The 72,089-nt window shown below is 41.3% G+C and overlaps 3 protein-coding genes and 1 pseudogene across 3 annotated transcripts; 2 read left to right on the forward strand and 2 right to left on the reverse strand.

Annotated features, from left to right (window-relative positions):
- The first annotated feature begins 24,037 nt into the window (after window positions 1–24,037).
- On the forward strand, window positions 24,038–27,747 carry LOC107326790 (lysozyme C, milk isozyme-like). Its single transcript, XM_088137896.1, has 4 exons — window positions 24,038–24,324; window positions 25,108–25,269; window positions 26,532–26,610; window positions 27,521–27,747. Exons 1-4 carry the CDS (start codon window positions 24,189–24,191, stop codon window positions 27,585–27,587), a joined length of 444 nt encoding a protein of 147 aa, XP_087994022.1. The 5' UTR covers window positions 24,038–24,188; the 3' UTR covers window positions 27,588–27,747.
- An 8,003-nt stretch (window positions 27,748–35,750) lies between these two features.
- Window positions 35,751–36,695, reverse strand: LOC148216270 (olfactory receptor 13H1-like). Its single transcript, XM_088137895.1, has one exon. It carries the CDS (start codon window positions 36,693–36,695, stop codon window positions 35,751–35,753), a length of 945 nt encoding a protein of 314 aa, XP_087994021.1.
- A 13,486-nt stretch (window positions 36,696–50,181) lies between these two features.
- On the forward strand, window positions 50,182–53,714 carry LOC103048588 (lysozyme C, milk isozyme-like; annotated as a pseudogene).
- Window positions 53,715–60,048: 6,334 nt separating this feature from the next.
- Window positions 60,049–60,993, reverse strand: LOC148216271 (olfactory receptor 13H1-like). The gene has a single exon (XM_088138511.1). It carries the CDS (start codon window positions 60,991–60,993, stop codon window positions 60,049–60,051), a length of 945 nt encoding a protein of 314 aa, XP_087994637.1.
- Between the last annotated feature and the right edge of the window lie 11,096 nt (window positions 60,994–72,089).

A 72,089-nucleotide genomic window follows, 5' to 3' on the forward strand; every position in this document is an offset into this window, starting at 1 on the left:
TCTCAGATTCTTTTTTCTCATTTAGTGGCAGAAAAGAAGCAAATTCCCATAATTTCAAATGACACAGTCTCCTGTGTCTGTAGATGCACACACACATACACACACACACCCCACCCACAGAGCACATATGATAGTTTGGCATCTGCAAGTTGAGCTCACCTCATAGCAACTGCATACGATTGTCACCAGACACAGCTGCATCTAAAGACATGGCTTCAAAATCTCTTCTCTGGATCAAGGTCTCAGTCAACAATCATTTTTTATAGTCACAGAGAACTGCCTATCCACTTAAATTACCCTCTATGTATCTCTTTTTATCTCTAAAGTTTTGAATACCCAGTGCTCTTCCAGTGATGAACTGTCAACAGTATTTTTTAAAAAATGTATTCCAAAGTAATTGTGAACAGCAAAAGCAAAGTGGGGAAAGATGGTGCTAGGGCATATTTGCTCTCAAAGAAACTGGAAATTTGATGAAATTCAGTTCTAGCATCCAAAAAACCTCATCCACACTTTTGGGAATCTTCATATTATGTACTTTTGCTAAGGTCAGTGTTTCTCACTGTAGGTTTTGTCACCTCTGAGTAACAGCATGAGAAGAAAAACCATCAGTTGAAGGGAAAAAAACAGGAGCAGGATAGCAGCCCAGGCAATGAAAATAGCACTGCAGGTTCCTTGAGGTAAAAGAGCTTTTTTCATTCTCTTCTTTTCCCCAGTGGTTGATAAATGGCATTAGCACTGGAGGAAGGCCAAAATAAAATTCCAGGGAGAGGCCTTTAATTGAATATCAAGGGAATTTCCTACCCATTAACAGTTGAAACTCAAAAAGATAAATCATCTCATTATTTAAGTTGAAGAGTGCCATCCTTTTACAGAAAGGCAGCTTTACAGCAGAACCAGCTAAGTGTTTTTAGCTTCTCAGACACTAACAACATTGATGCATAAAATGGCTGTGGAAGCCAATGTTCTGATGTCCTTCACAACTAGCAGATAATCCAAGGCCAGGAGAATAGTTTAGGGACTAGATAGAAGGGGCAGTCCCATAAGAAACTGGCAGGATCAATAGGAGTTACAGATTTGCTGACATAGAACCCTTCATTTCAGACCCTCTCCCCTATGCACATCAATGTACCCTACGTTGCCTGTATGCAGAGTCTGGAGGTAGGACAAGAGAGAAAACATCACTTCCAGAACAGAGTGCTTAAAGAGATCTTCCAGTGAGGATTATGGCAAACAGGATGTCCCAAAGGAGCAGGGACGACAATACGGTGGAGATTAGTGGCCAGATCAGCGGAGTTCGTCCAGTGCAACTCTTTCTGGACAAAGGAGAAATTGTGAGATTCCCCCATTTGCACTCTGGACAGACGCTCCTCATGAGTAGACTGCAGGAACTGAGGGTTTTGCAATCGGTTCATGAGTTGAGTGGCTGGGAGTCAAGGGATTTCCATCTAAGCTCATGGCCTATTGTAAGGACACAAAGTTCAGCACTTCATTTCTTAATCACTTTTGGATGTAATTAATTTATAGTTACAGAGAGATTTTCTAAGTGGCAGGATAACACTTCACTTGGTGAGTTATAAATATTGGGGGGGGGGATTAAAAGGAATAAAGAAAGAAAAGGGTTTTAGGGACTTAAATAGTTTTGGCAAGAAGCTTAGATCAGAAGGAGCTGATCTAAGAAAGTTTAAAAGAGATAACAGAGACAGTTATTTTGAAATATTATTTTTTGGTGAAAGTGCTTTTGAATAAATTGGAATTAAATAAGAGAAATGAACCAGACCTTTGTGGGAATGTTTTCTGTTGACTATTAAAGAGTGCATAAAATTGGCGGATTTTGCAAAAGAAAAGATAGCGGTAATATGACCCAGAATGTGATGCTGAGTATAGGTATGGAGATATAGCTATGGAGATGTGGATTGTGATGCTGATTGGAACTATGGAGTGCCATTAGAGACAAAAGTATTAAAGTCAAGGAACACAAAGCAACACACACACACACACACAAAAGGTGGGGGGAAGTTTGCTTTTTCTTGTTTGAGACACTTTCCTTTTTGGATTACAATATTATAACGAGAACAAGAAAAGTGGCAAAAATAGAGGGGAGGAGAAGATCATTAGAGCAACCTGCAGAGAAAGGAATTACACCACATTTGCTTCAGAAAATGTTTCGGGAATCGGGTAATAAACTGGCAGAATCCCTTGATTCTAAACTAAGTCACTTGATACCAAATTGACAGCTTTTCAAAAAAGGATGGAAGAAGAGAATACTGAGGCAGAAACTGATGAAGTATATAGAATAAATTCCAGATTTGCAAGAACCAGAAATGTGCCAAGAGATCTTTTGGTGCACTTTGTCAGGAATTTCCTCCGAGCGAGATGCAATGTTCTTACCAACCCAAAATGCCTCGCTGTTTGGCTGTCATGGCTCGTCTCTAAAACTCCCTTCCTGGATTCAGTCGGGACATATAACTTGTCTCCAAGCCACCACACTCCTCCCTCATTTGTCAGGGAATCTTTGTGGTTTTGGAACCACACGTCTTTCTCCAAATTGCTGTTCAACTCACGTAATAGGTTCTCTCTGGGTTCCTCCCTCTGTTGCTTACTCCAAGACCTGGTAAGGGCTACCATCCCCAGTTGGGAGCATGGGATGACCGCAGACACCATTTCTTCTCTCTGGCTGTTGTGCTGAGGCAGCCTAGAGAGTGCGTCTGCCAGTAAATTCTTTCCCCAGTTTATATTTCAATGTGAAGTTAAACCGGCTGAAAAACTGAGCCCACCTAACTTGATTTGGGGATAGTTTCCTTGGGGACCTCAGGGCTTCTAAGTTTTTGTGATCAGTCCATACTTCAAATGGATGGGGTGCTCCTTCTAACAGATGCCTCCAGGTAATGAGCACCCACCTCACCACAAACACTTCTGTTCCCACACTAGCCAGCACCTTTTGGTCTCTGAAAATTTCCAGGAAATGTAAGCACATGGTTGTAAAATGTCACCTTCAATTTTTTGTAATAAGACTGCCCCTATGGCCACATCTGAGGCATCTGCCTGAATTATAAAAGGCATCTCAGGGTTGGGGTGCTTTAAGATCAGCTCCACTGTAAACAACTGCTTTAATTTCTCAAACGCCAATCGGCATTCCTCTGTTCACTTTAGCAGCCCCCGGTCTCTGAGCTGCTGCCTTATCTTTGCCCTTAGTTCTTAACATGTCTGTGAGCAGAAGGGCAACTTGAGCAAAGTTAGGCACAAATTGCCTATAAAAGTTTGCAAAACCCTGGAAACTCTGTAGCTCCCTGCGAGTCTTTGGTGCCTCCCATCCAATTACATCTCGCACCTTTGCCAGGTATATTCCAACCCCCTTGTGGGATACGCAGTGACCCAGGTAGTGTCAAGTCCACAATGTCCAACTCCCAGTTCTGAAGCATTCTCACGCAACCAGACTTGGTTCAGAAAAATACTTCTTTATTACGTGGTACATGTAGCTTGTAAACAGAACATTGCTAAAACTAAAGCCTTGGGTAAACTTCCCTCTATTTATCCCCCCTCCCCTTATTGCCTGGCATCTTGATTCTTCTCCATCTGCTGGTGACCTCTTTCCTTCCTCCCCCTCCTCCCCAAGCTCCTTCCTGGCTCTTTGGGCCCCAGCTGCCTTGCCGGCAATCAAGCCAGTCTAAATTGCCCATATATGGTTAAGCTGCTTCCCAGCTCCCATTACAACCATTAACAGCACCCCCCCCCTTAGTTACAAGTGGCAGAAACAAATCACTCCAACTCCCAACGAATGCAATACAATGGAAAACAACAACAGTTGGGTGATGCAGGTTCTGACAGGTAGTCAATCTGTTCTTTATGGATCTCACATTTGGAAAGCTTAGCATATAACTGGGCACCTAACAGTTTCTGCAGCACTTTCCTCACCAATTCCACATGCTCATCCAAGGTTTCTGTGTAAATTAGTATATCATCCAGCTGCACCAAGACACCCCTATACAGAAATTCATGTAGCACTTTGTTTATCAATTGCATGAAGACCCCTGGAGCCCCGCCAAACCGAATGGCATCACCAGCTATTGATACTGCCCAAGGGGACAGCCGAATGCTGTTTTCCACTCATCTCTCCTCTAATTTGGACCTGGAAATAAGCGCCCCTTAAGTCTAATTTGGTGAAAACCTTTCCTTTTGACAAATGGGCTAATAAGTCTTTAATCAAAGGAATGGAATATTTGTTCTCTTTACAAATACTGTTTAACTCCCTATAGTCCATGCATAACCTTGGCGAACCATCTTTTTTTCCCTGAACAAAACAGGTGCAGCCATTGGCGATTTTGCAGGCTGTATAAAACCCTGCTCCAGGTTCTTATCAATGAATTCTCTCAGCACCCCTAACTCTTTAGGGGTCATAGAGTATATTTTCGGCTTAGGGAACTTTGCCCCAGGTTCAATCTCAATGGCACAATCCATCACCCGGTAGGGTAGAAGCTGATCTGCCTCTGCCTCACTGAACACCACTTTTAAGTCTCTATACTGCTCCAGAACTGGACAGGGGACTCTGGAATCATCCAGCTTAGGGGTGTCTCTGCTCGCCACCACGAGCACCAACCTGGGGGTGTGTGGCCCTGGCATCTTTTTGGACAGTGTAGGTCCCCTCCTGGAATACCAGGCTCCCCTCTTCCCAATCCACCTTGGAATTCCAGAGCCTCAGCCAAGACAACCCTAGGACCAAGGGATGGCCAGCAATCAGGGCTATTAGCCACCTTACAGTCTCTCGAGGCGTTCTGATTCTCATCTCAAATGGTTCAGTGTAGAATTCCACTGGGCCCCCTTTTGCCAGTGACCAATCCCCAGTTGCAAAAAAACAACAGGGATCTTTAACTTCCATACCCTTAGTCCAAGTCTCTTCACAATGACTGGGTTAATTAAGCAATGGGTGCATCCAGAGTCTATTAATGCTGTTAAGTCCACCTTGCAATTGGTTTTCAATGCCCTCAGTTGTACCCCAACTGTCATGGGACTCATCGGTATATCCTCCTTCTCCGACTCATCCTCCGACAGGTCCTCATGCCCCAGAGTCTCCGCCTGCTTTTGGGCATGCTTTAAAGCAGGCGATGAGAGTTTCCCACTGGCTGAACTTCCTTTTCAGAGGAGTTGCTCTCTAGCACCAAGGGGGCTTGATATTTCTCCTCTGTTCCCAAAGCAGCTGTCCCCTTCTTGCCCGGCTTGGGGCTTTTTGGCCAGTTCTTCACTGGCTTGGGTTTCACAGCAGTCTGCATAGGATGGTCCTGATGGCAGCTCACAGCATAGTGCCCCTTTTCCCCACACCAGAAACATGAACGCCTTCCTTGCTTCTGCTCTTGGCCTCTTCCCTTGGGTTTCCAACCTAGTTTTTCAGCTGTTGGCCCGGACCAATCCACAAAGGTGTGATGGCCTCTCCTGCAAACTGACATCCAATCAGCCTCCACTTTCCCCGTGAGGATGATCCACTCCTTTAGGGACTCGGGGTTATCCCTGGCCAACATGCGATCCAAAAGTTCTGGCTGCAGCCCCTTTTGAAAGTATTCAATTTTTAAGTCTTTGAACCAGGTCTGGAGCTTCCCAGCAACTTCTTTGTATTCCAAAGCATACTTGGAGACTGTTCAGCTCCCTTGTTTGACTTGTTTGATGGTCCTCTTCATGGTGATGATGGCGAATGGATCTTCAAAGCATCTATGCAAAGCAGTCATGAACTCATCCAGATTTCTCAGTTCCGGAGCATTCACCCCATGCATTTGGATGACCTAATTGGCTGCTTTGCTCTCAAGGTAGCCTGACACATAGGCTACCCTCTCCAAATCATCCTGGAACAGGTGGCCACACCTGTCCAGGTAAAGTTGCACCTGCATTAGGAAGCATGCCAACTGGTTGGGGTGCCCCCCAAATGTTGCCTTCAGGCCCCATTGTCATAGTGGATTCCTCTCCTCTCTCACGCTCCTCCTACGGGGGGCCTCCTCCTCATCGTTGCTGGACAATGACCTCTTGCTTGCCACCTCACTGGGCCCCAATAAAGGTGGGGGTCCTCCAGTCTGAAGTTGCTGAAGCTGCCCGGTTCTGGTCCTGGCTCCCAGCACCCTCTTGAGCAAGGCCTTCAACAACCGCACATCGTCCGCCATTGAAGTCAGTTGCATTTCCAGCTTATTCACATGACCCTCCATCACGCCAGTGTGGGCTTGGATCTCTCTGATGCCAACCGACTACCTAGTCACCAGGGACTCTCTCGAGGGCTTTGTAGCCACACCCTCCCCCAGGACCTGGGTGTCTTGCCTTCAGGGCCCATGTGTGGCCAGCTTCCGATCTCTCTTCTTTACCCCTTTCTCTGTTGCTTTTGATACCACCCTGTCCGGTCCAGTTGCCAGATCCTCAATGCCACCAACCACTCTGGTCTTGACCTCAATGATTTCGTCAGCCATTGCTGCCAATTTGTTGACCACTTCTGTCAAAGTAAACCCCTGAATTTTCCTCATTGAGCTTTCACTCCGGGTAAAATCCCAAGAGTTCAGTATCAGCAATATGTAGTAAACTGGGTTGCACAGTTCCCAATGAAAGCAACTCCCTTGACACCAAGATAGATTTAAAGGAAAGTTTGTTTATTAAGGACTGGTATAAAGGTCGAGAGCATTGCTGAAACTGAAGCCCATGCGTGCCAAAAGTTACTTTTATTTCTTTTCCCCTTGCACCTCCTCCCTGGTCTCAAGTTGAGAGCTAGTTAGTAGTCCATCTGCACCTAATAGCTCTCCCCCCTACCCCCTTATCATCGTAATGGCAGAAATGAAGCAAGCAAGCTAGCAGGATAATTGATTGATTGTGGAGGTTCTGACAGCTTTTTTGTTTAAGGTTCTGGAAGATGTGAATTTTGTAGAGAACTTCATAAAATGGATAAGATTGATCTACACTTCACAGAAAGCACAAATAATTGTTAATGGATATTTAACAAAACCCTGTGAGATACAAAAAGGAACCAGACAGGGATGCCCACTGTCCCCTCTCTTGTTTATTTTAGTTCTGGAAATATTGAATGGTGATATAAGACAAGATGAAAGGATTGTGGGAGTAAAGATTAAAAAAGAAACTTATAAGTTAAAGGCTTTTGCAGGTGACTTTCTGTTGGTTCTGGAAGATCCTTTAAAGGAAATTGAAATATTAATGGGTAAGTTAAAAGAATTTGGGGCATTAGTAGCTTTTGAGATGAATAAACAGAAGATGAAGATGTTAACAAAAAATATGAAAATACAGGACTAAACAGAACTGTCATTCTTGGGGAGAATTTCTGTGATAAGAATGAATGTCTGTCTTAGAATGATGGGTTTTTTTTCAGATAATGCCTGTTTTGACAACTGATGCACCATTTAAACAGTGGCAGAAGAATATATCTAAATCTGTGCAGTAGGGGGGAAAACCATGAGTTAAACACAAGGTGCTGTAAGATGCAAAGGAAGAGGATGATGGGGTTTACCTGATTTAAAATTGCATTTGGCAGCTTGCTGTCTGCTTTGGATGAAAGAGTGGGTGCTGCTGAGAAACAGAAGGCTTGTGGAGTTAAAGGACATGACTGAAATTTGGGTGGCATGGATATTTGCGGTATGATAAAGTCAAGGTCGATGTGGATTTAAAAGACCATTACGTTAGATGTGCCATATTGAGAACATGGAATAGGGCTAGGGCTAGGGTTAGGCTAACTTATTGTGAGATACTAAAATTTTGTCAGGGGGAATATAAAAATCAAGAGAAGAACTGGTGTCAATGGTTTTCTTATTTATAATTGTGGAATCAAAACGCAGGACACAAAGGCAAAATAATCAAGGCTTCACTGTAGTGTTTATTAGGCAGTACGTACTGGAAGATTCACCCAAAGATGCATTTTCCTCATTTTCCTCATATAATTATTAGAAAGATTTAAAGTAGATAAAAGAATTAATGGTTTTGAGCATTCTAAGACTGAGTTTGAAATATTTATTTATTTATTAAATTTATATAACTGTGTACCGTGAACTGTGTACAAATGATGAACATGTAATTGCTAAAATATACAAACTTTTGTTGAAATTTGAAACAGAAGAAGAAGAAGTGAATGAATGTATGATAAAGTGGGTTAAACATTTTGGTGATAATACATATACAGATGGAACAATGGGAAAATATGTGGCTGGAAGGGTTGAAATTTACATTATGTTACAGTCTTAAAGAGAATTTTTATAAGATGATGTATCATTGACACTTGTCACCAGAGAAATTGTCTAGAATCTATAAAGGCGCTTCACATTTATGCTGGAAATGTGAACAACAAGAAGGGATGTTTATCATCTTTGGTGGACATGTAAAAAAGCTAGAAAACTCTGGATTCAAGTACATATGCTGATTCAGAGATGTTTCTTTTCGAACTGATCGATGAACAGTTGGAAAAAAGGCATGGAACATTGTTCTTATACATGATAACTGCAGTGAGATTATTATATGCCTAAAGGTGGAAAGATGTGACATTACTCAGAATGGAGGAATGGCTGGTGAAGATGATGGAACTTGCTGAGATGGCCAAATGGACATCTTTGCTTAGAGAAAAGACACAAACCAAGTCTAATGCTGACTGGAAACCCGACAGACTTTTTTGCGTGAAACAGAAAAAAATGAACATATGATATATGGTTTTGATGATTAGGGCAAAAAGAGATTGTAGAAAAAATGAAAGTTATGCTATAACCAGAGTAAGAGGTTAATTTACATTTATACTTATAACTGCTATAAAAAAAATGGAGGTTTTCTTTCCTATATTTTCAATATTTTCTTTCTTTTTTTCCTGCACTTTTGGCTTTGCCTTTTCTTTCTTTCTTCACTTTTTCTTGTCTCTGTTATGAAAGAATTAAGCCTTCCTTTAAACTTACACAAAGCAACAGTATACAGTACTCTGGTTACCATTTCAGTCTCATGACCCTACAAGCAGGTGTAGGCCAAGTGAGGCTGCAGATGTTTGCTCCAGAGCCTGGATGGGGAGACACTGACTCAGCTCGGTCCTCCCAAGATCGAGTGGCTGTGGCTGTTAGCACTCCCTGGGTCTGGGGATTTGCCATCTTTAATCCTGGATGCACTTCCCCAGTCAGGCATGGTGTGCACCTTGGGGGTTCTCTTAAACTCACAATTCCTGCCTAAAGAGGAGGTGGCAGCCAAGGCTAAGAGGGCCTTTACACTGCCCCATCTGGTTCACCAGTTGCGCTCTTTCCTGGATCAGACTCCCCCGGGCAGTCACTCACACACACCCTTGTCACCTCAGGGCTTGATTACTCCAGGGCACTCGACATGGGCTGCCCTTCAGACCACTGGGGAGCCCCAACTGGTCCAGAATGCAGCAGCAGCAGCAGTGATGCCCTTCCATTGGCATGCTCGCATGACATCTCAGCTTTGCCAGCTGCACTGCTGGTTGCGAATGAGCTTCTGGGTGCAATTCAAGGTGCTGCCTATTAGCTATAACACCCTACATGGCACAGGGCCTGGTTATTCCAGAGACTGACTATCTCCCCTGGTTTCTGCCTGGCTGGTAGGATCTAGCTGAGTGGGCATGCTCTGGTCCCTTTAAGGAAACCGTGTCGTTTTTGGGGCCCAGGAAGCATACCTTCTAAGTAGCAGCACCGGCCCTCTGGAATGAAGCCCCCCGAGATCTGTATGGCTCCCACTCTGGGGCGATCTCTTAGGCCCTGGGATGGGGTGGACGGAACCCCCCTATTTGTGATGTCTTTATCTCTTTCGATGTGCTGTCTGGATTGCCATCTTATCATTATTTTTCCATTATTGTGTAGTTATGTGTAATTTGTTATGATTTAATTTATTGTATCACATTGTTTTTATGCTGTTCTTTATTCTGTGATCCCCCAGGGTTAGGATTGGAGTTGCGCAGTATCAAAATTATATAAATTGAAGTCGAATTGAAATGTACCTACATAAAAAGTGTATAAAAACCTCTATCCATATGCTATCGGGAGGAAGGCATAGCAAGGTAATGAGAAATGCCTATGCTTCCCCCATTCTGGAATGCAAAATAAAATGCCTTTGCCTTTGCCCTGTCCACAAATTTCCTTAAGGACATATGTTTGCATACTTTGAAATTCTTGAGATTCGAGCATTCTTTCTGCAATTATACACTTTGATTATGTCTGTCGCAGAGTATCAAATTGCGAAGGCAGCAGAGCAAGACTTCCTGGAGTGCTAAAAGCATCACTCTTCCAAAGAAAGGTCATGATCTGGGGGTGATTCCCCGCTTCCACCATACAAAGACGATGAAAATTCGCACTCCTGCCAGCACTTTTACTGCAGCTAATCTTTCCTTTCTTGGCATTGGCACTGAGAATTATTGCTGACCTGCTCTCACATCATATCGCACCATGAAGTTGGATGAACTCTTCTCCAAATATCCCGGCGGCTGAGAGTTATCTGCGACTGAGTAGCTGTCTCAAGTTCTCACTGCCATTGCTGGATTTCTGCTCAGTCTTGACCAGTCTTGGCAGTCTTCTTAGGGTTGGAGAAGGAAGGAAGGAAGGAAGGAAGGAAGGAAGGAAGGAAGGAAGGAAGGAAGGAAGGAAGGAAGGAAGGAAGGAAGGAAGGAGGGAAGGAAGGAGGGAAGGAGGGAAGGGAAGGGAAGGGAAGGGAAGGGAAGGGAAGGGAAGGGAAGGGAAGGGAAGGGAAGGGAAGGGAAGGGAGGGGTCATCTTGTTAGCTGAAAATATTCCAGATGTGCATTCCAGAACTGCAGCAGCCCCAGCCAGCATAGCTCATGGTGAAGGAGGAATATGTTTCTTTTTAATGGGAGGGGGTCTTTGGCTGCTGAACTCCCAGCATTCCTCACTCTTCCCTGGAGTTTTGGGGGCTGCTGGAAGTTGCAGGAATCAATTTGAGTAAACAAATTTACTTCACACAAGGTGTCCCTGGCTGCCTTATATTCACTGCTTCAGTGTACAAAACAATCCCCCAGAAGAGCTGTAACAGAAGAGGGTCATGAAGGGACGGAGGGAGCCAGTGATGGAGAACTCTCCACCTCTGCTGCTGCTTTCCAGCCCAGTCCCCAGCTGCTCCTCAGTCTGCTGTTGCCTCACCCGGACCCCCCCCCCTCTTCCTCTAGTCAGCTCATGGGCAAGTGCATCTGGTACAGATTTCACCATTTTTCCCAGTGCTGCACGGTAAGCTGTAGTCCCCAGGGCCACAAACATGTGGCAGGCAGCCCGAAACAGCATCTCCTATTGCATTCAAAGGCTGTGGAACCGCTCCCAGACTTTGGAGGCAATGCTATCCCCCCAACTCCCTCTCTGATGGCATGAGAATCACACTGGCAGAGGAAGGAGGCAGCTGACTGCCCTGAGCTGTGGGCTATGAAATTCCTGAGCTCTGGGTGTGTCCCTCTCCAGAGACAGATGACGATGAAGAAACTTACCTTATTCTGCTTCGTCATCTTTGCAGTTGAGGCAAGGAAGCTTTCTAAATGTGAGTTGTCTGACCAATTGAAGTACCTTGAAACAGACAGCTCCAAAAGGTATCAGTGTAAGTTTTGTTTGAGGTGGATGCAGAGTATCCTTTCTATTCCGACATTTCATTTAGGGCCACTCTGAGCATGTGTGTGCAGGGGGTGGGAGAGTGGAGCGATTGAGTTCTTTCAGGTTCTCACTTTTGGATGTAAGGAGTGCTAGTTGACAGTGGGAGGGTTTCCTTTTGCTAAGTCGGGTTCCTGATGTTAGGAATTAACTTTTTTCAAAGGAAGTGAGAAATTTTGGAAACGGTGACTAATACCCAAAAGATCAACAATCTTACCTTAAATAAAGTAGAAAGTTCAAAAGATGAGAGGGGAATTCTTAGACACGTAGGAATGTTTAGATTAGGATTAGGGTTAAGGTCAGGGTTTGTTTAGATGGCCATCTCCAGTAATTGGAGCAAATGGGAAGGGTATAAAACTACTAATTGAATACTATAGAGGAGTATTCCTATCTCCTTGATAGGAAACATTGCATTTTGAATCCCCAAAGGTCAAGAATGCTTAATAGCATCATTTTGATGGTTGGAACAACTAGAACTGCTACTATTACTATCATTGCTTCCTTCTACAATATTCTGGAACAGAACATTTTGGAAAACAAAGACTTTCTAAACTCCTGATTGTTATACTATGTTCCCTTAGTGAGTGCATTCTTCCTGCCATGGCTTTTGGTAAACAGTACTTGAATTCTAAAATGAAAGATGTTTTTAGAAACAGAAGTAAGCAAGTAAGACCGGTAGTAAATATATTAATCTGCCATGGTGCCATGTTCCAGTCAGACTGACTTTAATGTTTCAAAGGAACAAAAAAGTGGAGTCTGTGGGGTTCTCTGAGCTTGGTTGTTTTCTTGCAAACATTTCATTACCCGGCTAGGTGACATCTTCAGCGCTAGAATGGGATGGGGTTTGCTCTCTGTTTATATACAGTGGCTTGCCCTACCAGTGTTGGCGTGTGTGTGTGTGTGCGTGTTTATCACTTTGTCTGGTTTGCATTTGGTGCTGTTGATGTGTAGGTGGGTGGGGTGTACAGATTAATGGAAGAAAGAAAAATATGTGATATCATCACTGCAAATACATCCTTGGGGCAATTTCTTAGGGTTTGGGAACGCGGATCAAGAGCAGTTGCATACCCCTTGGCCCAGCTGAAAAGAAGGCCATCAGGGTCCCTCCAGAAATAGGCCAGTGTCTCAGGAGTTCTATCCTGGTGAAGAATATTGGCAGCTACAGCCAGGCACCCTGAATCACTCATTCCCTTTTCAGGGGAAAAGTTTCACTGGGGCTTTGGAACAAAGAAAATACATTCCCATCCCGACTATTTTCTACAGCCCTGGAAATCCTAACCTAACACTGAAATCTTGAGGCTCTTTCCCTGAAAATAAATACAGAGCAACCAACTCAGTACTGAAAATACAAGAGCTGAACTCTTTGGTCTCGACATGTTGACTTTACCTTTATAAGAAATAATCAATACAGCATAGTCCTTGCTCCTCTCTTAAACCACACACAGATTTCTAGAACGTATACATCTCATCGGTACCCCCCTTTTCCTCACTAAAAAATAGTTTGAAGCAGGGGTGTTGGGCAGGGAGCCAAGATGGTAGTTATGATCATGTGACTGAAGCTCTAAGCCTTTATTACTCGCTTATCAAATGTGTGGTGCATGTAAAACATTGGCAGGGCTTCGGCAATTATGCCTGCCATCTTGACTTCTCCCCCCTCTGCATCCAGGGACAGCATGATTAATAGAAGAACCTTAAAGAAGAGGAAGAGAAGGATGTGAAGACACTTCTCCTTCCATATGCCTTTAGAGTACTCGTATTCAGCTAGTCAAACTGTTCCTTTATTACCCAGAGAAACTGGAATGAAGTTCTGCCAGATGAAGACATTTAGGACAAAGGAACTTCAGTCGTGCAGGATGTTGGGACAGTTGTGTACAGAATCAAAAAGGTTGGGTAAAATTGCAAGCAAAATGTGCATATTTAGGCAAACATGCATATAAAAATGCATGCATCTGAAAGCTTCCCACAAAATTATATACATCCATGTAGGATATGTACAAAATGCATCTGTTTGCAACAGTTGCATACCAAAACATATGGGGATATTGAAATTGCAGAACGGACTAATGCATGAATACATGAAATATTGTAACACTCCACCCTGATAATTTATAGCATCACCTAGCCATTGTTATGCAATGCGTTTTGAATGTGAACAGGTTCTATGCAAGGGTGGTGATGCAGATTGTTAGTGTGGAAATCCACATAAACACAAAACTGATATAGATTGATCTGACCATCTCTAGTTGTCCCTTGTTTCCCCCACCCCACCCCCCAGTAATGAATTGTTTCTGCTAAAGAGTTCATACTTGGACTTGATGAAAGTAGTCCAAGTAGGTATTTTCAGCTATGTTTTAATTTTGTGTATATTCTTAAAGTATGGCTACCCACCAAAGCTTCAGTCCAGATCTTGCTGCCACAATTTTTTTAACATATAAAACATCATTTCTGATGTCATTATCTAGGAACACAGTGAAAAAGTTAATAAGACATTAACAAAAAAACAAGTAAGGGTCAGTGTGCAAATCTATAAAAAGTCTCAGATATCACTATTGCATCTCTGTTATTTGAGGCCAGGTATATTTGGAGGATGAGCAAAACCTGGAAAGCCATGTCTCTTTCCAGAATTATGGGACATGGTAATAACCTGTAGCAAAAATGAATAAAATTCCCGGGATCTTTTGCATTCCATACTCGTCATGATATTGGCAAAATAACTTACACTCTGACCAAGAATCGTACATATAAGAAGCCATCTTGATATTTATAAAGAAAAATTATGGGGAAAGCTACTCTGCTTTCCTAGTGGATTCTCAGATTGCATTAAGCCATGTTCAGCTGTTATTGAATAAACCACAGTTGTACTTGCCCTTTGAAAGGTATTTGGTGGACCTCATTCTCTCAAGCTTCACCCAAGTCTTTTGGGGGCATCAAGATATGTACCCCTGGACTACATCCAGACAAGTTTAATTCTTGGTGATCATATTAATCAATGCCAAATGTGACTTTTGATAACTGAACAAGGGTCATATTTAATTTAAAAGGAAGTACTCTGTCCACAAGATGTTACTAATGCATGGGCACTCTTTGGGAGAAGCAAAATTGGTCATGGCAGTCCTCAGAAGGAAAGTATTCTACAAAAATTCAATAAAAGTATCACTTTAAGCCAAATCAACAAAGGAAAGCTTATGTGATCACGCAATTGTTCCTTTTGAAGGTGCCAAAAGATTCTTAGTTACGTTTATCTAGGCTTCCTAAACATTAAGCTGATATCCTTGTGGGATTTTGTGGTAACCTGCTTCCAAGTTGGAAGAGAACTAGAAGATTTAATGGCAAACTGTATCAGCAACAGAACAGAGTTCTGTGTAGCTCTATTCTCCAATCTCTTTCGGAAACCCAGGTTGAGCCCTCACTTATGTGAAAATAACTGAGCAAAAACGGTTTGTTATGGGACAAGGATAGGCTGCTTTTAGGATGCCTCTCAGAGGACGCACCAGATCTTTTCCCAGAGTAAGGTTCCCAGATAAGCTTAAGCCCTGGCATTTCTCCTTTTACAAACAAATGACTTTTCCTCTCTTACGGACTCAGAGATGTCACTCACGGTCACATTTCATTTTGCATTTGTTCAGTGAGCCATTCCTGCCGTTGATGCCCCATTTCCAGCCATTCAGTAGGAACAGTCTGTAGTGTGGATCCCCAAGAATGCTCTCATAGAGCTTCGTTTTCAGGTGACTTGCAGAAAATAGCTGCACAGACAGCTGGTAGGAAAGCATGGCATGAAAATCAGGTTTGCGTCCTAAAGTCAGTTCCAAAGCACTTTTAAAATCAAGACAGTTCCTCAGTTTCTCATACTTGCAAATGCATAATTTTGTCTTAGTTTCTCATTTTTCTATGCATAAGATCAGTTCAGCTCATTTCCATATTAGTTTGAGGAATTTCTTTTTTTAAAAAATATATATATTTCTCCAAGCATAAATATATTTTTGTTTTCTGCTTTGCCAAATGTGTAAATGATTTTCTCCAATGCATTTGTGCACCTTCTTTTTGAAGGTAATCTTCTGAAACGCATTGCAGAACTGGGAGAAGTGCCATTGTTGAAGGCTACCTGAGTTCCAGTTGATCAGTTGGCTCAGCCCGCTATTGTTTACTTCAGGTTCCCGAGGCCAATTGCTAGATGAAGGCGCAGCCACCGTTTTGGTACAAGATAATCCTCCAGTGGATTGCACGACATTGCAACAAGGGCCTTGCAATTGTGCAGAATCTCAGTGTAGCTGCACTGCTGCTGTGGGTGGGGAATGGCTATTTCACGGGAATTGCTCTCTCTGAAATTGACAAGCCATAGAGAAGGGGAGGCAGATTAAAGAAGCAATAGAGAAGCTGTAGCTGAAGTATTGTTGATCCACTCTGGTTAATTTCATTTCTGTTTGCTTTGCCGGGCTAGAGACCGAATGGGATGATCTGTCAGGAAGGGAAGACAGGGAATAGTCAGCGAGCAACCAAAGCAGCCTGCATCGACCTTGAATGTGGTTTACACGGGAATCAAAAGAATTGAGGGACGGAGAGACTAGTCATCTGGATGTGACCGAAGAGAGTTAGAACAGAGTGGCTCATAAAGAGACAAAACATTCAGCAATCCCGTGCTACTGCAAACATGGCCCAAATTTTACCCCAGTTGAATGCTTCCATTAGTCAATGGCCCTTCGTGGAGAAAAGGTTCTAAATGTGGGGAAAATGCAGTCAAAACTCCCGGATCCTGTGTTCCTAGAGGGACATGTGGAAGGAGGTTGTGACTCTGTGAGGTCACTTCCCTCTTCCTCCTCCACCATGCTATGAAGAAGAAGCACATGTCTGAGCTCTTCAGCTCAGAGATAAAGTATTGCCTAAAATACGGCCTAGTCTTATAAACCAGTTAATAGTTTAAATTTGCTGTTTATGTATTTCTTGCTACTGTAACTGCTGTTCTGAAAAGAAAGAAAAGTACTTCATGTGAGTAAATGTTATTTCTGTTTTCCTTTACAAGAAAACTGCAATCGTTATTTTGGGGGGAACAAAGGGGTAGCACTAGTTATAATTCCATGCCCACACTAAATGTTTTTAACTTGTAGCTTGTTTCCCACACCCCTTGCTCAGGAATTAAATGTATGCACTTATGTGTGCGAGAAGTGCACGTATGCACTTACATGTGAGAGAAGAACAGGCACCCTTGGCATACTCCTACGGAAAAATGAACAAAATAAACCTCTTAGAAGGCATACAGGAAGGAAGTGCTTTGTTATTTCTTACTGGATGCAGAATGAAGTATAGGGTACTCATATATATTAGGAGATCAAATGAGCTGAAAGAAATGATTGTTTTGCAATGTTGTGATTCTTTGGGTAAATATGTGAAGGAGAGCAATAGCATGAACTGACCAAGCAAAAGTCCTATGATAGGGCTCTTGCTGAAGTAGAGAAATGAAGTAAATATTTGACTTCTGGATGTATTGTATAAGAACTTCTCTTTGTTTATGAAACTGGATGCCATATACAGATCTGAAGAAGGCATCTCTCAACTCAAGTTGCTTTCTGGTAGGGACTCTTCCATTTATAACTGATTAGAAAATTTTACTAACCACTTCCCATAAATGAGATTGCTATTTGGGAGACCTGTGAGAGATTATTATGAAGTACTAATTAAAGGAATTCTGATATTGGTTTCCTATCAACTGACTATAAATATATATTCTTGGCATTTTTTCCAATTACACATACATCTTTTGGGGGTTATACAATTTAAAGCTTTCTTAGATCAAAGCAATTCTTTGAATCCATTTTGATTTTCATTTTTCTACAGTATCTTAATTTTGAAACTGGTATTACTTTGGTCAAGCTGAAGAATATCGTAGACCAGGTAGACCACTTTGATTTTCCTCCACCACTCTGTGGCTTTTGTTGAGGCCATCTACCAACTAATTTTGGGGGGGACAACCATTTGAGAGGAGTCTGAGGTTATTTTATTGCATACAGTGAGTCATCGGACCCTAGGTTTTGGATGCAAAGAGTCCCAGTGTAGGGTTAATATATGCATATATAGGTTACATGCATACAGTAGATAAGACCTACGTAATGACATAAGCTGTTGCTTGGTAACAAAGTAGAGCTAACAAATGTTTGATGAGTCCCTAAATCCTGAGCGTGAAGATATTCCAAAGGGATTTCTTGGTATTTTTTACTTTATTAGGAACTATATGTGATAAGGATATACAGGCCATTCCATTATCCTTACCTAGGAATCAAGGAATGTGACCCCAGAGCTCTCTAATTCCTGGCATGTGATTTATAGCAATACATGTAGATCCTTCCTCTCAGGAACTAAGCTACTACTATTCTGATATAGGAGGATTGTATCATGGAGTGTACGTCTTATGTACTCCTTATAGAGCAGACTGCTATAGTTATAGCAATTGATTGAAGTGAGAATGATATCTTGGTCTGATAGATGGCAGATGGTCTACTTAAACAGCAGTGCCGTCCACATTAGTCCCATTCCTTAAGCAATTCACAATTTCAGAAAGTACTCTGTGTCTGCGCTAGTGTGTCTGTGTGGTGGGATATCCCACCGTGGGTTTACTACATTATGTGTCAGGGCTTGGTTTGTTACCCTGGGCTATTATAATTGCTGTGTGGTATCATTCAGGGGTCCCTGTGACATTTGTAACGGTCATCCCGTTCAAGTGAAGGAGGATTTCTCCTTTTCCTTCTTCATCGTTATCCAGGCTCCCCTCATCAGGTGAATAAACACGTTGATGAAGATTCTGGGTTTGGCAGAAGCCACTGAGGTCTAGTGTATTGGCCACAATGGTCTTGGTGCGGCACACGCATGTGCGAAGGGAAGCCTCTTGCCACAGCACTGCTGTCCCCGCCCTTCTCAGCGAGATCTTCTTCTTCTTCTTTGGGTTGTCTTTCTCGCAAAATGACCCCCCTACCTAGTTTTCTAGAACCGGGGAAGGAAATGAGCGCGTCTTCAAAATCACGGTGATGAGCTTCCTCAGAGACATCACGTAAAATACCCGGTTTAGGAAGACAACAGAAAGAGTCAAGCAGCTTCTCCTATTAGTATATTTCACTATCTTTTGCAGGAGACCGAACCGCACAACAATAAGCAATTGTTCAGATTGTTAGCCGTGTTCCACTAAGTATACTCGGACTTTTATATCCTGCGCCCTTTCGCTTGGGAGTAATCATGGGGAATGGCTGATAGCCATGTGCTTTATAAACTATTAAGACATCAGAACCCCTTTGAGAACTTGTGTGTCTGTTCCAAACATTCAGGTTAGGCTGACTGGAACATGGAACCAGATTAATTTATTTACTCACAGGCCTGCTTGCCTGCTTCTTTCTCTGAAAACACCTTTCATTTTAGAATTGAAGCACTGCTTACCAAAAGCCATGGCAGGAAGACAAACGCACTCACCGTTACAGCTGTTGATGCAATTTTTCTCTAAAGGAGACCTCCCAGTTTTGCACCACTCCAAGCCACTCAGCCAGAATCTCCCATAGAAAGGAATGCCATTCCTCCATCTCTCAGGGTTCCCCTCTCATCTTTTGAACTTTCTACTTGTTGTTGGTCTTTGGGGCATTAGTCTCTGTTTCCAGAATTTCTTACTTTCTTTGAAAAAAGTTACTTCCGAACATCAGGAACCCGACTTAGCAAAAGGAAACCCTCCCACTGTCAACTAGCATCCCTTACATCCAAAAGTGAGAACCTGAAAGAACTCAGTTGCTCCACTCTCCCACCCCCTGCACACACATGCTCAGAGTGGCCCTAAGTTAAATGTCGGAGTGGAAAGGATACTCCGCATCAACCTCAAACAAAACTTACACTGATGCCTTTTGGAGCTGTCCGTTTCAAGGTGCTTCAATTGGTCAGACAACTCACATTTAGAAAGCTTCCTTGCCTCAACTGCAAAGATGACGAAGCAGAATAAGGCAAGTTCCTTCATCGCCATCTGCCTCTGCAGAGCGATACACCCAGAGCTCTGGAATTTCACAGCCCACAGCTCAGGGCAGTCAGCTGCCTCCCTCCTCTGACAGTGTGATTCTCATGCCGTCAGAGAGGGAGTTGGGGGGATAGTATTGCCTCCCCTCCAAAGGCTGGGAGCGGTTCCAGAGCCTTTGAATGCAATAGGAGATGCTGTTTCGGGCTGCCTGCCACAGGTCTGTGGCCCTGGGGACTACAGCTTACCATGCAGCACTGGGAGAAAAGGACCACAGGCAGCCTGTGTTCAACATCGGGCCTTTTGAAGTCATCCTCTTCCTTTCTTGGCATGCTCTGGAGACATGCTATAGCAGGAACATGGAAAGCAAGCATGTGACATCTCCCTGGTGCAATCGACCACTGCAGAAACAGTGTGGTGGCAGATAGGGGTGCTTTAGGAGACTGTGACTCTCGGTGTTGTCCCCCAAACCAACTAATCGTTCTATTTTATTATAATGTAAGCAGAACCAAAGAGCACCAGTGTGGTGTAGTGGTTAAGGCACCAGGCTAGGAACCAGGAGACTATGAATTCAAGTCCCGCCTTAGGCACAAAGCCAGCTGGGTGACCTTGGGCCAGTCTCTCTATCTCAGCCCCAGGAAGCAGGCAAGAGGAAACCACTTCCCAAATCTTGCCAAGAAAACTGCAGGGATTGTCCAGGCAGTCGCCAGGAGGCAACATTGTCTCAAAGCCAAATAAATGAATAAATGAAATCCCACCACAAAAGTTTTTTTTCCTTTTGGCCAGTACACCTCTCAGGATGTTTTTAATGTGCAGTTGATAAGCAGAAGTGGGTTTGGAGTTACTGGGTCTAATGTTGCTGCAATGCATTTGTGCTTGTTTGAATAATGTTCTTAGACATCTCCTTTTGTGCAGCACAAATACATTGCAGGAACCCAGAACAGCAGAAAAAGGAAACAGACCACCTATACAACATCTTCCAACAAAATGGATATCCATGCAACTTTATCAAAAAGTGCCTGACCACTCAACCTACCACAACTCAACCAACACAAGCTATGAAAAGGATAACACTGCCGTACAGTACATCAGAAACGTCTCAGAAACTCCCAACAGACTATTACAACCACATGGCATCTCTGTAGCACACAAACCAACTAAAGCCCTCCAAAACATCTTAAGCAAACCAAAAGACCCAGGAGCCCTTGAACAAAAAAACAGGAGTCATCTACAACATACAGTGTAAGGACTGTAACAACCACGATGTAGGACAGACAGGCAGAAGGCTTGCAGAGCACATCATGACCACCAGCTAGCAGTCAGAAGACATGATGAAGACTCCTTAATCTCACAACACATGGACAGACTTAACCATAGTTTCAACTGGGAAACTGTCAGCATCTTAGACCAAGCTAAATCCAAAACTGCGAGGGAATTCTTGGAAACGTGGTATTCAGACAAGGCAGCCATCAACAGGCACGTAGAGATAAACAACATCTCCACATTATTCAAAAGAGACAATAGAAAGGAAAACAAAAGGCCAGAACATCTCACCAGCAATCATCACCCAGATAAGCAGAGATTAATACCAAGATTGCCACCAGACATACAGTCAAGGAGTAAACAATAGCCTAATCAAGGAAATATTTATTTATTTATTTATTTATTCGGCTTGTATGCCGCCCATCTCCCCCACGGGTGACTCTGGGCGGCTCACAATAAAAACGAAGAAATACAATTCTCTCCAAGATGGCTAAAAACTATAAATAATTTAAAAACATATTAAAAATACCCTAAAAAAACTCCTTAATTTTGGCCCTATAAAAATCTGTAAGATGCTGGGGGGGGCAACCCATCATCCCACCAGCCCTCTCCACAGGTGCGGGCCCCCCTCTGGCCCCCAGGCCTTCTGGCAAAGCCAGGATTTAATACCTTTCCTGGAGGCCATGAGGGAGGGGGCACACTGGACCTCAGGAGGCAGGATGTTCCATAGGGCGGGCGCTACAGCAGAAAAGGCTCTCTGCCTAGACCCCACCAATCGAAATTCCCTGACCGGTGGGGTCTGCAACCTGCCCCCTCTGCTGGACCGAGTGGGACGGGCTGAAGTGACCAGGGCGAGGCGGTTCCTCAGATAACCTGGTCCCGTGCCATGAAGGGCTTTAAAGGTGATAACCAACACCTTGAATTGGACCTGGAAACAAACTGGTAACCAATGCAGCTCGCGCAACAGCGGTGTTATATGTGCCCTCCTAGGGGCATTAAGAACTGTCCGCGCCGCCGCATTCTGCACCAGCTGTAGCTTCCGGATACTCTTCAAGGGTAGCCCCATGTAAAGCGCATTACAGTAGTCCAACCCAGAGGTGACCAGGGCATGAGTGACCATGTGGAGGTCCCCCTGATCCAGGAAGGGGCGTAACTGCCGCATGACACGAAGTTGTGCAAAGGCCCTCCTGGCCACGACTGCCACCTGCTCTTCGAACAGGAGTCGTGAGTCCAGGAGAACCCCCAAATTACGCACCGGGTCTGTCTGGGGTAGTGCAACCCCGTCAAGAACCAAAGATGACAAAGTCCTAGATCTTGAGGCTCCCTGTATCCACAGCCACTCCGTCTTACCGGGGTTCAGCTGAAGCCTGTTGTCCCCCATCCAGGCCCGCACAGCCTCCAGGCACCGCGAAAGGGTAGTCACAGCATCACTTAAGGCACCTGGGATGGAGATGTATAGTTGGGTATCATCAGCATACTGATGATACCTCACTCCATGGCGCCGGATGATCTCACCCAGCGGCTTCATGTAGATATTAAATAGGAGCAGTGAAAGCACTGACCCCTGTGGCACCCCACACAGTAGGGGCCGGGGGCTGGACTTCTCGCTCCCTATCAACACCAGTTGGGTTCGGCCTTGGAGAAAGGAGCTGAACCAGCACAGCATTGTGCCACCCAACCCCAACTCCTGCAGCCGACCCAAAAGGATACCATGGTCGATGGTATCGAAAGCCGCTGAGAGGTCAAGAAGAGCAAGGAAGGATGCACTACCCCCATCCCGCTCTCGCCAGCGATCATCTAAAAGTGCGACCAATGCTGTTTCTGTCCCATAACCAGGCCTGAATCCTGACTGATAGGGGTCCAGATAATCCGTTTCCTCCAGGATCCTCTGAAGCTGCCTCGCGACCACCTTTTCTACCACCTTCCCTAAAAAGGGGAGATGGGAGACTGGATGAAAATTGTCCAGGAGGGTGGTGTCTAGCGACGGTTTCTTGAGGAGAGGGCGGACCAAAGCCTCTTTGAAAGGCTTCGGGAATACCCCCTCCTGCAAGGATGAATTAACCACCGCCAGGACCCACCCTAGGGTCACCTCCTTGGTGGATCTGACCAACCAGGAGGGACACGGATCTAAATCACAGGTGGCCGCGCTGACAGCCCCGAGGACCTTATCCACTTCCTCAGGGACAACAGGCTAGAGGTGGGTTTCCTTTTTTTCTTCTTGACTGACCCAGGGGAGGCAAGTCCCCTTAGGGCCCCTCCTTTTTGGCAGAGGTAGGCTGGATAACAATACATTTTTTAAACTAAATACCCCCCAGAGTCGCCTTGTGAGATGGGCAGCTATATAAATGTGATGTATAAATAACTAAATAAATTATAACATAACGTGAATTTCATCCCATTTAACCACATTCTCTCCCACTGAACCAATTCATAGCCCATTTTATCATGCAATCCTTAACTTGTTCCTCTTCCATTTCAAATCTCAACAAAGGTTAATATATATTTTCGCAATCACATCTTCATCTTTTGTACATAGCACATGTTCCAATCCTGTCTTACGTTGTTCCATTCCCACTCTCTTTTTATCCATATTAAATCTCTCTCTTAATTGTGCACATGAAACCATTGAACACTAAACCCCTCTGCAGTCAATTGTTCTCTGGACTTCATCTTAAGTTCTCCACCTTTCTGTATTACTAGAGCTTGAAAGGTTCACCATTCCTCTTTGCCTGCTGTTTCTTTTCTATAAAACGCTTCTTGTGCAGGGACCAGTAAAGGTATTTTCAGAAAACAGAAAACTCAAATAAACATTTGGCCCCCCCAGAGAGTAACGTCTATAGGACAAGGGTCCAAAAAGTCAAGATGGCGGCAGCAAGCACACAAGGAAAGCCCTGTTCCTTTTTCACATGCACTGCATGCGAGACGCACAGAAAAAGGGTTGGGTCTCCAGTCACCCAGGTGCAGCCCCCACTTTTACGTTTTTGCACCTCTCAGGCAGATTCTCTTGCCCTCAGGATCTCTCAGGGGCCTAAAAAGGCCCTTCTCCCCCATTTTGATTGTGTTTTGCTTCCTGCGAATTTCAAAATAACAGTTAAAACTTTGCTTTTCTGTTTGTGATTCACTGGTTCAGCCCCCACCCCCTCGTTCCGCATTCATTCACTTTATTTTTCTTCCTCTGTTTTTTCCTTTTCTTCCCCCCTCAGCAGTCTCTGCTTGGTCAATCCATAATTATCTCAAGTTGGGGAATTATTGCTACATACTTTGTTTACCATCTCGCCAGAGGAGCCAGTTTCACAAGCCGTGACTATAAAATCCACCAGCCATCATAGGGAAGCCATCATCCTCCAGGGAGCTGCAGCGATGAAGGCATTAGTGCTCACCCTCCTCTTCCTCCTCCTTGCAGCTAGCGAGGCCAAAGTATTTAACAGATGTGCACTGGCTTCACTTCTGAAATGGCAGGGAATGGATGGATTTCATGGCTACAAATTAGGCAACTGTGAGTTCACTCTCTTTCTCTCAATCTGAGCAATGTCTCAGGTTTGCAAGGGGGATGCAAAATAGGGCCCTTCTTTTCAAGGAAGAGTTCAGCCAGCCCGCCCAATGAATAAAAAGCTCTTTTCAGTTTTCTTAGAATGAGAAGATGTGCTTTCTTCCCATCCCAAATCGGGGAGAACTCACAATTCCCCTTGCACTAGCACTCTTACTTTAATGAGGGTGATCAATATCCAGTTTGTTGCCTGTTTGGGACAAGAGCGGAACTGCAGTACAATTAGGCCTCTTTTGCCTCTGTATTGTCTTTTTACAACCACTGGCTGAGCTAATAGTTTATTTGGTTTTTTTAAGAAAAGGGGGTTATCCCTGCCAGGATAAGCATCCTCTGAGAGGGAAGTTCCTTCAGATCGCCCCAAATCGTGTCAGTTTGGAACTGGGTTGAAGGGGCCATCCCAGATGATTTTCCACATGTGCAGCAGTGCAAAAGACCCACAATGGAAAAGTACCTCCTCCCTGGAACGCCAGGATTAGGGAGGGAGAAGAAAGGAGAGGTGGCATCATCTGCCACTAAGAACCCCAGGAATACCTTTGAGACAAGACTTAGACTTATTCCAAGTTCCCCTGAAATTTCCAAAATGTGGGACTTCTTGGTCCTTCCTTGGCTGGGGAAAGAATGAGAAGATGGTTAAATGTTCTGTTCCAAATGTTGGTATTAAAAAACTCAGGGTAGCACTTTGATTTACAGCAGAGGCCTTTTCCAGTCCTTTCCCTCTTTGCTTTCTTCCAGGGGTCTGTATGGCTTACCATGAAAGCAGGTACAACACCCAAGCTGTGGGGCCACCAAACCTGGATGGCAGTCGCGACTACGGGATTTTCCAGATAAACAGCCGCTGGTGGTGCAACAATTACAAGGGTCGTACATCTAATGGCTGCAATAAGCCCTGCAGCGGTAAGCCACGTAGTGTAGATAAAGGAATCAACAGTTCTTAGGAGAACTGTTAAGATAAAATTGATGAGAAAGTCATGACAACTCAGTCCTGGGAAAGGAGGAGCATCAGAAAGAGACTGAAAATACTGTAAGCCCACCTTGATTCTGTTTGGTATAAAAGGTGGGAGAGAGAAGCTTTGACAAACTTTCCAAGTTCTTTTGTTGTTATTATGTTCTACGACAGTGAAGTAGCGTTCCTGTAATCCTTGAAGTGTCTGTTTCCTGACCTGACCTACTTCCAAGGACTGACATCTATTTCATTAGAAAAGAAAAGAAAAAAGTGAAATGCCCCAAATAAGTCAGGTGATACTTTCGAAGGGACGTTCAGTTGCACCCAACTCTTCATGACTTGGACATCAATTCACCAGCACTGTCTGTCAGAATTGTTTCTTTGAGGTCTTCTGAGTTCCTGCTTGTCTCATCAGTGTCAGTATCTAGCCACCATGTTTTCCGCTGGCCTCTTATTATTCCTCAATCTGTTCCCTCATTTAGTGCCCCATTTCCCACTTGTCACAACACCTCTAACTTCCTCTACATAGAAATATCTCACGTTGTGCCCGCAGATCACCCACCACCGTACTGTGTCTGTTCTAATGAGCAGCAGGCAGGGCCACATTTGGAGAAGTCTCCCTCTCCCACCCACATCAACAGCCTCACAATCTCCCATACCTATCTGTAGCACCTGCAGTCTAAGGGGTAGCTTGCTTGGCAGACCCACCTGATCCTATCGTCTCTGAAATTAGTCAATATCTTGCCAGAGGCACAAGTTATGGGGACCAATTCCAATACCGGAAATCCACCTAGCTAAGGAACCTGATCCAGTAGTTTCTGCCCTTTGTCAGAGAAATCTGGTTCTTGGACTCAGGTGAGAGACAGTTCTGCCTCTCTCTCCTTCCCAAGATTGTGACAAGACTGTGGGGAAGTCATGCATATCCAGCACACTCAGCTCCAAATGGGAAACAAATTCCCAGTGCTCTGCATTTTTCAGACCTGTCACTCTGCATGGTTAGAGCAAGAGAAAAGTCATTTCATGGTGTGGACCTGCTGTACAAGAAGTAGGTTATGCTGTTAAAGATGTGAATGTATTGCGTACAAACTAATGAAGTCCTAGGACTAAAACTCCTATTGGGTAGGAATCTGTTTGAAATAATATTATGCAAATCTTTGGAAATATATTTGAAACATGTGGGCTTGGACATATTCTAATTTGCCTCTTTTGGCAGCTTTCACCGATGATGACATCACAGATGATATTGTCTGTGCTAAGAGAATTGTGCGTGATCCCAATAAGATGGGTGCCTGGTGAGTCAATCTCTCCTTAATGTCTTTCAACTTGTAACATTCAGTAGCAACTGAACTTATTGTTGTGGTCATCTGAGTTAATTAAGTTTCTTTAGACTGTTGTACAACTTTAACATTGGTGGTAAGATACGCTTTCTGAATATGGCAAGTTATCTTTTTATTGCTACACCTGCATTCTGGTTGCTTTAGAATAGGGTTTAACAGTCCTTTAAACCCAGGTTTAAAAGTAGACTGACACACACCCTATGGAGGGTGGGGGCTGATGCTGACTGTAGCTGGAGAATTCCCTGCCTTTCAGTTGTGATGATGATGAGCTCCACAGGATCAGAGATCTGGTAGGGAAAGAACACGGTGGTGAGAGAAGCCGGGAGAGAGAACTCTCAAGCCTCCAATCCTGGGATGAAAAGGAAAGGGGGCTGCAGCAGCAGATCATTAGGTGGGAAACCCTTAAGCTGGCAATGAACGTCCAAAAGGAAACGATACAGATCTTATGTGGTCAACACTCAGAATTATTTAAAAGTTTCTTTGCTGTGTGCCCTTCTGATGCATTTTGAGTAGGATTTCGTGCACCCTTTGGTGCTCACCAAATTCTTCGCAGTTTAACTCCTTTCCCTGGCCAGCATGGACTCTGGCAAGGTTATATGGGAGTCCAAAGTATCTATTGGGCCTCAGTTGCATGTGGGCTTCATTGTGAGAAATAAAAAGTCAGGGGTTTGTTAGCTAAAACAATAATTTTACTTTGGTTTTAATCTGGAATTCATTGGAAAACTAGCACAGGAACTTTATCAGTCAATGAACAGGAAAGATGAATGATCATTGTCACTAGCTCACCTGAGAAATTCCTGAATATCGTGAAGTAGACCTACAAGAAACATCTGAAGATATGCAACATTCTTATTCTTACTTTTAGGGTTGCCTGGAGAAATAACTGCAGAGGAAAAGATCTGTCAAAATGGACTCGTGGTTGCAAGCTCTGAGATTCATGATCCTGCATTTCTCTTCATCTTCCTGTGATGAAAATGATACTATTCCTTGTATAATCAACATTTAATAATCGGATTCTATGCTTGTATGCCATGTGTTGGGAAGAATGGGTTTCTTTGCATACAAATGATGCTTTTATAAAGATTTCTGGATAGAAAAGAAGGAAAGTGTTTTTTGGTTTGAAACATCTTCAAAAAATGCTTGGCCAGACAATTTCTAGGTTGTTGTTGTTGTTGTTTAGTCGTTAAGTCGTGTCCGACTCTTCGTGACCCCATTGCGCCAGGCCTTCCTGTCCTTCACTGCCTCCCTGAGTTTGCTCAGTTTCATGCTCATTGCTTCAGTGATGCTATCTAACCATCTCATCCTCTGCCGTCCTCTTCTCCTTTTGCCTTCAATCTTTCCCAGCATCAGGGTCTTCTCCAAAGAGATCTCTCTTCACATTAGGTGACCAAAATATCTGAGCTTGAGCTTCATTATCGATCCTTCCAATGAGCAATCAGGGTTGATTTCCTTTAAGATTGACTGGTTTGACCTCCTAGCAGTCCAGGGGACTCTCAAGAGTCTTCTCCAGCACCACAGTTCAAAGGCATCAATTCTTCGGCGCTCGGCCTTTTTTATGGTCCAGCTCTCACAGCCATACATTACTACTGGAAAAACCATAGCTTTGACTATGCGGATCTTTGTCGGCAAGGTGACGTCTCTGCTTTTTAATATGCTATCTAGGCTTGCCATAGCTTTCCTCCCAAGGAGCAAGCGTCTTTTAATTTCATGGCTGCAGTCTCCGTCTGTGGTGATCTTGGAGCCCAAATAAATGAAGTCTGTTACTGCTTCCATTTCTACCCCTTCTATTTGCCAGGAATTGATGGGTCCAGATGCCATGATCTTAGTTTTTTTAATGTTGAGTTTCAAGCCAGCTTTTGCACTCTCCTCTTTCACCCTCATCAAGAGGCTCTTTAGTTCTTCTTCACTTTCTGCCATTAGGGTGGTATCGTCCGCATATCTGAGGTTGTTGAAGATTCTCCCTGCAACCTTAATTCCGGCTTGTGATTCTTCCAGCCTGGCATTTCTCATGATGTACTCTGCATATAGGTTAAATAAGCAGGGTGACAGTATACAGCCTTGTTGTACACCTTTCCCTATTTTGAACCAATTGGTTGTTCCATGACCGGTTCTAACTGTTGCTTCTTGTCCCGCATACAGATTTCTCAGGAGACAGGTAAGGTGGTCTGGTACTCCCATCTCTTTAAGAATTTGCCACAGTTTGTTGTGATCCACACAATCAAAGGCTTTTGCATAGTCAATGAAGCAGAAGTAGATATTTTTCTGGAACTCTCGTGCTTTCTCCATGATCCAGCGAATGTTGGCGATTTGATCTCTAGTTCCTCTGCCTCTTCGAAACCCAGCTTGTACATCCGGTAGTTCTCGGTTCATGTATTGCTGAAGCCTAGCTTGTAGGATTTTGAGCATAACCTTGCTAGCATGTGAAATGAGTGCAATTGTGCGATAGTTTGAGCATTCTTTGGCGTTGCCCTTCTTTGGAATTGGAACATAAACTGACCTTTTCCAATCCCGTGGCCACTGTTGCGTTTTCCAAACTTGCTGGCATATTGAGTGCAGCACTTTAACACCATCATCTTTAGTATTTTAAATAACTCAGCTGGAATACTGTCATCTCCACTAGCTTTGTTGTTAGCAATGCTTCCTAAGGCCCACTTGACTTCACTCTCTAGGATGTCTGGCTCAAGGTCAGTGATCACACCAGCGTGGACATCAGGGACATTAAGATCTTTCTTGTATAGTTCTTCTGTGTATTCTTGCCACCTCTTCTTAATCTCTTCTGCTTCTGTTAGGTCCCTGCCTTTTTTGTCCTTTATCATGCCCATCTTTGCACTAAACGTTCCTTTCATATCTCCAATTTTCTTGTAGAGATCTCTAGTCTTCCCCATTCTATTGTTTTCCTCAATTTCTTTGCATTGTTCATTTAAGAAGGCCTTCTTATCTCTCCTTGCTATTCTCTGGAAATCTGCATTCAGTTGCTTATATCTTTCCCTTTCACCCTTGCTTTTCGCATTCCTTCTTTCCACAGCTATTTGTAAAGCCTCATCAGACAGCCATTTTGCTTTCTTGCATTTCTTTTTCTTTGGGATGGTTTTAGTTGCTGCCTCCTGTACAATGTTACGGACCTCCGTCCATAGTTCTTCAGGTACTCTGTCTACCAAATCTAATCCTCTAAATCTATTCATCACCTTCACTGTGTACTCACAAGGAATATGATCTAAGTCATACCTGAGTGGTCTAGTGGTTTTCCCTACATTCTTCAATTTAAGCCTAAATTTTGCAGTAAGAAGCTCATGATCTGAGCCACAGTCAGCTCCTGGTCTTGTTTTTGCTGTCTGTATAGAGCTTCTCCATCTTTGGCTGCAAAGTATATAATCGATCTGGTTTCGGTATTGACCATCTGGTGATGTCCATGTGTAGAGTCGTCTCTTGTGTTGTTGGAAAAGAGTGTTTGCTATGACTAGCTTGTTCTCTTGACAGAACTCTATTAGCCTTTGCCCTGCTTCATTTTGTACTCCAAGGCCAAACTTGCCTGTTATTCCGATTACTCCTTGACTTCCTACTTTAGCATTCCAATCCCCTATGATGAAAAGGACATCTTTTTGGTGCTAGTTCTAGAAGGTGTTGTAGGTCTTCATAGAAGCGGTCAACTTCAGCTTCTTCGGCATCAGTGGTTGGGGCATAGACTTGGATGACTGTGATATTGAATGGTTTGCCTTGGATACGCACTGAGATCATTCTGTCGTTTTTGAGGTTGTACCCCATTACTGCCTTTCCCACTCTCTTATTGACTATGAGTGCAACTCCATTTCTTCTAAGGGTTTCTTGCCCACAGTAGTAGATATAATGGTAACCCGAATTAAATTCACCCATTCCCGTCCATTTCAGTTCACTGATTCCCAAGATGTCGATGTTCAATCTTGTCATCTCATGTTTGACCACATCCAGCTTGCCTTGGTTCATAGATCTTACATTCCAGGTACCTATACAATATTGTTCTTTACAGCATCGGACCTTCTTTTCGCTTCCAGATACATCCACAGCTGAACGTCCTTTCGGCTTTGGCCCAGCCACTTCACTCTTTCTGGAGCTACTTGGAATTGCCCTCCGCTCTTCCCCAGTAGCATATTGGACACCTTCCGACCTGAGGGGCTCATCTTCCGGCGTCATATCTTTTAGCCTTTTAACATTGTCCATGGGGTTTTCTTGGCAAGGATACTGGAGTGGGTTGCCATTTCCTTCTCCAGTGGACCACATTTTGTCAGAACTCTCTGTCATGACCTGTCCGTCTTGGGTGGCCCTGCACGGTATAGCTCATGGCTTCAATGAGTTACGCAAGCCCCTTCGCCACGACAAGGCAGTGATCCATTTCTAGGTTAACCTCCAATTATATGAAGACTTGGCTTTTGCTCTACAGAATAAGAAAAACTGATGCCTGAATTTGGACTTTGATGGCCGTCTTACTCCCATCCATTTAGCTGGCAAATAACAGAGTGTCCAAACAAGAGGGCAACATCAGCAGATTAATGTATTTCAGGGATCCAGCATAAGGATGATTCTGTTTTTAATCTGGGCTGGAACTAGATATCTCTTAAATTCCAAAAGGCAGGTGTGTGCCCATAGCCCCATGCAGCCCCGTTTTGTTCCCAAAGACCTCCAAGACCACGCCACAGAAATTCAGGAGCACCGGTAGCTCTTCGCAGGGATTGGTAAATCAGAGAGGCAGCCTATGGCTTCAGGGGCAGGAGGTGTACAGAAATAATGCAAGTGATCCATATACGGTGAAAAACTAGAACAAATTCATGTACCTTGGTAGAATATTTGCTAAAGATGAGAAATCAGAGGGAGAAATTTTAGCTGATAGAAAGATAGTCAGTAGGATGTAGTCTGTTGAGAGGGTGTACATTTGCTGAAATAAGCCGAAAGGTTTGTATGTAAGAATGTGTTTCTGTTGACTTTATTACATGGAACTGAAGGAAGGAGACATATAAAATTAATCTGAATGCAGCAGGGATGGTATTCTTAAGTGTATCTGTGTTAACTGTTTGATGGTGCGATAATATCAAATGCCCCAAAGACCAAGAATTTTATCCTAAATAGGCAGTAGAAAGTTTAAAGATGAGAGGGGAAATCTTAGACATGTAGGAATGTTTAGATACAATTAGGGTTAAGGTTAGGGTTTGTTTAGATGGCCATCTCCAGTAACTGGAGCAAATGTGCAGTGTAAGTCTAATAAATTAATAGATGTATACATCTCATTAATCTACTATATAAATACTAGGTTCTCCTTGATAGGAATCATTGCATTTTGAATCCCCAGAGGTCAAGAATGCTTAATAGCATCGTTTTGATGGTGGTTCAGTTGGAACAACTAGACCTGCTACTACTAGTATCATTGCTTCCTAGTACAAAGTTTTGGAACAGAACATTTTGGAAACCAAAGCCTTTCTAAACTCCTGATTGTTATACTATGTTCTCTTAGTGAGTGCATTCTTCTTCCTGCCATGGCTTTTGGTAAGCAGAAGTTCTGTGAAGTTCAGTCAGCCTCTAAAGTTGGACCTGGATTGTTTTCAATTCAGTTGTTTTAGTGCCTTTCATACATTTACTGGATGATGACATTACTGATGATTCCAGCTGCTTCAAGAAAGCTGCTGCAGAGCATGGGATGACTTACTGGTGAGCGAGATCAGCTTTTATAAATGAGTGGCTGAGAATATTAACCACGTTGACATAAGAACCTTTTTTGTAGAACTTTCTTTGAGAAAGGTCGATGGGAAAAAAGGAGCCATGGACCAAGCTCACTGGCTTGGTCCTTAAAAGAGGAACACTGTTTGGTGCATCCAGCCCCAGTCATGCTACGTAGACCTGCTAAGGGCACTGGATGCTGTACTGGTCCTGATGAATGCATCATACTTATTTCAGTGGAGTTGTTCCAAATAAAACTGAGCCTGGATCCAACTTCAAAATGTCTTCTCCGAGAAAGGGATGAAAAAACATGGTGAAGAAGAGTAGAGAATCCACCTACGTTTCTTTTTCAAAAAATGTTTGAGGCCTCCAACCGTTACACCCCTGGACATGGTTTTTAATCAAGTTTCTAAGCACTGGTTTCTGAATGGTAGAAAATTGCTGCCACCAAATTAAAATGTCTAAACCTCAGAAGCCTGAAAGCCTGGCTAATGTAGCATAGGGTTGGGACTGGGGCACCTTTACAAGATGGACAACATTAGAATAAGGGAACGTAAGAAAATGGCTTACAGATAAGAACAAAGCATCACATTCCACATCACAAATTAAGATTTCTTAAATGGGCCCAGATGAAAAAGACTCGGTCAGCATTCTTAAGATGAGGAGTTAATAAACTCTCGATGGCTCTTCCCTTCGCCTGGAGGTCTCTCAACAACACTCCAGCCGGTTCCGCAAAATCAGAATGGTACAGTAGGGACAGGAAACATGGTGCCTATGTTTCTAGATAGATCTATTGAATCTTATTGTCAACAGCTATTATCTTAACAAACTGCCAGGAATAATTGCAGATGTAATGGTCTGCTGGTATAAGAAAGAAATGCATCACTTCACTGCTGTAGCAATGTCTCCACTTAATAGACACTGGTCACTGCAAATGACATGATTTGTGGCATCTGCATGGTGCAGCTGGTGGCAGGCTCAGCCTCCAGTGAGTGGCACAAGAATGGGACGTGGGCAGTGCTGCATTATGTACATGGGCGGGATGAGGATTTTTCAGGGTTTTTTCCTGGATTTTGGGAGGAGTTTGGAGGCACTTTGGTTTTGCTAAGCGTGCTCAGCCTATTTGAGGACTTCCACGAGTATCTGATGTGTTTCTAACTTCCAAACAACTCCATCAAACTTGGTAATCCGGGTTGAAGGAGACCCCCAGGAGCTGACAAACAAAGAATGGCTTGCCCACCCATGTAAAACTATTTTGATGATCTGTCCTATATTCAAAAGCATCTAGCATTCTTTTGGGCAATCAAAACAATTTGCCTTTGGCTAAATTAGGGAGGGCATTTCAAAGGATTAAGAAGAGTAGAGGAATTCTGTGATATGTGATGTTTCCGAGGAAGCTCGTCACCATGATTTTAAGATGTGCTCATTTCCTTCCCCAGTTCTAGAAAACCAGGTAGGGGGTTATTTTTCGGAGTAAAGAAAGAAGAAGATCTCGCTGAGAAGGGTGGGGATGGCATTGCTGTGGTAAGAGGCTTCACTTTGTACATGCGTGTGCTGCACGAAGACCATTGTGGCCAATACCCTAGACCTCAGTGGCTTCTGCCAAACCCAGAATCTTGATCAACGTGTTTCTTCAGTTGATGAGGGGAGCCAGGATAATGATGAAGAAGAAAAAGGAGAAATCCTCATTCACTTGAATGGGATAAAAATTACAAATGTCTCAGGGAATCCCTGAATGATGCCACATGGGGAATCCCTTTACTCTCCAGGCTTACTTGCTGTTTCTCACCTTCCTGAACTATAGTAAAGTTGCCACTCTTTATCCTGCAGCACAGGTAGCAATGTTGTAGGCACAGGACAAAGAATTAAAGTTCAACATGAATCAAGATTTCCATTTTCTCTTCCTTTCCTTTTGCAAGTCAATGCCATACCAAATTCTATGGATCACATTAGAATCTGATAAAAAGAAGACAATTCTGTTTAAAAAGACTACAATTCTAGAAATCATGCAGATCCATTTTTGGCAAGGCCCACTGAAATTTATTTATTTATTTATTTATTTATTTATTATTACAATTTTTAAATACAATAAAAATATAAAGAGTAAAAGGGAAGGAGGAGGAGAAGGAGGGGGAGGAAAATATAGAATTATGACTTCTGTCCTTCTTTCTATTGAGTAGTTACCATCTTATTCTTTCCCCTCCCTCTTTTTTTCTTACTTTGTAATTCCCTTCCCCTTCCCCTTTACCTCTTTCTGGTCCCCAAATTCATAAATCACAATTCGTTCTTTTCTTCTTTCAACAAAAACTACATATAAGGTTTCCAGTCTTTCAAAAAAGTTCTTTTTTTATTGTTTTTTCCCTGACCAAACTGGTCAGCTTTGCGATTTCTACAAACTCCATCAATTTTATCATCCAAATAAATAACATGAATTAATCTGTAATCTTAATCAGTTGGAAACCTGCTTCTCTGTCTTCTCTAAAGTATCCAACATTCCAGCGGGCCCATTTGCAAATCTGGATATAATTCTCACAGGGTGAATGTAGAGTTTGGCAAAGAAGCAAAGAGAGTGTGGCTGCTTCACACAACATCTTGTACTAAGCTGAATTAGGTTAATATACCTCATGCTTCAGCATGTTTTGGAAAACCCAACCATTGCCTTAGAATGTTACTTTGACCAGGACATTACTACAAGCCATACTAGGGTTTTTTCTGTGGCCTAGTATGTGACGTGAACCGGGCTATTGTGTTTTGTTAATTTGGGTTTGTCCTTTGCATATTATGTGAACCCAGGCAGTTGGCTTGATGTGTTCTGTTAACTGCAGCAGGAGCTGAAGCTACCCTGTAATTATGAAAGGAGTCCCATTTGAGGGTCTGCATTCCCTTCAATGTTTTCCGCAGAAAGAAGAAGGAACGAAGGAAGGGAGAGAGAGAGAGAGAGAGAGAGAGAGAGAGAGAGAGAGAAAGAAGGAAGGAAGGAAGGAAGGAAGAAAGGAAGAAAGGAAGAAAGGAAGAAAGAAAGAAAGAAAGAAAGAAAGAAAGAAAGAAAGAAAGAAAGAAAGAAAGAAAGAAAGAAAGAGAAAGGAAGGAAGGAAGGAAGGAAGGAAGGAAGGAAGGAAGGAAGAAAGAAAGAAAGAAAGAAAGAAAGAAAGAAAGAAAGAAAGAAAGAAAGAAAGAAAGAAAGAAAGAAAGAAAGAAAGGAATGATTTGCAGTGCAATTCAAACTCTTTCAGTGGTGCTGGGAGTTCTGCTTGTTGAAGTCCTGACACATTCTTCCTTAAAATTCAGCACTGCTTATTCCCTCTTGGGTTTAATAGGAATAGTAATGCTTCCTATTAAATTCTTTTTTAAAAGCTTACCAGTGATTGTCACCAATAAGAACGTACATGGTACAAGGTGAGCACATCTGTATGTTACATTAACATTTTTCTTTCAAAGAGCTTCCAAAAAGCCCCCTTGACATCCTTGTTCCTCAGACTGTAGATCAGAGGATTGAGCATGGGGGTCAGAGCCCCATATGTTAAGGAGATGAGCTTGTCCTGTTCAGAAATGGATTGCCCTCCAGGTCTCAAGTACGTGATCATGAGTGTTCCATAAAAGACACTGACCACAGCAAGGTGAGAACTACAGGTGGAGAAGGCTTTTCTACGCCCCAGAGTAGAGCTAATACGCAGTATAGCCAGGCCTATGCGACCATATGTCACAACTATGAAGCCAAAGGGAGAGACTATCACAAAGAGGCTGGAAACATGCACGAAGAGCTCACCGGCTGGGTTGGAGCAAGCCAGTTTGAGTAAAGATTGCAGCTCACATGCAAAATGGTTGATGATGCGATGGCCACAGAAGTCAGTAGGTTGCAAGAGCACATTGAACAGGGTCGTCAGCAAGGCAAGGGCCGCTGATGTGGCTACCAGATAAATGCATAATCTCCAACTCATGATCTGTGTGTAGTATAAAGGTTGGCAAATAGCTGTCAAGCGATCATATGCCATGATAGCCAAGACAATGCACTCTGTTGCAACCAGAAATAAACCAAGGTACATTTGGGCAAAACATCTGGAGAAAGAAATTGTGGGCTTGTAGATGAAGCAGTTGATCAAGATCTCAGGAAGTGCATTGTTGGTAATAATAAAGTCTATAGTGGAAAGGACACAAATGAAGAAATACATGGGGGTATGAAGCCGTGGGTTCGCAATGCTCAATATGACAATGAGTCCATTGCCAAGAAAGCTAATGAGATACACCACCAAGACGAAGCAAAACAGAATAATCTGAGCTCTGGGATATTCCGATAGTCCAGTTAAAATGAACTCGGTCACCAGTGATTCATTGGAAGCTCCTATCATGTTCTCTCCCATTCCCTCCTGCAGGAAAGAAAAAATAATAAGATTACTAAGTATATTAGGGAGAGATCCAATGCTTTCACCTTAAATGTTTATATTGCCAAAGTTACACAGAAAAAGGAAAATCACATCTGTATGAAAACTGCTTTGCACATCATGCTAAGACAGAATTTGATTTACTCATAACTTCTGGAATACATTGGCTGGATTCCCACATAGGTGGATTCACACACTGCACTGAGGAACAAATTTGTTTGCAAACTACAGTGATTGCATAAAATGCTAAGCCAAAACTAAATAAGCTACATTCTGTTTTAGCTAGGTGTCCAGATTCAATCCCAGATTGAAGCTGGAGAAATCTGTTTCCAAACATAATGAAAGCAGCAAGCTGGAGGCTGTAGGTCCATTCCTGCCCCTACTGGTCAGGAGAACCCCTTGTCTGCCAGTTACTGAAATGGAACCAAAACGTCCTGAGTCAGCTCATGAAAAGCAATTGCAGTAACACTCAGATAATGCACAACACAAAGTGGGACTGATGCTGGTCTCCAGGACACCATCCTTTCCTCTTTGGGTCTGAAAGAGCAAAGAAAAGGGGTGGCATGCAGGGTAAATCATAACCAAGTCCAGTTTGTTGCAGGGCACAGTGTTGTTACTGAACCTGAGGCCCCTCTCTTAAGGCATCAGCCTTAGCTTTCATTCGCTGGGCTATGTTACAAACAATGTATTCATTTTTTTTCTTATAATAATACTTGGGGATTACTGTTAGTTAAATGATGATCATCATTTCATTTCATGGTACCAGCTAATTCTTTGAGAAGGTGGAACAGATTGAAGGAAATTATGTTTCCACAGTATTCAGAATAGAAAATAGGGCAAGTCCGTTCTCGAACTGTCCAGAACACTTGTTTGCGCAATACTAGATTTCCAAAAGGGAGGTTATAAAGCACATTCTTGGGCTCCTCCCTGGGCTGATTTCCCACAAAAGATGGAGATTGAGAGTGGAAGTTTATTCGAGACTACATCCCACGAAAAGAAAAACAGTCTTGGAATGAAAGATAAAGAGAAAAGCAATTCTAGCAAGGAGTCCAGCCTTATCAGAAAGACAGGCATTGGAAGACCCAGGAGACAATACCGTTCATTACAGCTGCAGTTCCATTCTCATTCCATTTTTTGCCTTCCCTTTCATTAAAATTTACATTCTTGACTTCCTTTTTCTATCCCTTCTTTTCTTTTTCAATTAGCCTCAAGTAGTCTCCTTTGTGCAGATGGACAATTTAAAAGTCATTCCCCTGATTTCTATCAAAGGTTCTTTTTTCTCATTTAGTGGCAGAAAAGAAGCAAATCCCCATAATTTCAAATGACACAGTCCTCCTGGATCTGTAGATACACACACAAACACACAGAGCACATATGATAGAGTTTGTCATCTACAAGTTCAACTCACCTCATAGCAATTGTATATGATTGTCACCAGGCAGAGCTGCATCTAACGACATGGTTTCAAAATCTCCTCTCTGAATCCAGGTCTCAGTCAGCTATCATTTTTTATAGTCAAAGACAACTGCCTACCCACTTAAATTACCCTCCATATTTGTCTTTTTATCTCTAAAGTTTTGTTTACGCAGTGCTCTTCCAGTGGTGAATTGACAGCAGATTTTTTAAAGAATATGTTTTCCAAAGTAATTGTGAAGAGCAAGAGCAAAGTGGGAAAAGATGGTGCTAGGACATATTTGCTCTCCAGGAAACTGGAAATTTGATGAAATTCAGTTCTAGCGTCCAAAAAACCTCATCCACTCTTTCGGAAAGGTCAGTGTTTCTCACTGTGGGTATTGTCACCTCTGAGTAACAGCTTGAGAGGAAAATCAGTCCCTTGAAAGGAAAAAACTAGCAGAAGGATAGTATGTTAGATCTGTTCTTTGCCCAGGCAAAGAAAATAGCACTGCAGGTTCCTTGCGGTAAAAGAGGTTTTTTCATTCTCTTCTTTTCCCTGGTGGTTGATCAATGGCATTACCACTGGAGGAAGGCCAAGATAAAATTCCAGGGAGAGGTCTTTAATTGAATTTCAAGGGAATTTCCTACCCATTAACAGTTGAAACTCAAAAAGATAAATTATCTCATTATTTAAGTTGAAGAGTGCCATCTTTTTCCAGAAAGGCAGCTTTACAGCAGAGCCAGCTAAGTGTTTTAGCTTCTCAGAGACTAACAACATTGATAGCATAAAATGGCTGTGGAAACCCATGTTCTGGTTCTGGTGTCGTTCACAACTGGCAGAGAATCCAAGGGCAGGAGAATAGTTTAGTGGGCAGTCCCATAAGATAGAAGGGGGCAGTCCCATAAGAAACTGGCAGAATCAATGGGAGTTATAAATTTGGTGACATAGAACCCTTCATTTCAGACCCTGTCCCCTATGGACATCAATGTACCCGACATTGCCTGTATGCAGAATCTGGAGGTGGGACAAGAGACAAAACATCACTTCCAGAATAGAGTGCTTAAAGAGAGCTTCCAGTGAGGATTATGGTGAAATAGACATCCCTGAAGGAGCAGGGATGACAATACGGTGGAGATTGGTGGCCAGAACAGCGGAGATCGGCCAGCGCAAGTCTTTCTGGACAAGGGAGAAATTGTGAGATTCCCCCATTTGCACTCTGGACAGCCACTCCTCATGAGTAGACTGCAGGAACTGAGGGTTTTGCCATTGGCTCATGAGTTGATGGCTGGGAGTCAAGGGATTTCCATCTAAGCTCACAGTCCATTGTATGGACACAAAATTCAGCCACCTCATTTCTTAATCACTTTTGGATGTAATTAATGTTTAGTTACAGAGAGATTTTCTAAGCGGCAGGATAACACCACTTGGTGAGTTATAAATCATTTGGGGGGAGGATTTCAAAGGAATAAAGAAAGAAAAGGGTTTTAGGGACTGAAAGAGTTTTGGGAAAAACTTAACAAGGAGCTGATCTAAGAAAGTTTAAAAGAGATAACAGAGAAAGTTATTTTAAAATATTATTTGTTGGTGAAAGTGCTTTTGAATAAATTGGAATTAAATTTGAGAAACGAACCAGACCTTCATGGGAATGTTTTCTGTTTACTATGAGAGTGCAGCAAATTGGCAGATTTTGCAAAAGAAAAGATAGTGGTAATATGACCCAGACTGTGATGCTGACTATAGCTATGGAGATGTAGCTATGGAGATGTGGATTGTGATGTTGATTAGAAGTACAAAGTGTCATTAGAGACAAAAGCATTAAAGTCAAGGAACACAAACCAACACACACACACACACACACACAAAAGGTGGGGGGAAGTTTGCCTTTTCTATTTTGAGATACTTTCCTTTTTGGATTACAATATTATAATGAGAACAAAAAAAGTGGCAAAAATAGAGGGGAGGAGAAGATCATTAGAGCAACCTGCAGAGAAAGGAATTACCCCGGATTTGCTTCAGAAAATGTTTCGAGAATCGGGTAATAACCTGGCAGAATGACTTGATTCTAAACTAAGTCACTTGATACCAAATTGACAGCTTTTCAAGAAAGGATGGAAGAAGAGGACACTGAGGCAGAAACTGATGAAGTATATAGAATAAATTCCAGATTTGGGAGAACCAGAAATGTGCCAAGAGATCTTTTGGTGCACTTTGTCAGGATTAAGGCAAAAGAACAAGTTTTGCAGCAGCATTTCAATACAAGATTGAAGACTGATAATACAGATATAATTGTTCTTAAAGAAATTCCTATTAGAATTTTACATAAGAGAAAAGAGGAGGTTTTTTTTACTTTTAAAGCAGAAAGAGATCCCATTAGAATGAGACAAAGTGGAAGGTGCGAATTTTCCTTTAAACAAATGAGGTTCTGACTGAATTCTGTTCAAATTGTGAGATGATTTTTTGAAAAATTCAAAGAGGAATTGCAGGAGATCCAAACGTCAGAGGAGACTACACAAAAACTTCAACGGGCGCAATAAGAAACTGAAGGAGATGACTTCCGCCCGGACAGGGCAATGCGCTCACATTTCTCAGAGCTCCGGGGACACCCGAGCTGCATTTGATTAGCGGTGGGTCTAGAGGAGAGAAGACCACCAAAATACTCCCCTGGATAGGGGGAGTTCGGAAGATCAACCACAAGAGCCACAGACGCTGTTCCTCTTGCTTTTCCTGGCTTCCACCACGGGAAAGCCAGTGAATAGAATAGTGAAGGCAGCTGGGAAACTTCGTGCTTTACAAATACAGAGAGCCTCATGAATGGGAGACATTAGCGCTGCAGTCCGTCGTCTTAGATCACTTTAGAAGATGAAGGGTTCCCCCCCCCCACACACTCTCCTCCTCTTTGGATTACTTTTTTTTCCTCCTTTTTTTTGTTTTATTAATATCTAAGATCTATCTCTGGACTACACTTCCAGATGCTGGTGAGTTACTTTTTTATTCTCTGTCATGTAATGGAATGGGTGGAAATTGACAAATGGACTTTGCTATGATATGGAAATTTTTTCTGGATTTTAAACAGAGGATTTCATAAATTGTTAATGGTTTGTCTTTTTTATGGGATTATAATTTTTTTTTTTTTGCTTTTTCTGGCTTATAAACTTATATTGGACTATGAATCTGCTGTTGGATTTCTATAGCTGAGTTTTCCTTTTTTTCATGTTGAACTTAAAAGCTTGAGAACTGAGAATTGTTTATATATTTTATTATCTATGTTTGGGAACAATAAGAGACAGCTTTCTATAGCTGGGATTATAACTGCTGTGTTGTTAGAAAATTTGGAAGAAAGCTGTTGCTACTGGATTATAACTGTTGTTCTTTGAAGATATTGAACTTCGCACTGTCTACAATGGCTTCAAGAGGGAAGAAGAATAAGGAAAAGGAAAGAGAATCAACAATAACTTCTATAGAACCAGCTGAGGGGGGTGGAGATATGAAAAAAGTACTAGATGCAATGGGTGCCTTAAGCCACCAGATGGACCAAAGAGACATAAAAATGAATGAAAAAATAGACAATTTAAAGAAGGAATTGACTTAAGAATTTAGAAATGAGGTTCAGAAAGTGAAGGATGTGGTTGATAATTTGTCAACTGATCTCAGGAATACTCAAGGACAGGTACAGTTGTTAGAAATTAAGTCAGAAGCAGTCACTAAAGATATTGATCGAAATGTGGATGCTATTACATTAGCAGAAAGGAGGGGAAAGAATTTATATTGAGACTGAGGTCAGTAATGGAAAACCCCAGGGAAGATGTAAGAAAATCCATTATTACCGCATTAGCACAATTTTTGGAGATGGAGGAACAAGATCTAGATTCTGAAATAGACAAAGTTTTTAGAGTCAATTCACGTTATGCTAGAGAAAAAAAGGTCCCAAGAGACATACTAATTCATTTTGTAGGGAAGGTCACAAGAGAACAAATCTTGAAAAAACACTATAATGATGGACTGAGTATCGCAGGCAAAAAGGTGATTATTTTAAAAGAAATACCTTTAAGAATCTTGAGAAAAAGAAAGGATTACTCCTTTTTTATAGATAAATTAAAGCAACATGGTATTTTTTAAGATGGGAGAGACTAGAAGGAGTATCTTTTATGTATAAAGAGCAAAGATTTAGAATAAATTCTACTTTAAAGGCAGAAGCCTTTTTGGAAAAATATAAGGCAGATTTTTGCAATACCCATAAAGAAATAGAAGACAAGGAAAAAGAAAAGACTACAGAAGATATCGAAACCAGTGTGGATTTAACAAAACTTGGGGCTTCTGGAGTGGATTATAAAAGACTCTAATACAAATATGGTTATGGATTACCAATACTTAACCTGGAATATAAATGGAGCAAATGCTCCTCAAAAAAGAAAGAAAATTTTTAACTTTTTAAAGAAACTGAATTTGGATATAATCTGTTTGCAAGAGACACATATTTGTAAAAAAAGACATTAAGTACTTGGTTCGGAAACAAATTGGGGAAGAATTCATATCGGCTGGACCAAAAAAGACTAAAGGAGTTGTTTTGTACATACAATCAAAATTGAATCCACAATTGGTCTTGACTGATGATAGAGGAAGATATGTGGCAGTTGAAATTAGTATACAAGGGGTTAAAACACTAGTTGTTGGACTGTATGCCCCAAATGTTGATAAAGGGATATTTTATAAAAATTTAATGGACAAATTGATGGACTTACAGTACGAGAATTGGTGCCTTATGGGTGATTGGAATGGGGTGATTTCTCCAGTGGAAGACAAACAGTCCCCAAAGGGGCTGAGATTTAAACAAGGAAAACTACCCCAAACATTCTTTGATTTGAAAGACATGTGGGATTTACAAGATGTTTGGAGACTTTTAAATGGAAATTCTAAGGAATACACATATTTTTCTGAGAGATTTAAATCCTTCTCAGTAACTCAACCCCCCCCACACACACCCCCAATCCCCCCCTTCCCCCCTCAGATCTCTATAAATACCCACAAAAGGGTCACATCATCCTGGGCACAGAGAGAACTGCTCCTGTCTGTGCTCCTGCACTCTGCAGATGCCGGTCACAGATGCTGGCGAAACGTTAGGAAACAAAACTTCAAGAACACGGCCACACAGCCCGGAATACCCACACCAGCCATCGTATGCCGGCCGTGAAAGCCTTCAACAATACAGATAAGTTTTTGGTTTCTAAAACTCTGATGATGGATGTTACTAAAGTTGAAATATTACCTAAGACCTTTTCAGACCATAATCCTGTCAAGTTGACTATTAAAGGGAAAAAGAGTACATTTTGATGGAGATTAAATGAGACAATTCTATGGAAAAACAAAACTGTTGATACTTGTAAAAAAAAGATGAGAGTTTTTTCAATTGAATATGAACAAAAGCACTAATACACAGACTGTTTCATTTCATTTCATTCAATATAATGCACAGTTGAAGAGAAAAAAACAGGAGAAGATGCAATTGATTTTAGATAAAATTAAAAATGAAGAGATTGAGATGAGAAATAATCCATTGGATGAGACTTTGAATACACAAATTAAATTTTTATAAAAACAAATGCCAATGTTAATGATACAGGAATTAGAAACTCAATTGAAATTTACTAAACAGAAATATTTTGAATTTGCGAATAAACCAGGTAGATGGCTAGTTTATAAACTGCGTAAACAAAGACAGAAAAGATTAATTTCTAAAATACAACACAATGGGAAGACTTTAATGGATCATGCAGGCATTTAAGAGGCCTTTTTTTGTTATTACTCATCATTATATAAAAAACAAGATGTTCATTCAGATGATATTGATAAATATCTGTCTGAACAAAAATTACCTATTCTTACTGATCAACAGAGGAAATTACTTAATGATCCCATAACATTAAAGGAAATGTCAACTCCCTTTAAGAAAATTAATTGTGGAAAAGCACCTGGCCCAGATGGTGTATCAGTGGCCTACTATAAATATTTTGAGGAGGAGCTTTGCCTTCCTTTACAAATGACTATGAATTCAATTTTGGACACAGGTGTAATGCCAGAAACTTCGAAAGAAGCCCATATTACTTTGATTCCAAAAGATCAACAGGATTTGACCTTGACAAAGAATCATAGACCAATATCTCTATTGAACAATGATTATAAGATATTCACAACAATAGCAGAAAGAATGAAGAATTTTATTCTTGTAAAATTTATCCATCAGGATCAAACAGGAGTTTTACCAAAAAGACAAATTAGAGATAACATCCGAAATGTTCTGGATATATTAGAATACCTGGAACAACATTATGAAAAACAAGCAGCTTTGATATTTTTGGATGCTGAAAAAGCCTTTGATAATTTAAATTGGCCTTTTATGTTTAAGGTTTTGGATTTTATGAAGTTTGGGGAAAACTTAGCTAAATGGATTAAATCAATATATATATACCACAAACCGCAAAAATAATTGTTAATGGAGATTTTACTAAACCATGTGAAATTGAGAAAGGTACGAGACAAGGATGCCCCTTGTTTCTGTTATTATTTATATTGGTTTTAGAAGTATTACTTAGAGATATTAGACAAGATGACAACATTTTGGGAATAAGAGTTAAAAAAGAAGAATATAAGTTAAGAGCCTTTGCTGATGACCTAGTCATTACTTTAGAAAACCCATTGGAGGGGATTGAATCGTTAATGCAAAAATTGAGAGACTTTGGGTTGCTAGCAGGGTTCAAAGTAAACATACAAAAAACAATGGTTTTAACTAAAAATATGGATTTTTATCAACAGAAGAAACTGAATGAACTAACTGGATTTACAATAGAGAAAAAAATAAAATATCTGGGAGTATATTTGACATCAAAGAATGCTGGTTTATTTCAGAATAATTATGTTCCACTCTGGACAGATATTAAAAAAGACTTAGACCAATGGGAAAAGTTACAATTGTCACTACTAGGAAGAATATCGGTGATTAAAATGAATATCTTGCCACGAATTCTATATCTTTTCCAGACAATTCCAATATTGACTTCAGAAGCACCCTTTAAACAATGGCAACGCGACATTTCTAAGTTTTTATGGCAAGGGAAAAAGCCAAGAATAAAATATAAAGTTTTACAAGACATGAAAGAAAGCTGTGGTTTGGGTCTTCCCGGTTTGAAAGTGTACTATGTAGCTTGCTGTTTAGTATGGCTTAAAGAATGGATCACCTTGAGATCCATTTAAACCAGAACAATTCCTGTTGGGGATAATGGACTTTCAAATAGGAAAACATCTTATTAGAATTATTCAGTACATGATTACCGCAGCAAGACTTCTTTATGCACAATTTTGGAAAACCCAGACATTACCAACAATACAAGAATGGCTGTTAAAACTGATGGAAATGGCAGAAAATGATACTGACTTGCTTATTAAAAGAAAACTCAAATAACTATTACCTTAAAGAATGGAAACCACTAACTTTGGCTTGATGATGGATTATAATGCTTAATAAGGAGTATAAATGAAGTAAATGCTCCTCAAAAGAAAAAAAGTATTTCATTATTTCAAAAAATTAAAACAAGATATAATTTACTTACAAGAGACACATATTAGAAAAAAAGGACATAAAATATTTGATTCATAAAAATTTGGGTGAAGAATTTGTTTCTGCAATGACAAAAAAAGAAAAGAAAAGAAATTGAGTTGTTTTATATATTAATCCCCAACTAAAACCAGAATGTGTACTGACTGATAAGTATGATAGATTTTAGATTTTATGGTATGATAGAATTTATGTCCCTAATGAGGACAAAGCAGTGTTTTATAAATGACTTATGGACAGAAGAATGGATTTTTTCTTATGAAAATAAGTAGTTGATGTGGGATTGGAATGGAGAGATCTCCCCACAACTGGACAGAACTTCTGAAAAATATATCAGTATTACGCAAGGCAAATTACCAAAAGTTTTTTTTTAATCTGATGGACAATTTAGGGCTAGTTGATATATAATATGGACACAGGAAAATAGCATTTCAAGAGAGTATGCTTACTTTTCTGAAAAACATAGATCTTTTTCAAGGAGAGACATGATTTCAAGAATTTGGTGGCTAAAGTTTCTAGAGCAGAGCTATTACCAAAGACTTTTTTGGATCATAATCCTGTGAGTTTAATTTACAAAAGAAAATCTAATTCGTTTAGATGGGGACTGAAAGAAAAGTTGCTACAGAAAGAAGTAATAGTGGAGGCTTGTACAAAGAAATGAAAAGAATGTTTTGAACATCATTTAGGTAAAGGGACTGATTTACAAATGGTTTGAGATGCAAGTAAAGCTTTTATTAGAGGTCATTTTATACAACATAACAGTGAATTTAAAAAGAAGAGTCTAGAGAAAACAGAAGCTATTTTGGATGAAATAAAGAGATAAGAACTAAAGAATTCTTCAGAGAAGACAAGTATCTCTCAAGAAATTAAACTCTACAATGGCAATTATCTATGTTAACAGGAAGAGAAATGGAAATAAAAATGAATTATGTAAAGGAAAAAAAATTGACAAAGGCTTTCACGGCTGGAATACGGTGGCTGGTCTGTGTCTTCCGGGCTGTGTGGCCGTATTCTGGAAGGTTTGTTTCCTAACATTTTGCCAGCATCTGTGACTGGCATCTTCAGAGACGAGGAGCACAGACAGGATCAGTTCTCTCTGTCCCCAGGATGATGTGACCCTTTTGTGGGTATTTATAGAGATCAGCGAGGGTACCTGAAGGGGGTGGGGGGGGGTTGGGTTAACGAGAGGCTGCTTGTTTTGGTGTCAGAATAGGTGTGTATTTTCCTGGGGGTTAGGCAGGGTTTTTTCTTCTATTGAGTTGTTAACGAGTGGCTGCTGAGGGTGCTAATCACCAAAGACTCGCATCTGCCTCAAAATCTGGAATGCAGGTCCCAGGACTCTGGCATTTTGAAACAGGCTGAGGCTTCCCAAAGAGAGACCTAAGGACCGGAGTTTGCTATGAGCTCGTTAGCCAGGTTGATTTAAAATGGAGCCTGAGCACCAGTGGAGCCAGACCCACCGGGGGGGGGGGGGGGGGGAGAATCAGTTTTAGCCAGAAATTAAGGAGTGGAAGCAGACTCTGTCACCCAGAGAAACCAAAGCTGTCTCTAACCGTAAGGTGGCATTCTTGATGCATCTTGGAACTGCAAGTCTCACTTTTATAAATTTAGACTGGACAGCTTCTAGGATATTAATCTGTGTAAAAATACAAAGCTGCACACTATAAAAAAGCTGGGAAACAACCTTAGCAAGAAAAACGTATACCACAGATCTCTGACACTTAGGCATTGTTTGGCTGAAGGAGCCAAGGCATCTAAACACTAGGCTGCACCTCTTCTCCAGCAGCACCTTTATTGCTAGCCTGGCTGGTTACAAGTGGTTTGTGAAGCTTCCCAGGACTGCTTTCATTTGATACAACCTCAAACAAAAGATGCTTTCAAAGATGCTTTGCCAAGTGAACCAGGCCCCTTCCCTTCCAAGGTAGAGTGAAGCCACTCCAGTCCTTCACTCTGTCCTGCTTTGCAGTTGCACTCAGTCTTCTCCTGCAGAACTCATATGGTAAGAGGCAAGTAAGAGGAGTTTCTCTGGGGACCACTGCAGGGCAAAGCCGAGAGGAAGCTCTCCTGCAGGACTGGCTGAGATTCTCCTCCACAGCTTGGCTCCATTGTGGCCTGCAAGGAATCCTTACACCCACATGGAAGGGGGCCAACTGTTGACTCTGCAAAGGGCCCCCTCTGATCTCACCATTTGTTTTCAAGCTATCTTAAATTTAAAGAATCACTACACAGATTTCACAGATCAAAAAATCTCTTCCCAAATGTGAAGAGTTCAGCAGAGAAGACCTACAGTATGCTTGATCCACTCAATCTGAACTTTAAGTGGTCCAAAAAGTATGGTGAGAAATCCATGAATTGAGCTCATGTACTATGGACAGGTTCATATTTCTTTGCAGTATGTGGTTTGCCTTGTCTCCCTAAGCTTACCTGCTGTCTTCAGGCATGGTACAGGATGTCACCTTTCCTTTGTTGGAAAATAATCTCTGTTAAAATGCAATCCAAACCTGCATTGATGCTGCCATCATAAACACTCATTCATTTAGAAAGAGCCTCACACTGAACAATGTGGGACTTACGCTCAGGTATAGGTTTGTAGTGATAGGCATTCATACTTCTCTTGCAGATGTGGCATCGTTTATCTAGGATTAGTTTCCCCAAAGTTGACCTGAGATGAGATTCAGTTTCTTGTCCAATTTAGTCCAAAATAGTGTTGAAGGACAAGAAGATTGGGACTGATACACAAATATGTTTGCTGAGTAGAAATATCAGTTGTAAAGGAAAAACACTACCTGTGGGAAAAAAGGAGGGAGAGGTATTGATGTTCGCTATAGCAGATGTTTTGAAAATAGGTTCATGGAAAAAATATACAGTACTTACATGATCCATTCTTCATTCCTGAAGAACAAAAGCTCTCTGCATTTCTAGAAAAAAAAAGATGATGATTTTGATCCGAGCTACTCCCTAGTGACTTACAACCTCTGTTACTGCTGACGGTCCACCTGGAGTGAGACAGGTCGGCTCAGAAGTGATTTAAGGACTGGCTTCTAGTTGAACTCCATAGCAATTATAATAACCCAGAGTACGAAACCAAGCCCTGACACATAATGAAGTAAACCCATAGTGGGATATCGCACCGCACAGACTCACAAGCGCAGACACAGAGTACTTTCTGAAATTGTGAATTGCTTAAGGAATGGGACTAATGTGGAAGGCACAGCTGTTTAAGCGGACCATCTGCCATCTATCAAACCAAGATACCATTCTCAGTTAATCAACAGAATATAGCAATCTGAACTATAATGAGTACATAAGACATATACTCCATGATACAACCCTCATATATCAGAATAGTAAAGGTATTTTATGGTGTGCACCAGTTGTACACAAAGTATGTTATACTGTTAAAGATGTGAATGTATTGCATGTAAAACTAATGAAGTCCTATGTGTAAAATTCCTATTGGGTAGGAATCTGTTTGAAATAATAACATTATGTAAATCTTTGGAAATACATCTGAAACATCTGGGGTTGGACATATCCTAATTTGCCTCTTTTGGCAGCTTTCACCAGTGACGACCTCACAGATGATATTGTTCGTGCTAAGAGAATTGTGCATGATCCCAATAAGATGGGTGCCGGGTGAGTCAATCTCTCCTTAACGTCTTTCCACTTGCAGCATTCAGTAGCAACTGAACTTATTGTTATGAATTTCCTCTTAATTGTGCATATGAAACCATTGAACACTAAACCCCGTCTGCGGTCAATTGTTTCTTGACTTCATCTTAAGTTCTCCACCTTTCTGTATTACTAGAGCTTGAAAGGCTAACCATTCCTCTTTGCCTGCTGTTTCTTTTCTATAAAATGCTTCCTGTGCAGGGACCAGTAAAGGTATTTTCAGAAACCAGAAAACTCAAATAAACGTTTGCCCCCCCCCAGAGAGTAACGTCTATGGGACGGGGGTCCAAAAACTCCAGATGGCGGCAGCAAGCACACAAGGAAAGCCCTGTTCCTTTTTCACATGCACTGCATGCGAGACGCACAGAAAAAGGGTTAGATCTTCAGTTACCAGGTGCAGCCCCCACTTTTACATTTTTGCACCTCCCAGGCAGATTCTCTTGCCCTCAGGATCTCTCAGCAGCCTAAGAACGCCCTTCTCACCCATTTTGGTTGTGTTTTGCTTCCTGCAAATTTCAAAATAACAGTTAAAACTTTGCTTTTCTGTTTGTGATTCACTAGTTCAGCCCCCACCCCCTTATTCCGCATTCATTCACTTTATTTTTCTTCCTCTGTTTTTTCCTTTTTTCCCCCCTCAGCAGTCTCTGCTTGGTCAATCCATAATTACCTCAGGTTGGGGAATTATTGCTACATACTTTGTTTTTTCGCCAGAGGAGCCAGTTTCACAAGCCGTGACTATAAAATCCACTAGCCATCATAGGGAAGCCATCATCCTCCAGGGAGCTGCAGCGATGAAGGCATTAGTGCTCACCCTCCTCTTCCTCCTCCTTGCAGCCAGCGAGGCCAAAGTATTTATCAGATGTGAACTGGCTTCACTTCTCAAACGGCATGGACTGGATGGATATCATGGCTACAGCTTGGGCAACTGTGAGTTCACTCTCTTTCTCTCCACCTGAGCAATGTCCAGGTTTGCAAGGGGTGTGCAAAATGGGCCCCTTCTTTTCAAGGAAGAGTTCAGCCCACCCCCCCAATGAATAAAAAGCTCTTTTCAGTTTTCTTAGAATGAGAAGATGTGCTTTCTTCCCATCCCAAAGGACTGAGGAGACCTCATGATTCCCCTTGCACTAGCACTCTTACTTTAATGAGGGCTATCAATATCCACGCTTTTGCCTGTTTGGGGCAAGAGCAGAACTGCAGTACAATTAGGCCTCTTTTGCCTCTGTATTGTCTTTTTACAACCACTGGCTCAGCCAATAGTTTATTTGGTTTTTTTTAAGAAAACGGGGTTATCTTAAGGATAAGCATCCTCTGAGAGGGAAGTTCCTTCGAATCCCCTCAAATAGTGTCAGTTTGGAACAGAGTTGAAGGGGCCATCCCAGATGATTTTCCACATGTGCAGCAGTGCAAAAGACCCACAATGGAAAAGTACCTCCTCCCTGGAACGCCAGGATTAGGGAAGGAGAAGAAAGGAGAGGTGGCGTCATGTGCCCATAAGAACCCCAGGAATACCTTTGAGACAAGAATCAGACTTACTCCAAATTCCCCTGAAGTTTCCAAAATGTATCGGACTTCTTGGTCCTTCCTTGGTTGGGGGATGAATGAGAAGATCGTTAAACGTTCTGTTACAGATGTTGGTATTAAAAAACTCAGGGTAGCACTTTGATTTACAGCAGAGGCCTTTTCCAGTCCTTTCTCTGTTTGCTTTCTTCCAGGGCTCTGTATGGCTTATCACGAGAGCAGGTACAACACCAAATCTGTGGGGTAGCCAAACTCGGATGGCAGCCACGACTATGGGATTTTCCAGATAAACAGCCGCTGGTGGTGCAACAATAAACAGGGCCGTACAGCTAATGGCTGCAAGAAGCTTTGCAGCGGTAAGCCACGTATTGTAGATAAAGGAATCAAGAGTTAGGAGAACAGCTAAGATAAAATTGATGAGAAAGTCATGACAACTCAGTCCTGGGAAAGGAGGAGCATCAGAAAGAGACTGAAAATACTGTAAGTCCACCTTGATTCTGTCTGCTATAAGAGGTGGGAGAGAGAAGCTTTGACAAGCTTTCCAAGTTTTTTTGTTATTATTATGTTCTACGACAGTGAAGTAGCATTCCAGTAATCCTTGCAGTGTCCATTTCCTGACCTGACCTACTTCCAAGGGCTGACATCTATTTCATTAGAAAAGAAAAGAAAAAAGTGAAATGCCCCAAATAAGTCAGATGATTCTTTTGAAGGGACGTTCAATTGCACCCAACTCTTCATGACTTGATGGACATCGATTCACCAGCACAGACTGTCAGAATTGTTTCTTTGAGTTCTTCTGAGTTCCTGCTTGTCTCATCAGTGAAAGTATCTAGCCACCATGTTTTCTTTTGGCCTCTTATCCTTCCTCAATCTGTTCCCCCATTTAGTGCCCCATTTCCCAACTTGTCACAACTCCTCTAACTTCCTTGACATAGAAATATCTCATCTTGTGCCCCCAAACCACCCACCACCGTACTGTCTCTGTTCTAATGAGCACAAGGCAGGGCCACATTTGGAGATGTCTCCCTCTCCCACCCACATCAACAGTCTCACAATCTCCCATACCTATCTGTAGCACCTGCAATCTGTAGCTTGCTTGGCAGACCCGCCTGATCCTATCTTCAGTGAAATTAGTCAATACCTTGCCAGAGGCACAAGTTATGGGAATCAATTCCAATGCTGGAAATCCTAGCTAAATAACCTGATCCAGTAGTTTCTGCCTTGTGTCAGAGAAATCTGGTTCTTGGACTCAAGTGAGACAGTTCTGCCTCTCTCTCCTTCCCAATATTGCGATAAGACTACAGGGAAGTCATGCATATCCAGCACACTCAGCTCCAAACGGGAAACCAATTCCCAGTGCTCTACATTTTTCAGACCTGTCACTCTGCATGGTTAGAGCAAGAGAAAAGGCATTTCATGGTGTGCATCAGCTGTACAAAAAGTAGGTTATGCTATTAAAGATGTTAATGTATTGTATACAAAACTGATGAAGTCCTAGGACTAAAGCTCCTATTGGGTAGGAATCTGTCTGAAATAATATTATGCAAATCTTTGGAAATACATTTGAAACATCTGGGGTTGGACATATTCTAATTTGCCTCTTTTGGCAGCTTTCACCAATGATGACATCACAGATGATATTGCTTGTGCTAAGAGAATTGTGCGTGATCCCAATAAGATGGGTGCCTGGTGAGTCAATCTCCCATTAACATCTTTCCACTTGTAACATTCAGTAGCAACTGAACTTATTGTTGTCATCATCTGAGTTAATTAACTGTCTGTAGACTATTGTACAACCTTTAGCATTGGTGGTAAAATGCAATTTCTGAATATGGCAAGTTGTCTTTTTATTGCTACACTTTCATTCTGGTTGCTTTAGAATAGGGTTTAACAGTCCTTTAAACCCTGGTTTAAAAGTTGACTGACACAAACCTTATGGAGGGTGGGGTGTGATGCTGATTGTAGCTGGAGAATTCCTTGACATTCATTTCACATTCATTATCCACTTTTGTGCTTGTCAGATGTTTTTAGATCTTTTTGGACACAGGTTCAGCACTGGGGCTTACCACAGAGTCGGGACAGGTAGCAGAAGAATTTGGCAGATGGCTTTTTAAACAGCAGGACTCCGGTCCCGTGGATGAGCTCCACAGGAACGGAGACCTGGTAGGGAAAGAAGAGAAGCTGGGAGAGACAACTCTCAAGCCTCCAATCCTGGGATGAAGAGGAAAGGGGTCTGCAGCAGCAGATCATTAGATGGGAAACCCTTAAGCTGGCAATGAGCTTCCAAAAGGAAACAATACAGATCTTATGTGGTCAACACTCAGAATGATTTAAAAGTTTCTTTGCTGTGTGCCCTTCTGATGCATTCTAAGATTTTGAGTAGGATTTCGTGCGCCCTCTGGTGCTCACCAAATACTTTGCACTTTAACTCCCTTCAGCCCTGGATAGCATGGACTCTGGCAAGGTTATTTGAGAGTCCAAAGTATCTATTGGGCCTCAGTTGCATGTAAGCTTCATTGTGAGAAATAGAAAGTCAGGACTATCTTAGCTAAAACAATTATTTTTCCTTTGGGTTTAATCTGGAATTCATTGGAAAACTAGCACAGGAATTTTATCAGTCAATGAAAATGAAAGATGAATGATCGTTGTCACTAGCTGACCTGAGAACTTCCTGAATGTCTTGAAGTAGACCTACATGAAGCATCTGAAGACAGACAATATTCTTATTCTTACTTTTAGGGTTGCCTGGAGAAATAACTGCAGAGGAAAAGATCTGTCAAAGTGGACTCGTGGCTGCAAGCTCTGAGATTCATGATCCTGCATTTCTCTTCATCTTCCTGTGATGAAAATGATACTATTCCTTGTATAATCAATGTTTAATAACTGGATTCTATGCTTGTATGCCATGTGTTGGTAAGAATGGGTTTCTCTGCATACAAATGATGCTTTTATAAAGAGTTCTGGATAGAAAAGAAGGAAAGTGTTTTTTGGTTTGAAACGTCTTCAAAAAATGCTCGGCCAGACAATTTCTAGGTTAACCTCCAATTATATGAAGACTTTGCCTTTGCTCTGCACTATAAGAAAAACTGATGCCTGAATTTGGACTTTGATGGCCGTCTTACTCCCATCCATTTAGCTGGCAAATAACAGTGTCCAAACAAGAGGGCAACATCAGCAGATTAATGTATTTCAAGGATCCAGCATAAGGATGATTCCGTTTTTAATCTGGGCTGGAACTAGATATCTCTTAAATTCCAAAAGGCAGGTGTGTGCCCATAGCCCCATGCAGCCCCGTTTTGTTCCCAAAGACCTCCAAGACCATGCCACAGAAATTCAGGAGCACCGGTAGCTCTTCGCAGGGATTGGTAAATCAGAGAGGCAGCCTATGGCTTCAGGGGCGGGAGGTATACAGAAAGAATGCAAGCGATACATATATGGTGAAAAACTAGAACAAATCCATGTACCTTGGTAGAATATTTACTAAAGATGAGAAATCAGAGGGAGAAATTTTAGCTGATAGAAAGATAGTCAGTAGGATGTAGTCCGCTGAGAGGTCTGTACATTTGTTGAAATAAGCCGAAAGGTTTGTATGTAAGAATGTATTTCTGTTGGCTTTATTACATGGAACTGAAGGATGGAGGCATATAAAATTAATCTGAATGCAGCAGGGATGGTATTCTTAAGTGTATCTGTGTTACCCGTTTGATGGTGTGATAAGATCAACAATGGGTGGGTGATAGAAGGAATGTGGATTGAATGCACCAGGGAGTGACCAGTACAAAGTGGCCTGGGGTGATTTGGTCATACAGAGACAATGAATGAAGATCAAACCGCAAAATAAATTTATGAAAGAAGTGTCCTTGTACAGGGATCTTGCAGAGGCAAGCAACTCAGTTACAATTGCTATAGATATGAGCTCAGTCCTGAGATCTTGCAAGGTAATGTCAGGACTTTAGATCCAGTAACTCCAAACCCACTTCCACTTACCAACTGCACATTAAAAACATTCTGAGAGGTGTACTGGCCAAAAGGAAAAAACATTTTGTGGTGGCATTTCATTTCTTTCTTTATTTATTTGGCTTTGAGCCAATGTTGACTCCTGGTGACTGTCAGGACAATCCCTGCACTTTTCTTGGCAAGATTTTGGAAGTGGTTTCCTCTTGCCTGCTTCCTGGGGCTGAGATAGAGAGACTGGCCCAAGGTCACCCACCTGGCTTTGTGCCTAAGGCGGGACTCGAACTCCTGGTCTTCCAGTTTTTAGCCTGGTGCCTCAACCACTACACCACACTGGAGCTCTTTGGTTCTGCTTACATTATAACAAAATAGAACGATTAGTTGGTTTGGGGGACAACACCTGGAGTCACAGTCTCCTAAAGCACCCCTATCTGCCACCACACTGTTTCTGCAGTGGTCGATTGCACCAGGGAGATGTCACTTCTTTGCTTTCCATGATCCTGCTGTAGCATGTCTCTAGAACATGCCAAGAAAGGAAGAGGATGACTTCAGAAGGCCTGATGTTGAACACAGCCTGCCTGTGGTCCCTTTCTCCCAGTGCTGCAAGGTAAGCTGTAGTCCCCAGGGCCACAGAAATGTGGCAGGCAGCCCAAATCAGCATCTCCTATTGCATTCAAAGGCTGTGGAACCACTCCCAGCATTTGGAGGGGAGGCAATGCCCTCACATTCACATAGCAATCCATTACCTCCAACTCCCTCTCTGATGGTATGAGAATCACACTGTCAGAGGAAGGAGGCAGCTGACTGCCTTGAGCTGTGGGCTATGAATTCCCGAGCTCTGGATGTGTCCCTCTCCAGAGACAGATGGCGATGAAGGAACTTGCCTTATTCTGCTTCGTCTTCTTTGCAGTTGAGGCAAGGATGTTTTCTAAATGTGAGTTGTCTGACCAATTGAAGCACCTTGAAACGGACAGCTCCAAAAGGTATCAGTATAAGTTTTGTTTGAGGTTGACGCAGAGTATCCTTTCCACTCCAACATTTAACTTAGGGCCAATGTGACCATGCGTGTGCAGGGGGTGGGAGAGTGGAGCGATCGAGTTCTTTCATGTTCCCACTTTTGGATGTAATGTGTGCTAGTTGACAGTGGGAGGGTTTCCTTTTGCTAAGTCGGGTTCCTGATGTTCAGAAGTAACTTTTTTTCAAAGAAAGTGACATATTCTGGAAACAGACTAATAGCCAAAAGACCAACAATTTTATCCTAAATAAGCAGTAGAAAGTTCAAAACATGAGAGGGGAATTCTTAGACATGTAGGAATGTTTAGATACAATTAGGGGTAGGGTTTGTTTAGATGGCCATCTCCAGTAATTGGAGCAAATGGGAAGGGTATAAACCTACTAATTAAATACTATGTAGGAGTCTCTCCTTGATAGGAATCATTGCATTTTGAATCCCCAAAGGTCAAGAATGCTTACTAGCATCATTCTGATGGTAGTTCAACTGGAACAACTACAACTGCTACTACTAGTATCACTGCTTCCTACTACAATGCTTTGGAACAGAACATTTTGGAAACCGAAGACTTTCTAAACTCCTGATTGTTATACTACATTCCCTTAGTGAGTGCATTCTTCCTGCCATGGCTTTTGGTAAGCAGAAGTTCTGTGAACTTCAGTCAGCCTCTAAAGTTGGACCTGGATTGTTTTCAATTCAGTTGTTTCAGTGCCTTTCATACATTTACTGGATGATGACATTACTGATGATTTCTGCTGCCTCAAGAAAGCTGCTGCGGAGCATGGGATGAATTATTGGTAAGCGAGATCAGCTTTTATAAATGAGTGGCTGAGAATATTAACCACGTTGACGTAAGAACCTTTTTTGTAGAACTTTCTTTGAGAAAGGTCGATGGGAGAAAAGGAGCCGTAGACCAAGCTCACTGGCTTGGTCCTTAAAAGAGGAACACTCTTTTGTGCATCCAGCCCCAGTCATGCTACGTAGACCTGCTAAGGGCACTGGATGCTGTACTGGTCCTGATGAATGCATCATACTTATTTCAGTGGAGATGTTCCAAATAAAACTGAGCCTGGATCCAACTTCAAAATGTCTTCTCCGAGAGAGGGATGAAAAAACATGGTGAAGAAGAGTAGAGAATCCACCTACATTTCTTTTTCAAAAAATGTTTGAGGCCTCCAACCGTTACACTCCTGGACATGGTTTTTAATCAAGTTTCTAAGCACTGGTTTCTGAATGGTAGAAAATTGCTGCCACCAAATTAAAATGTCTAAACCTCAGAAGCCTGAAAGCCTGGCTAATGTAGCATAGGGTTGGGACTGGGGCACCTTTACAATATGAACAACATTAGAATAAGGGAACGTAAGAAAATGACTTACAGATAAGAATAAAGCATCGCATTCCACATCACAAATTAAGATTTCTTAAATGGGCCCAGATGAAAAAGACTCGGTCAGCATTCTTAAGATGAGGAGTTAATAAGCTCTCAGTGGCTCTTCCCTTCGCCTGGAGGTCCCTCAACAACACTCCAGCCAGTTCTGCACAATCAGAACGGTACAGTAGGGACAGGAAATATGGTGCCTATGTTTCTAGATAGATCTATCTGCCTTTGAATAATATTATCAACAAGTATTATCTTAACAAACTGCCAGGAATAATTGCAGATGTAATGGTCTGCAGGTATAAGAAAGAAATGCATCACTTCACTGCTGTAGCAATGTCTCCACTTAATAGACACTGGTCACTGCAAATGACATGATTTGTGGCATCTGCATGGTGCAGCTGGTGGCAGGCTCAGCGTCCAGTGGGTGGCACAAGAGTGGGAAGCGGGCAGTGCTGAATTATGTACATGCCCAGGATGAGGATTTTCAGGGTTTTTTCCTGGATTTTGGGAGGAGTTTGGAGGCACTTTGGTTTTGCTAAGCGTGCTCAGCCTATTTGAGGACTTCCAAAAGTATCTGATGTGTTTCTAACTTCCAAACAACTCCATCAAACTTGGTAATCAGGGTTGAAGGAGACCCCCAGGAGCTGCCAAACAAAGAATGGCTTGCCCACCCATGTAAAACTATTTTGATGATCTGTCCAATATTCAAAAGCATCTAGCATTTTTTGGGCAATCCAAACAGTTAAGAAGAGTGGAGAAATCCTGTGATATGTGACGTCTCTGAGGAAGCTCGTCACCATGTGTCAGAACCTGCAGCAACCAACAATTGTTAATTTAAAAAGTTATAGCAGTCAATGGGAGTTTGTTTGATTTGCTTCTGCCATTTGTGACTAGGGAGGGGGGATGGTAGTTAATGGTTGTAATTGGGATAGTACTTTGGGTCAGAGAGATACTTAACCTTATATGGGCAATTTAGGCCGGACCTGATTGCAGGCAAAGCCGGTGGTGGCCTGATGGCCAGGAAGGAGCTATGTTATCAGTGAGAGGAAGGAAAGAGGTCACCACCAGGTGAAAAGGAATTGTGGTGCCAAGGCAACAAGGGGAAGGGGGATAAATAGAGGGAAGTTTACACAGGCTTTAGTTTTAGCAATGTTTTGTTTCAAGCTGCATGTACCACCCAATAAAGGAGCATTTATCTGAACCTGGCCTGGTCTCATGAGAATTCTTCTGAATTGGAGTTTGGACTTTGTGGACCTGACACCATGATTTGAAGACGTGCTCATTTCCTTCGCCAGTTCCAGAAATCCAGGTAGGGGGGTTATTTTGCAAGAGAGAAGAAAGAAGATCTTGCTGAGAAGGTTGGGGACGGCAGTGCTGTGGTAAAAGGCTTCACTTCGCACATGCGTGTGCCGCACCAACATTGTGGACAATACACAAGACCCCAGTGGCTTCTGCCAAACCCAGAATCTTGATCAACATGTTTTTTAGTTGATGAGGGGAGCCAGGATAATGATGAAGAAGGAAAAGGAGAAATCCTCATTCCCTTGAATAGGATAAAAATTACAAATGTCACAGGGAATCCCTGAATGATACCACACGGGGAATCCCTTTACTCTCCAGGTTTACTTGTTGTTTCTCACCTTCCTGAACTATAGGAACTGAGTAAAATTGCCACTCTTTATCCTCCATCCACAGGTAGCAATGTTGTAGGCATAGGACAAAGAATTAAAGTTCAACATGAGTCAAGATTCCCATTTTCTCTTCCTTTCCTTTTGCAAGTCGATGCGATACCAAAATCTATGGATCATATTAGAATCCGATAAAAAGAAGACAATTCTGTTTAAAAAGACTACAATTCTAGAGCTCATGCCAGCATTACCAGCAGATCCCATTGAAACATCTCTATTTATTTATTTATTTTTACAATTTTTAAATACAATAAAAATATAAAGAGTGAAAGGAGGAGGAGGAGGAAGAGGAGGAGGATGAAAATATAGAATTATGACTTTCACCCTTCTTTCTATTGAGTAGTTACCATCTTTCTCTATCCCTTCCCTCTTTTTTCCTTACTTTGTAATTCCCTTCCCCTTCCCCTTTAACTCTTTCTAGTCTCCAAATTCATAAATCACAATTGGTTCTTTTCTTCTTTCAACAAAAATTCCATATAAGGTTTCCAGTCTTTCAAAAAAGTTGTTTTTTATTGTTTTTTCCTTGACCAAACTGGTCAGCTTCACGATTTCTACAAGCTCCATCAGTTTTATCATCCAAATAAATAATATGAATTAATCTGTAATCTTAATCAGTTGGAAATCTGCTTCTCTATCTTCTCTAAAGTATCCAACATTCCAGTGGGCCCATTTGCAAATCTGGATATAATTCTCACCGGGTGAATGTAGAGTTTGTCAAAGAAGCGTATTCTTCGCAATGAGAGTGTGGCTGGTTCATACAACATCTTGTACTAAGCTGAATTAGGTTAATATACCTCATGCTTCAGCATGTTTTGGAAAACCCAACCATTGCCTTAGAATGTTATTTTGACCAGAACATTACTACAAGCCATACTAGGGTTATTTCTCTGGCATAGTATACTATGTGAACCAAGCTATTGTGTTTTGTTAACTTGGGTTTGTCCTTTGCATATTATGTGAACCCAGGCAGTTGGCTTGATGTGTTCTGTTAAATGCAGCAGGAGCAGAAGCTACCCTGTAATGTGCAAGCAGTTCCATTTGAGGGTCTTACCAGTGATTTTCAGCAATAAGAACGTACATGGTATATGGTGAGCACATCTGTATGTTACATTAACATTTTTCTTTCAAAGAGCTTCCAAAAAGCCCCCTTGACATCCTTGTTCCTCAGACTGTAGATCAGAGGATTGAGCATGGGGGTCAGAACCCCATATGTTAAGGAGATGAGCTTGTCCTGTTCAGAAATGGATTTCCCTTCTGGTCTCAAGTACATGATCATGAGTGTTCCATAAAAGACACTGACCACAGCAAGGTGAGAACTACAGGTGGAGAAGGCTTTTCTGCGCCCAAGAGTAGAGCTTATACGCAGTATAGCCAGGCCTATGCGACCATATGTCACAACTATGAAGCCAAAGGGAGGTATTAGCACAAAGAGGCTAGAAACATGCATGAAGAGCTCACTGACTGTGTTGGAGCAAGCCAGTTTGAGTACAGATTGCAGTTCACATCCAAAATGGTTTATGATGCGATGGCCACAGAAGTCAGTCGGTTGCAACAGCAGATTGATCAGGGTCATCATCAAGGCAAGGGCCGCTGATGTGGCTACTAGACAAATGCATAATCTCCAACTCATGATCTGTGTGTAATATAAAGGCTGGCATATAGCTGCCAAGCGATCATATGCCATGATAGCCAAGACAAGGCACTCTGCTACAACCATAAATAAAGCAAGGTACATTTGGGCCAAACATCTGGAGAAAGAAATTGTGGGCCTGTAGATGAAGCAGTTGACCAAGATCTCAGGAAGTGCATTGTTGGTAAGAATAAAGTCTATGGCAGAAAGGACACAAATGAAGAAATACATGGGGGTATGAAGCTGTGGGTCCACAATGCTCAATATGATGATGAGTCCATTGCCAAGAAAGCTAATGAGATACACCACCGAGAGGAAGCAAAACAGAATAATCTGAACTCTGGGATAGTCCGATAATCCAATTAAGATGAACTCAGTCACCAGTGATTCATTTGAAGCTCCTATCATGTTCTCTCCCATTTCCTCCTGCAGGAAAGAATGAATACAGTAGTATGAATACTGACTACATTAGGGAGAGATGTAATGCTTTCACTGTAAATGTTTATATTGTCAAAGTTACACAGAAAAAAGGACAATGACATCTGTATGAAGACTGCTTTGCACATCATGCTAAGACAGAATTTGTTGTAACCATGACTTCTTGAATACATTGGCTGGATTCCCACATGGGTGTATTCACACACTGCATTGAGGAATACATTTGTTTGCAAACTACAGTGAGTGTATAAAATGCTAAGCCAAAACTAAATAAGCTACATTCTGTTTTAGCAAGATGTCCAAATTCAATCCCAGATTGAAGCTGGAGAAATCTCTTTGCAAAAATAATGAAAGCAGCAAGCTGGAGGCTCCAGGTCCATTCCCGCCCCTAGAGGGTCAGGAGAAACCTTCATCTGCCAGTTACTGAAATGGAACCAAAATGCCCTGAGTCAGCTCATGAGAAGCAATGCAGTAACACTAAGATAATTCACAATGCAAAGTGGGACTGATGCTGATCTCCAGAATGCTATCCTTTCCTCTTTGGTTCTAAAAGAGCAAAGAAAAGGAATTGCACGCAGGATAAATCATAAGCAAGTCCAATTTGTTGCAGGGCACAGTGTTGTTACTGAACCTGAGGCCCCTCTCTTAAGGCATCAGCCTTAGCTTTCATTCGCTGGGCTTTGTTATGTTACAAACAATGCATTGATTTTTTTTCTTTTCATAATACTTGGGGATTACTGTTAGTTAAATGATGATCATCATTTCATTTCATGGTACCAGCTAATTCTTTGAGTGGGTGGAACAGATTGAAGGAAATTATGTTTCCACAGTATTCAGAATAGAAAGTAGGGCGAGTCCGTTCTCGAACTGTCCAGAACATTTGTTTGTGCAATACTAGATGTCCAAAAGGGAGGTTATAAAACCGATGCTGGTCTCCAGGACGCCATCCTTTCCTCTTTGGGTCTGAAAGAGCAAAGAAAAGGGGTGGCATGCAGGGTAAATCATAAACAAGTCCAGTTTGTTGCAGGGCACAGCGTTGCTACTGAACCTGAGGCCCCTCTCTTAAGGCATCAGCCTTAGCTTTCATTCACTGGGCTATGTTACAAACAATGCATTCATTTTTTTTCTTATAATAATACTTGGGGATTACTGTTAGTTAAATGATGATCATTATTTCATTTCATGGTACCAGCTTATTCTTTGGGAGGGTGGAACATATTGCAGGAAATTATGTTTCCACAGTATTCAGATTAGAAAATAGGGCAAGTCCATTCTCGAACTGTCCAGAACATTTGTTTATGCAATACTAGATTTCCAAAAGGGAGGTTATAAAGCACATTCTTGGGGGTCTCCCTGGGCTGTCATTTCCCACAAAAGATGGAGATTGAGAGTGAAGGTTTATTCGAGACTAAATCTCATGAAAACATCCCTGGAATGGAAGATAAAGAGAGAAGTGAGCAACAAGTCCAGCCTTGTCAGAAAGACAGGCATTGGAAGACTCAGAAGACAATATAGTTCGTTACAGCTGCAGTTCCATTCTCATTCCATTTTTTGGCTTTCCCTTTCATTAAAATTTACAATCTTGACTTCCTTTTTCTATCCCTTCTTTTCTTTTTGAATTAGCCTCACGTTGTCCCCACTGTGCAGATGGACAATTTAAAAGTCATTCCCCTGATTTCTATCAAAGGTTCTTTTTTCTCATTTAGTGGCAGAAAAGAAGCAAATTCCCATAATTTCAAATGACACAGTCTCCTGTGTCTGTAGAGGCACACACACATACACACACACACCCCACCCACAGAGCACATATGATAGTTTGGCATCTGCAAGTTGAGCTCACCTCATAGCAACTGCATATGATTGTCACCAGGAACAGCTGGATCTAAAGACATGGCTTCAAAATCTCCTCTCTGGATCAAGGTCTCAGTCAACAATAATTTTTTATAGTCACAGAGAACTGCCTATCCTTTTAAATTACCCTCTATGTATCTCTTTTTATCTCTAAAGTTTTGCTTACCTAGTGTCCTTCCAATGATGAAGTGTCAACAGTTTTTTTTTTTTTAAATCTATTCCAAAGTAATTGTGAACAGCAAAAGCAAAGTGGGAAAAGATGGTGCTAGGGCATATTTGCTCTCCAAGAAACTGGAAATTTGATGAAATTCAGTTCTAGGGTCCAAAAAAACCTCATCCACTCTTTCAGGAATCTTCATATCGTGTACTTTTGCTAAGGTCGGTGTTTCTCACTGTGGGTTTTGTCACCTCTGAGTAACAGCTTAAGAAGAAAATCAATCCCTTGAACGGAAAAAACTAGCAGAAGGATAGATCTGTTCTATGCCCAGGCAAAGAAAATAGCACTGCAGGTTCCTTGAGGTAAAAGAGGTTTTTTCATTATCTTCTTTTCCCCAGTCGTTGATCAATGGCATTACCACTGGAGGAAGGCCAAGATAAAATTCCAGGGAGAGGTCTTTAATTGAATTTCAAGGGAATTTCCTACCCATTAACAGTTGAAACTCAAAAAGATAAATTATCTGATTATTTAAGTTGACGAGTGCTATCTTTTTCCAGAAAGGCAGCTTTACAGCAGAGCCAGCTAAATGTTTTAGCTTCTCAGAGACTAACAACATTGATAGCATAACATGGCTGTAGAAACCCATGTTCTGGTGTCATTCACAACTGGCAGAGAATCCAAGGGTAGGAGAATAGTTTAGGGACCAGATAGAAGGGGGCAGCCCCATATGAAACTGGCAGGATCAATGGGAGTTACAGATTTGCTGACATAGAACCCTTCATTTCAGACCCTGTCCCCAGTGCCCATCAATGTACCCTACGTTGCCTGTATGCAGAGTCTGGAGGTAGGACAAGAGAGAAAACATCACATCTAGAACACAGCGCTTAAAGAGAGCTTCCAGTGAGGATTATGGTGAACTAGATGTCCTTGAAGGGCAGGGACGACAATACGGTGGAGATTGGTGGCCAGATCAGCAGAGTTCGGCCAGCACAAGTCTTTCTGGACAAAGGAGAAATTTTGAGATTCCCCCATTTGCACTCTGGACAGCCACTCCACATGAGTAGACTGCAGGAACTGAGGGTTTTGCCATTGGCTCATGAGTTGAGTGGCTGGGAGTCAAGGGATTTCCATCTAAGATCACAGCCTATTGTATGGACACAAAGTTCAGCCACCTCATTTCTTAAACACTTTTGGATGTAATTAATTTAGAGTTATAGAGAGATTTTCTAAGTAGCAGGATAAGACTCCACTTGGTGAGTTATAAATCTTTTGGGATTATAAAGGAATAAAGAAAGAAAAGGGTTTTAGGGACTTAAATAGTTTTGGCAAAAAGCTTAACAAGGAGCTGATCTAAGAAAGTTTAAAACAGATAATGGAGACGGTTATTTTGAAAGATTATTTTTTGGTGAAAGTGCTTTTGAATAAATTGGAATTAAATTAGAGAAATGAACCAGACCTTCATGGGAATGTTTTCTGTTTACTATTAAAGAGTGCAGAAAATTGGCAGATTTTGCAAAAGAAAAGATAGCAGTAATATGACCCAGACTGTGATGCTGACTATAGCTATGGAGATGGGGATTGTGTTGTTGATTGGAACTATGGAGTGCTATTAGAGACAAAAGTATTAAAGTTAAAGAACACAAATCAACGCGCATACACACACACAAAAGGTGGGGGGGGGAGTTTGCCTTTTCTTGTTTAAGACACTTTCCTTTTTGGATTACAATATTATAACGAGAACAAAAAAAGTGGCAAAAATAGAGGGGAGGAGAAGATTGTTAGAGCAACCTACAGAGAAAGGAATTACACCAGATTTGCTTCAGAAAATGTTTGGGACTCAGGTAATAAACTGGCAGAATCACTTGATTCTAAACTAAGTCACCTGATATCAAATTGACACCTTTTGAAAAAAAGAATGGAAGAAGAGGACACTGAGGCAGGTATTGATGAACTATATAGAATAAATTCCCGATTTGCGAGAACCAGAAATGTGTCAAGAGATCTTTTGGTGCACTTTATCAGGATTAAGACAAGAGATCAAGTTTTGCAGCAGCATTTCAATACAGGATTGAAGGTTGATAATACAGAAATGACATTTTTAAAGGAATTCCTATTAGTATTTTACCTAAGAGAAAAGAGGTGTTTTGGGGGGTTTTTGACTGAAAGATTAAAGCAGAAAAAGTTCCCATTCCAGTGGGACATACTGGAAGGTGTGATTTTTACTTTTAAACAAATGAGGTTTTGACTGAATTCTGTTCAGAAGGTGAGGGGATTTTTAGAAAAATTCAAAGAGGAATTGCAGGAGATCCAAATGGAGATGTCAAAGGAGACTACACAAAAACTCCAACAGGTGCAACAAGAAATTGAGGGCGATGATACTGAACAAGGCGCCACAGGCATACATTTTCTAAACCTTTGGCTTGATGATATATTACAAATGCTTAATAAGGAGTGTAAATGAAGTAAATACGCCTCAAAAGAAAAAAAATCTCATTATTTCAAAAAATTAAATCAAGATATAATTTACTTACAAGAGACACATATTAGAAAAAAAGTACATAAAATATTTGATTCGTAAAAATGTGGGTGAAGAATTTGTTTTTGCAGCAACAAGAAAAGAAAAGAAATTGAGTTGAACTAAAACCAGAACATGTACTGACTGATGAGTATGGAAGATTTTAGATTTTATGGTATGGTAGAACCTATGCTCCAAATGAGGACAAAGCAGTGTTTTATAAATGACTTATGGAGAGAATAATAGATTTTTTCTTATGAAAATAGGTAGTTGATGAGGGATTGGAATGGAGCGATCTCCCCACAACTAGACAGTTCTTCTGAAAAAAAACTTAGAATTTCACAAGGCAAATTAAGAAAAGTTTTTTTTTAATCTGATGGACAATTTAGGGCTAGTTGGTATATGGACGCAGGAAAATGGAAATTCAAGAGAGTATACTTACTTTTCTGAAAAACATAGATCTTTTTCAAGGAGAGACATGATTTCTAAGAATTTGGTGGCTAAACTTCTAGAGCAGTGCTATTACCAAAGACTGTTTTGGATCATAATCCTGTGAGTTTAATTTACAAAAGAAAATCTAATTCTTTTAGATGGAGACTGAAAGAAATGTTGCTACAGAAAGAAGCAATAGTGGAGGCTTGTACAAAGAAACGAAAAGAATGTTTTGAACATCATTTAGGTAAAGGGACTGATTTAAGAATGGTTTGAGATGCAAATAAAGCTTTTATGAGAGGTCATTTTATACAACATAACAGTGAACTTAAATAGAAGAGTCTAGAGAAAACACAAGCTATTTTGGATGAAATAAAGAGAAAAGAAGAACTAAAGAATTCTTTAGAGAAGACAAGCATCTCTCAAGAAATCAAACTCTACAATGACAATTATCTATGTTAACAGTAAGAGAAATGGAAATAAAAATGAATTATGTAAAGCAAAAAAAAATTGAGTTTGCAAATAAACCAGGGAAATGGCTAGCATATAAGTTACAAAAAGAAAAAGAAAAGAAAATAATATTGAATTGCAAGGGGGAGATACTGTATTAATGGACAATGTAGCCATACAAAGAATTCATCGGTATTATTCTAATTTGTATAAAGGACATGACATCTCTCTAGAGAAAATAGATGAATATTTAAAGAAACAATATTTACAGAGCTTTACAGAGGAACAGAGACAGATTATGAATGGACCTGTATAAAAATATGGGAAGTTTCTGAAGCTATAAAAAAGACTAAACCTGAAAAGCTGCCTGGACCAGATGGATTATCAGGTTGTTATTGAGGATGAACTTTTACAACCTTTATAAAACACAATGAACTCTATCCTACAGGGAGGAAAGGTGCCAGAGAATTGGAAAGAGGCCACTATAGCATTAATACCCAAAGAGGGACAAGATTTGACTTTAACAAGAAACTAGAGGCCAATATTATTGAATAATGACTACAAATTGTTCACAGTGATCCTAGCTGGTAGACTGAAATGATTTTGCAAGAATTTATTCATGAGGATCAATGTGGGTTTTTACCTAAAGGACAGTTAAAGGACAATATCAGTAATGTGTTGGACATTTTGGAATACTTGGAGCAACATAATGAAAAACAAGCTGCATTGATCTTCTTAGATGCAGACAAGGCCTTTGACAGTTTGAACTGGGCTTTTTTGTTTAAGGTTCAGGAAGATGTGAATGTTGTAGAGAACTTCATAAAATGGATAAGATTGATCTACACTTCACAGAAAGCACAAATAATTGTTAATGGATATTTAACAAAACCCTGTGAGATACAAAAAGGAACCAGACAGGGATACACACTGTCCCCTCTCTTGTTTATTTCAGTTCCGGAAATATTTAATAGATATAAGACAAGATGAGAGATTGTGGGAGTAGATTTAAAAAGAGGCTGATAAGTTAAGAGCTTTTGCAGATGACTTGGTGTTGGTTTTGGAAGATCCTTTAAAGGAAATTGAAACATTAATAGGCAAATTAAAAGAATTTGGTGCATGAGCAGGCTTTAAGATTAATAAACAGAAGATGAAGTTAGTAACAAAAATATGAAAGTACAAGATCATACAGAATTGATGAATAAGATGGGTTTTAAGACTGAGAATAAAGTAAAATATTTGGGTATCACTATGACAAATCTGAATTGTATGTGATTTTAAAATAAGAGTGGGTGTTGCTAAGAAATAGAAGGCTCTTGGAGTTAGGAGGACATGACTTGAGATTTGGGTGGCAAGGGTACAGTATTTGTGGGATGACAAAGTTAAGGTTAATATAGATGTTAAAAATCATTCTGTTAGATGTGCCATACTGAGAATATGGGATAGGCACAAACCCAGGTTGTGACCGGAAACACCTTTGTGGCTCTCAGCTCAAGAAGCCCTTTATAGGCGAGAAATGATTAGCAATCCCAAAGGGCTAACTTATCATGAGATTCTAGAATTTTGTCAAGAAGAATATAAAAGAAAATCAAGAGAAGATCTGGTGGCAGAGGGATATACTTGGCAATAGTTTCTTATTTACAATTATTAGAAATATTTAACGTAGACAAAAGAATTCATGGTTTTGAATATTGTAAGACTGAGTTGAAACAGAACTTCATACAAGTGACAAACATGTAATCGCTAAAATGTATTAACTTTTATTGAATTTGAAACTGAAGAACAAGTGAAAGAATATATGATAAAAAGGGCTAAAATTTTGGTGATAATATATACAGATGGAACAGTGGGAAAATATGTGGCTGGAAGGATTGAAATTTACATAATATTATAATCTCAAAGGGAATTTTTATAAAATGATGTATCATTGGTATATGTTACCAGAGGAATTGTCTAGAATGTATAAAGACCCTTCAGTTCTATGCGGGAAATGTGAACAGGAAGAAGGGACTTTTTATCACGTTTGGTGGATGTGTAGAAAAGCCAGAAAGTTTTGGATTCAAATACACACACTAATACAGAGGATTTTAAAGATTAATATAGAGTTGAAACCAGAGGCTTTTCTTCTGGGACTGATGGACAAACAGTTGGAAAAAAGTCATGGAACTTTCTTTTTATATATAATAACTGCAGCAATATTATTATACACTCAAAGATGGAAAGATTTGACTTTACTCAGAATGGAGGAATGGTCGGTGAAGATGATGGAACTTGCTGAGATGTCCAAATTGACTTTTCTGATCAGAGAAAAGACAGAATCTATGTTTATTGCTGACTGGAAACCCCTTATAGACTTTTTGCATGAAAGAGAAAAAAATGAACTTATGATTTATGGTTTTGATGATTAGACAGGATAGATTATAGAAAAAGGAGAGCTATGTTGTAACCATACAGTAAGAGGTAAATGTGTAATTCTACTTATAATTGCTGTAAAGAAGATCGGAAGCTACTTCTTTGTGACTCTCCTATTTGGTCTTTACTTTTTTTTCTCTCTTGCACTTTTAGTTCTTTCTTTGATTTCTTTTTTCTTATTTCTTTTTCTCGCTCTATATTAGTTGCTGTTAGTTTTAATTTTCTTTCTTAAAAATTTTAATAAATATATATATATATATTTATAAATATAAATAAATTAAATATAAAATGTCTTAAAATTTTTAATAAATATATTATTTATTTATTCATTCATTTATTTATTTATCAAATTTGTTACCACCCATCTCGCTAAGAAAGAACTCTCGGCGGTATACAGAGCAGTTACAATCAATTAAAATTACAATATAAAATAATCCTAACTAAATAGAAAATAAATATCATCTAAGGATAAATGTTAAAATTGGCAGTAACTCAGGGTGTGTCATCAAGGCGCCAGCCACCGCCAGCATTGGGTAAATGAATGAATATAATACTGTTGAAGGGCAAGAAGATTGGGACTGTCACACAAATCTGTGATCAGGGCTCTTCTGAGCCTTTGAACCCATCACTTTCTACCCCTCTGCCTCTCGTTGCACGTTGCTTGCTACCGACTATTGTAAAGTTGTGGACAGATGTATGGGTGTCCACAGGCAATATTTCAGAGGGGTCAAGTGAAATCGCAGCACAAGTCCTGCCTCCTAAAGAATCATTAAGGGCAGGGCTTGATGTCACAGCACTTTGGCTTCCCATATGTACGTGTATACATTGTCTGCTACTGTCTCGTGCACATTGCCTGGCCGGACCTCCCCAGAGCTCACTCCCTAGTGCTCAGCTGTTATCATGTCCTCAGCTGAGAGGGGGGTGAAGTGACAGGGGCAACCCACTGAGAGTTTTTGGGGGTACAAAGGAGCCGTACTGCATGCCATTCTTCTCTGGCTTCCCCCTCACTCTTCCTCCCCCGCCATGTCTGTATACCCCAAGCTGTAGTCATCTCCTTAGCCCCAAAGGGCAGGCGCAATCTGTGGAATATGCAAATGTCATTGGTGGACAAGATGGCCAATGGCACCTGAGCACCTTTCCTTTCTCCTTTGGAAATCAAATGCAGGCACCAAAATCAAAAGTTGTGAGATCTTATGCAACAGTTAATATGAGACCAAAGGCACAAAGCCTAAGTGAAATTGGTTTATTTGAACAGTTTCAACAATCAGTTCCCATTCATTGCCTCATTCACTCATTCTGACATTACACTGATTGGGGCCTGCTTAGGGTTTTGGAGAGAAGATACTATACGCATCTTCCACCCTCTTAGCGAGCTTCGTGATCCCGTGTGCCATTAATTTGAATTAATCTGTAATTTTAATCAGTTGGAAATCTGCTTCTCTGTCTTCTCCAAACTATTCAAATGAATCCACCAGGTCCAAAAAGTCTGGCCTGAAGGCAATGACAATGTCTGAGTCTCTGAGTGAAATTCATGACAAAAGAGGATCTGAACTAAATGTCTCTGGAATAGTCTGAGATTGAAGGCACTGTTGGGTGTGAAGAATTTTATGAGAAGTCAAAAGACTTTTGATAGTACACTTACAAAGGTTCATCAGAAAAATAATAAAGTCACTCTATCCTAGCAGACTGTACAGTGCAGAAGGCTTTTCTCTTCCTACACTGAGGAACATACTGCATACTGTAGTAGATGGGTCTTCCTCACTTCCCATATAAGACTCGGCCGTCATCTCTTTTTTACAGGCATTCCCTGCTGTACTACGTTGCCGGTGGCCTGTGTCTTCCCTAGAGCAAAGATCTAACTGCTTGTTCCTAGTATTTCTCCAACTTTGGAATAGCAGTCTGGAAGGAAGAACTCTCTGTTTCATTCAAAAGCCCCTGATATCTCTGTTTGAATAATTCAGTTTCTCCCTACCAGTTCTTGTGGATTCCATTTTAGCCGTGGTACTGTGCAATTTCTTCATTACTGTGAAATGATATCTTAGAAAATATATCAAAACTTAGCTTTGTTATGGTGCATTCCTTATTCCTTGGTTGTCTGGGGTAGACTAGTGAAAAGCTAGGCATTATTATCATTATCTGAGAAATACATTTGTGTATTGTATTAGGGACTGCCTCTTCCCAATTACATCTACCCATCCCATCAGGTTTGGCAGGAGAGGCATGCTGCGGGTCCCGTCTGTGAAAAGGTATGCCACTTTGTGGGAGATGGGTGGCCGTATAAATTTGATAGATAAATAAGTAGGCAGGTAGGTAGGTAGGTAGGCAGGTAGGTAGAGGAGGTAGATAGATAGATAGATAGATAGATAGATAGATAGATAGATAGATAGATAGATAGATAGATAGATAGATAGATATTGGTCTAATGATAAATGCATATCATGTTATGTGAAGTCACCACATTTGCCAACTATCCTGGATTAGCCAGGACAGTCCTGGGTTTGGACAGACCATCTCCCCACCCCCCAGCAGAAATCATAGTTACCCAAAGGTAAACTGGTCTCAAGCGAGTCTTTCCATTTAACTAAGGCTGTAGAGGAGATATCTGCCTGTCAGGGACAAAAGACGGGAAGCAAGACTCCTAAAATCTGGCTCATCTTAAATGGCACTTCTTGCTTTTTGAGGGGACTGATTTTTTTTGATAAAATTTAACTCTATGCTGAAATGCTGTCTAGGGGAACATGGTTCTTCCTTTCCATGTTACTCTGACAGGGTCTACAGCAGGTGAGTAGAAAGAGCAGGAAAAATGTTTGGGGGAGGTTGGTTAGTCCCAAAGGCTGCATGAATAAAGCTCTAATAAATCATAACAGCATATCCACATTAAAAAGCAGACACATGCATATACGTGCACAAGTAATTAAATTTTTATTTAACAGTACGATGGTATGAACACATAGTGTAAGATACAATCAGTTGTTTCTCTTTACAGCAGTACCTCAACCAAACTATTCCTCTGTATTTAATTACATAATGGGTGTTCAGCTGTTCCAATGGATCGCCTGTGCATGTATGCCGGGCATATGGGCATCTAACATATACTTGTCCTTGCCCTTCCCATTTTTTTTTACTCAAACTTTGATTACTTCCCTCAGTGATAGTATGAATGTTGCAGGGTAAAGATGAATGATCATTTCAAAGTGGCAGATTTCATGAGGGAGTTGCATATAGGGTGTGGATTTGGCTCTAACACTTATTTGACATATTTTG

Source organism: Python bivittatus, unplaced genomic scaffold, assembly GCF_059951505.1.
Source record: "Python bivittatus isolate LINGU-HERP-01145 unplaced genomic scaffold, Pbiv_v1 ctg000220_np1212, whole genome shotgun sequence".
Taxonomy (NCBI): Eukaryota; Metazoa; Chordata; class Lepidosauria; order Squamata; family Pythonidae; genus Python; species Python bivittatus.

Excerpts from the sequence above, each read along its gene's own strand:
- LOC107326790 (XM_088137896.1), top strand. The coding sequence starts at position 24,189 with ATGAAGGCATTAGTGCTCACCCTCCTCTTCCTCCTCCTTGCAGCTAGC. Across the intron at positions 25,270-26,531 it reads CTGCAATAAGCCCTGCAGCG|CTTTCACCGATGATGACATC; the intron begins GTAAGCCACGTA and ends CTCTTTTGGCAG. Across the intron at positions 26,611-27,520 it reads CCCAATAAGATGGGTGCCTG|GGTTGCCTGGAGAAATAACT; the intron begins GTGAGTCAATCT and ends TCTTACTTTTAG.
- LOC148216270 (XM_088137895.1), bottom strand. The coding sequence starts at position 36,695 with ATGGGAGAGAACATGATAGGAGCTTCCAATGAATCACTGGTGACCGAG.
- LOC148216271 (XM_088138511.1), bottom strand. The coding sequence starts at position 60,993 with ATGGGAGAGAACATGATAGGAGCTTCAAATGAATCACTGGTGACTGAG.